At 38.0% G+C, this 66,573-nt stretch overlaps 2 protein-coding genes, 1 long non-coding RNA gene and 1 other non-coding gene across 6 annotated transcripts in view; all 4 read right to left on the bottom strand.

The window, feature by feature from the left end:
• Positions 1 to 12,536: 12,536 nt before the first annotated feature.
• On the bottom strand, positions 12,537 to 59,152 carry HAUS6 (HAUS augmin like complex subunit 6). Of its 3 annotated transcripts, XM_069090656.1 has the most exons (18): positions 58,697 to 59,152; positions 56,334 to 56,429; positions 53,436 to 53,514; positions 52,005 to 52,137; positions 48,005 to 48,152; positions 47,301 to 47,363; positions 47,117 to 47,165; positions 46,305 to 46,478; positions 45,327 to 45,520; positions 44,039 to 44,165; positions 43,303 to 43,405; positions 36,260 to 36,341; positions 31,431 to 31,497; positions 26,456 to 26,632; positions 21,234 to 21,369; positions 17,337 to 18,317; positions 17,193 to 17,231; positions 12,537 to 13,527 (listed from the first exon to the last, which is right to left on the bottom strand). In XM_069090656.1, exons 1-18 carry the CDS (start codon positions 58,816 to 58,818, stop codon positions 13,445 to 13,447), a joined length of 2,853 nt encoding a protein of 950 aa, XP_068946757.1. In that variant the 5' UTR covers positions 58,819 to 59,152; the 3' UTR covers positions 12,537 to 13,444. The 3 variants fall into 3 exon arrangements, with proteins under 3 accessions (XP_068946757.1, XP_068946758.1, XP_068946759.1); XM_069090657.1 differs by lacking the exon at positions 17,193 to 17,231; XM_069090658.1 differs by lacking the exon at positions 26,456 to 26,632.
• LOC138163268 (small Cajal body-specific RNA 8) lies at positions 31,582 to 31,712 on the bottom strand. The gene has a single exon (XR_011168863.1). It is a non-coding gene; the product is annotated as a small Cajal body-specific RNA 8 (non-coding RNA).
• On the bottom strand, positions 39,916 to 43,277 carry LOC138163185 (uncharacterized). Its single transcript, XR_011168836.1, has 2 exons — positions 41,857 to 43,277; positions 39,916 to 41,760 (listed from the first exon to the last, which is right to left on the bottom strand). It is a non-coding gene; the product is annotated as an uncharacterized lncRNA (long non-coding RNA).
• A 4,263-nt stretch (positions 59,153 to 63,415) lies between the features above and the next one.
• Positions 63,416 to 66,573, bottom strand: part of PLIN2 (perilipin 2) — a 34,038-nt gene continuing 30,880 nt past the window's right edge. Inside the window, exon 9 of the mRNA XM_069090654.1 lies at positions 63,416 to 64,825. Coding sequence (XP_068946755.1) covers positions 64,691 to 64,825 — 135 coding nt within the window. The 3' untranslated portion in view covers positions 63,416 to 64,690. The remainder of the gene's footprint in view (positions 64,826 to 66,573) is intronic.

Genomic DNA, 66,573 nt, shown 5'->3' with positions numbered 1-66,573 from the left:
GGGGGGGGGGGGGGGGGGGGGGGGGGGGGGGGGGGGGGGGGAGGAAGGAGGCAGGCAGGAGTGTTGTTTTCAGTTTGTTTAATTATCACTCCCAGCTGAGAAGTTCTATTTTCATCTGCTTGGGGCAGAAAAACCTAGAAGGCAACTGGAAAACTTTCACTTTATTAGGATAACATTTCTTAACTTTCAAACAGACAAATATAAACAGCTCAGATCTTCTACCAAAGAATAAGCTGAGTCAAATGCTTAGAGCACCAATATATTGAAGAGTTTGGGAGGAAGGATTATGACCAGAATTTTTTGAACTCTTGCTTTTATTACTCTTAAATGAATTATGACATATAACTTTTTAACCTACTTCATTGATTCTAGATATTGAAAAACAAAAGGAAAAATTAAAGCCTCAACATTTGCAGTACTTTGTTATAGCTGTAAACAGCGACATAATATTACTGTGATTGTTGTGCCTTCAAGTCTATCAACAGAGAGACCTCTGGCCCTTATATGCTGATATGACATTATAAGGCAATGTGGGTTAGTGGATATGGAATGGTGGACTTGGGAGTCAGAAAATCTGGACTTGAATCCTGTCTCAAATATTAATTAACTCAATAATGGGCAGTTAAATTACCCTCCTCAGAGCCTCAGTTCCCTCATCCATTAACTGGGAGCATTAATACTATGGAACATTAGCCACTTCACAAGATTGTTGAGAAAAGTGTCTTGCAAACTTTATAGTGATATATATGACATATATGTATATTTCTATTCTGAACTAGCAAACACTAAAATGACCATTTATATAGACAAAATAATGATGATAATATCTAATATTTATATAGTGCTTACTATGTGCCAGGTATTTTACAATTAATATCTCATTTGATCCTCACAACCACCCTGGGAGGTAGGTGCTATTATTATCCCCATATAAGATGAGCAATCTGAGGCAAACACAGGTCAAGGGACTTGCCCAGAGTCAGAGAGCTTATAAGTGTCTGAGGCCAGGTTTGAACTCAGGAGTTTCTGATTTTAGACCTGGCACTCTATCCACTCTACCACTTAGCTAGAACAGGGAAAAAAAGTCCATGAAATAGTTAATCTCTATTTTGTACAACTAGATTTTCCTTAAAGTAGTATATAAATGTGAAATTATTAGCCTAATGCCCAAAAATAGAAACATTACTATTCTGGGTCACAGCTGTCCCACTTTAATTGCTAGCAGGTTGGTGGCAAATTATAGCAAGAATGATGGAGATACATTTCTTTCATTCTTTAATTAAATATTTAGTAAGTATCTGGAAGAAAGCATGAAGTAGAGTCATATAGTTGATTAGTTAGAAACAGGATATTGGGAATGCTAGATTCCTGAATGTAAGAGTTTATAATTTATTCAATAGGGAATGGAGAGCCACAGGAGGTTTTTGAAAAACAGCGACACAATGTAGTACTTTAGGAATATTCCTGGTAAGAGGTCAGAGCCAGCACAGAGGCCCTGACGAGGCTTAATCAATGTGGTAGCAAGTTGACCCACCAACCACAAGGGCCATTACCAGGCCTATCACTGCAGGGCTGGGAATGGACAGAGCTGGCTACAGAACCCACAAAATGACAGTCAAAAGCTAACCTCCCACTAAAGACAGTCCAGCAGGCTGGCAGGAAGGGGTCAGCACAACACTCTGGAAGCTGAGCCCAGCCCCACATGAGCAAGAGGTTTTAGCCTCAGGGCGACTACAACCAGCCACTGGCTGGAGGGACTTTGGATCATCAGCAGCAGTGGCAGTTTGCAGAATTATCAACTGATAGATGCAAAGGACAAAGTGAGAGGTCAGTGCAGTGTAGACTTTTCCAGAACAGGGAGTTCAGGAGTGCAGTCTGGCCTTTGCCCCCGGGGCGGGAAGAGGCTGAGGCGCTACAGCTGGGCAGCTGCTACCAGGTGGCTGTTTTAGAGCTCCTGGCCTGCAGATTGCAGGGGGACCAAGCAACTAGTCTGAGGAGAAATTGCTCTTGCTTTTAACATGCTTGGGTTTGGATTGCGGTCTAGAGTGGAGGTCTTGGGTGTGTGACCAGTTTGCCAGGGTGTGGGGAGGCTTCAGAGAAGGCACCCAACTAATAGCTCCAGCAGCTGAGAAAACCTCAGCGATTTGGGACAAAGCTTCCCCCTCTGGTAGCAGAGTTCTACTGTGGCAAAAAGCTCAGAAGTCAAGTATTTGAGTGGCAACATGAGCAAACCAGGGAAGCAAGGCAAGCACAGTAATCCAACTTTGGACTCCTTTTTTGGGGACAAAAAGAATCAAAGCAAGGAACAGGAGGAAGACAGAAAAGTCAGAATTCCTGTACCAGAAGCTTCCAAGAAAAGAATCAGCTGCTTACAGGCCATAGAGAAGCTTAAGAAGGATTTTGAAAACCAGATAAGAGAAGTTGTGATAGTAATGGCAATTAAAGATTCCCCTGTATTGGCTTGGTTTTCAAATTGATTGTGTTAAAACCCAGAGTTTGTTAATCCCACCTGTGGGATGGGCTTGTTGATGTGAAAAGAAAGTCCTGAACTGGGAGGAGCTGGTGACGTAGATTTGGAGACACAAGAGAGAGGCGGAAGATCTTTTTGGTAGCAGCACCTCGTGGAGAGAGAGAGACTAAGAGAATTGCTGGTGGCCGCTTTGAATTGCCCTGGACTTTTGAGACCCGCCCCCTGAGCTGCCAAGGACTGAGGAGACATGGCTGTTTTGCTGGTACTTTGTCTGTCTGTTTTGATGTTATTTTGCCAGATTTGTCCACTGGTGAAAGACTGTCCTTTTGTTGAAGAAGTCCTGGAACCTGGCTGTTCGCTAAGAAGCCCTGAGACTGTCCTGCAGACAGAGAGTGAATACTGTCCACTGGTGAGGGACAGTACTGTTGTTGCAGGGGTCTGGAAACTGTCCTGCAGACAGAGTGAATACTGTCCATTGGTGAGGGACAGTGCTGTTGTTGCAGGGGTCTGGGAGCCTTTCTGTTGGTTCAGAAGCCCTGAAGAAGGATTTTCTTGTTGTATGTTTACAGAAATCCTGGGAGAGGGCTTTGCTAATGTGTTCAGGGGTTCTAGGACTGTTCTACAGACAGAGGACAAATTCATGAAGGGACTGGCAATGTATCTTATGGCCTTGCTAAGCCTTGTCTCCCCAGGAACTAAGATTGCTGAGAACTTGCCTCGTGTCAAGATGAAGAAAAGACCTCCATTTGGGTATTAAGTGCTGTGTTTAAATTTGATGTAACTCTGGGGTAGATTCAATTGTGATCCAGGGGTGGGGAACTTTTGACCTTATGTTTGGAAACTAATCTACATTTGAGAAGAGGGGCTTTGTGGTGGACTTAATTAAGGTATAGCCTAGGGGTGGAGAAGTATTTAGAACAGAGACTTTGTAATTGATTGAATGATTGGAAGATCCTGGGGTGGGGTAGTACTTGGAGATTATTTAATCACACTTAGTAAATGCTGTATTTGGAATGATGTCATGTTTTGATCTTCTCTGTTCTTGGTTTGTCACTAAATAAAATAGAGAGCACCTATGCTGGTATTTTGAACCTGGGAAGTTGCTTTCTTTTGGCATTACATTACAGAAGTGGAGGAAAAATTGGGAAGAGAAATGAGAATGATGCAAGAAAATTATAAAATGAGAGTCAACAACCTGACTGAAGAAAATAACACCTTAAAAAATAGACTAACTCAAATGGCAAAAGAGGCTCAAAAAGGCAATGAGGAGAAGAATGCCTTAAAAAGCTGAATTTGCCAGATGGAAAAAGAATCTCAAAAGCTCACTGAAGAGAATCATTCCTTCAGAATTAAGATTAGAGCAAATGGAAGCTAATGACTTTATGAGAAATCAAGATACCATTAAACAGATGCAAACACATGAAATAATAGAAGGCGATGTGAAAGAAATATCTCATCAGAAAAACCACTGACCTGGAGAATAGATCCAGGAGAGAGAATTTTAAAATTGCTGGATTACCTGAAAGCCATGATCAAAAAAAGAACCTTGAAATCATCCTCCAAGAAATTCTCAAGGAAAACTGCCTTGATGTTTTAGAACCAGAGGGCAAAATAGAGGTTGAAAGGATCCACCAATCACCTCCTGAAAAAGATCCCAAAAAGAAAACTCCTAGGAATATTATAGCCAGGTTCTGGAGTTCCCAGATCAAGGAGAAAATACTAAAAGCAGCCAGGAAGAAACAATTTGAATACTGTGGAAACACAAACAGGATAACACAGTATCTGGCCACTTCTACACTGAGGGATTGAAGGGCTTGGAATATGATTTTCTGGAGGTCAAAGGAGCTAGAATTAAAGCCAAGAATCACCTACCCAGCAAAACTGAGTATCAGGTTTCAGGGGAAAATATGGTCATTCAATGGAATAGAGGACTTTCAAGCATTCTTGATGAAAAAAAAAAAAACAGAGCTGAATAGAAAATTTGACATTCGATTACAAGAAGCAAGAGAAGCATGAAAAGGTAAACAGGGAAAAGAAATAAGGAACTTATCAAAGTTGAACTAATTACATTCATACATGGAAAAACAATAATTTTAACTTATGAAACTTTTCTCAGTATGAGAATAGTTGAAGGGAATAGAAATGTATATATATATACATATATACATATACACACACTCATACATACATGTGTCTATGTAGGATGGTCTATGGGCATATGAATGCATATGTGAGACTGTGTATATATATGTACAGGTATACATAGACAGAGGGTACAGGACCAGTTGAATAGGAAGGGATGATACTTAAAAGGTGAAAGAGGTGAGAGAGGAAATGAGAGGAGATGGAGAGAGATAGAATGGGGTAAATTATCTCATATAGAAGAGGCAAGGGAAAACTGTTACAATGGAGGGCAAGAACAGGAAGGCAAAAGGGAATGAGTCAACCCTATTCTCAATGAATTTGGCTTAGGGAGGGAATCACATACACACGCAATAGGGTATCACCCTACAGGAGAGTAGGGGGGAAGGGGATGAAAGGGGTATGATGGAAGGGAAGGCAGGCTTGGGGGGAGGGAAGTTGCACCCACTTTTGAAAAGAGACAGGATCAAAGTAGAAAATAGAACAAGTGGGGGGTGGGATGGGACGGAGGGAAATATAGTCAATCTTTCACAATATATCCACTATGGAAATGTTTTGCATGGCTACACATGTACAGCCTACATTGAATTGCTTGTCTGGGTAAGGATGGGTGACAAGGAAGGTAGGAAAGGAATCTGGAATTCAAAGGTTTAAAATCAAATGTTTAAAAAATATATTATTATTATTTTACATGTAACTGGGAAATAAGATATACAGGCATTGGGGCATAGAGATCCACCATGTCCTACTGGAAAGTTGGAGGGGCGATGGGGGAAGACATAAGACAGAGAAGATTGGGGGAGGGGATATTCAGTGGGATCGCTGTTTTGGGATGGTGGGTAGGGGGAAAATGGGGAGAAAAATCTGTAACCCAAAATCTTATGGAAATAAATGATGTAAACTAAAAAAATAAAATTAAATACATTTTTTTAATTTAAAAATAAAGAATCCCAGAATACTTATAAACTCTTATTCAGACCATATACAGGAACCAATAAAGCAAAGCCACATTTTCAAAACCAGAACAGGAGAATGGAGGCGAGGGACAGTGAAGGTTCCTGTAGAGAGATGTGTCCTGGATGATCTAATGGGAGTTTTCTGTCTCTAATTTCTATGATCCTGTGTTGGTGGACTGTTCTGCTTTGAAGCTGCAGAAGGCCACTCTGTGAAGCCATTGAGAGGCAGTAAGTGAACAAGAATATAGTGGTGGAAAGAGCTAAGGTATGAGAGATGCTGTCATCTAAGGATCTAAGACTGGTGAAGTCACATCAATTTTCCATATGATCTTACTCCCTTCATTGTAAGAGTTTTATCTCAGATGCTCTCTGCACAAAGTTGCTTCAGGTAGGTCGGTTCCATATAATAAAGTCAGATCAGATAGGATCACAGAATGCTATGATATTTTAAATGTTGGCACAGTATGTTAAACCTGAGCTAGCCTCTGAAGTGGAAAGGTCAGATTGGAGAGTGTGAGACCTGGGTTCAGATTGTAGTTCTTGTTCATTTATTTTCTTTTTGAAGTTATTTTAAAATTTTTTTAATTTAAAATTTAAATTAATTAAATTTTAAAATATTATTTTTCATATCTTCATCTCTCATTTCCCATTCAAAATTGAACCCCCCCAAAAGAGAAGAGAACCTTCATAACAAATATTCCTAGTCTAACAAATCAAATTTTCATATTGACCTTGTCCCAAAACACATCTCATTTTAAGTCCTCGGGTCTCTGACAGGAAGTTGGTAGTAGTATGTTTTATCCTTCAGTCCTCCAGTCTTGTGATTTATCATTGTATTGATCAGATCTCTAAATTCTTCCAAAGCTGATTTCCTTTACGATAATTATAGATCTTTGAGCTGGAAGTTACCTTTACTATCTTCTTGATTAAGCCTTTCATTTCGTAAATATGAAAAATGAGACTCAGAGAAGTAATATTACTTCTTGATGTCCAGACTAGTGTCAAGCTTGAAGATCTGGCACAAGGGGACCTAGGGGTCCAAGTTCTGACTTTGCTCCTCATGTTGTAACTTTGGCTAGGTTACTTAACTCTCCTAAGACTCAAGTTTCTTCATGTGTCAAATGAAAGAATTGTATCAGATCACCTCCCAAGATTCTTTGCAACTGGAAATTTATCATACTACGAGTTTTATTAGAGGCAGCTAGGTGGATAAAGTGTTAGGCCTGGAGTCAGTAAGACCTGAGTTCAAATCTGACCTCATATACATACTAGCTGTGTGACCATGGGCAAATCATTTAACCTCTATTTGCCTTAATCCACGAGAGAAGGAAATGGCAAATCACTAGAGTATCTTTGCCAAGAAAACCACGTGGACAGTGTTGGAGTGCTACGGTCTATGGGGTAACAATGAGTTAGATATGACCAAATGACTGAATGACATGATCCTCCCCTCTATTTGCAAAGCATCAAGCCCCATAGAGGTGTCCATAGTTATGACCCCTTATCCTTATTCCTCATCCTCACTTATCAACTTCTCTACCCTTGTCCAAGAGTTTACTGGCACCATATTTCCCTCCTTCCACTTTTGGTCCTTTCCATGCCTATCTCACAGAATTATTATTAATGTCTAATGAAAGGATATGTAAAGTGCTTTGCAAACCTTAAAGTGCCATGTAATAAGAATAGTAATAACTCTAATAAAGATTAATAACAACAAGAAAAAAAGGAATATTCCTCAGGCAACAATAGAAGGATGGATTGGAGGGGGAAATGAAGGCAAGAAGACCAGTTAGGAGGCTATAACAAAATTCAGGCAAGAAGGGATAAGGGTCTGAAAATTTCAGTGACAATAAAAGTGGGGGTGGGTAATATGTTCCATGATATCATGGAGGCAGTATATAGTACAGTGAATGTCAGAAGCCCTGATCAAGCCCTAATGTTGCTACTTCCTATCTATATGTATGGTCAACCTTGGGCAAGTAACTTCATTCAATTCAAAACATTATAGGCATATTATTCTTTCATCATAGTTTTGGTTGCTAATTGGAAGTGGAGTTTTGGGAATCTTTCCAAATGGGAGAAGACTAAAGCTAAATTTGCCAATTTCTACTTGCAGAACAAGCACTTAAACTTCTATCCCTTCTTCCTTCAATTGTTTCTACTTTGTGTCCATTTAGAAACACAGATATTAAAAGTACCCCTTAGCATTGCAACCATTCCAGTTAACAAGAGTGCTTCCCATTTGCTAATATATTATACTGATACACACACACACACACACACACACACACACACACACACACATACACTGCCCAGTCTGTCCTTCTGGCAAGACTGCAGGACACAGGAAAACATTTTTTCCAAGGGCTGTCTCCAATTATGATGTTTTCTTGTGTGACTATGAATGGGAGAGCAAGTTCATGGAAATGAGGGAGGTATTGACAGCATTAGCCTTATCTTAGAAACCCTCAGAACCTTAGTTCTCACTAAATCAGAAAGTGGTAATGATGGCCCTTTGCAGGGTGAGAATCATAAATGAACCCATCCTTCTCCTGTGATATTCATTAGAAGTAGATTTTAAATAGCATGTGGTATAAAATTCCCCATGAATTCACTTCTGAATAGGACCAACCTGCTAGCAGGTCTTCCCCATCACCACCACCCCTACCCTCCTGGTATTTATTGGTTCATTTCCAAACCAGAAAACTTGGGTGTGATGGGAAAAGCCCTGGATTTCAGAAGTCAAGGCCTTGGGTTCCAATTCCTGCTCCTGCTGTTTATTAGAAGCCTGACTTAGGTGAGTCATTGGCCTCTCTGAACCTAAATTTCCTCAGCTCAGCAATGATAGAGTTGGGGCGGCTAGGTGTTGCAGTGAATAGAGCACTGGCCCTGGAGTCAGGAGGACCTGAGTTCAAATCTGATCTCAGACACTAGCCGTGTGACCTTGGTCAAGTCACTTAACCCCAACTGCCCTTCCTCCCCCTCCAAGAGAAAAAAAAAAAAACAATGGTAGAGTTGGACTGCGTGATTCTCAATCCCTAAGATAGTGCAGTATAAAATACTTCCACAGACATCAGTGGTGAATTTATTGGGACTGCTCTGGAGATTCTTTTGCTCTGGCTTTGCTATTGTAAACATTTCTCAGGCTAAAACTCGCTGCAGGTTGTGTCTCAAGGTTGGCCATACCAGGCGGCCTCCTCCATTCAATTCCTTGCTTCCCAGCCAGTTAGTTCCCAAAAGCAGTATCCCTCCACCCCACCGCCCGCCAAACCCACCCCTGGGCGGGCGCGTCTGCGCGAAGCCTTACCCGCAGGAGCACAGGTCGCAGATGCATTTTTTCACTGGCTGAGGCATCTTTAGCAGCTGATGCTGATGCTATGGATGCTGCTGGCTGGGCAGTGCATACCCCGCACTTCTTTGCTTCCAACCACTTTGGGAGCCCCAGACGGGCTTGTTTCATTCACAACCAACGTCAAAAATTTTTGAGGGGCTTTTCGTCGCTTAATATTTTCAAAAAAAATTAAAAAAAAACTTTTTATTTGCACAGCTCTTTGTCGGGTTTTCGTCAATCAGGTAGGTGTTTCTCTATACACAGAGGCCGGATGGCTGAACCCAGGGTTCTTGATTCTAATTGCCGCTGCGCTTTTTTTCGTAGGATGCGTGCCCACCCACACGCGCCCACCACTGCCTCCGCACTGCCCCGAGACGCCGAGGTGCACCCGGCCCTCCTGCACGTGCCTGCTTCCCCAAAGCACAGTCGCGGGGTTTTCCCGTGACGTCCCACCCAGGGACTACTGTGACGTCCCCATGTTCATGGGTGGACTCATGTAAGCTTTTGTGATCCCAGCCCTGGCCCTTGTGACGCCAGGGACCCGCCCCCCTCTCTGTATCCATGTTACCAGCTGCGGACGTCTAAGTTCAAGGACAGCCAATTCTAGTGCGCCTCTCTACCCTTAAAAGTTTAGGAGGTCTCTATAAGAAAACTGAAAAGCAAGAAAAGAGAGACCTTTGGAACGGGAGGAAAGGGGAGTGAAATTAGTTGATTTGGGGAAAAAATTAAAAGCCAGCAGTTAATATGGAAATGATTTGCATACTTTCAATGTAGAATCAGTATCAAATCGATTGTCTTCCTCAAGAGACAAGACAGAGGAAGAGAATTTGGAACTCAAAAGAAAATTTTTTTAATGAATGCCAAAACACTTCTACATGTAATTGGAAAATATTTAACAAAAAAAATTTTTAAAGCCTGATCTCTATAGTCTATATGAACAATCCATTTTCTCAGTACAAGCTGATTGTTTGTGAGTCTTCCTAAGTGTCCAGCTCAGGCCTCCACACCTTAAATTATTTTTATACAAATTAATAGGTTAAACTGTTGTTATTGAATTGAAGGAAAGCGCTAAAGGGTGATACAAATATGACAGGATTATGAATGTAAGAGTTAGAAGGGAATTAAAACCTTGGCCTTTCTAAAATAGATCTTTCCCGGGACTTTGTCTGAGGCAATGCCCATTCAGTGACTAAGGGGTAGGTAAGAATTGAGACAAAAGATGGCCAAATTTACCACCACAAAACTATCAGTTTAAGGGAAGACACTTAGAACTTCTGGATAGAAAAGAAAACTGTGATTTATACTTATTCTATTAAAAGAATAGGCCCCAAACCCCAAAATGTCTTACAAAATCTAGGCAACCAAAAATTTCTAGGGGCAGAGCTCCTGCATGTAAGAAGGGGGACCACATTTGGTAAGGGAAGAATAGAGTAGAAGAGATAAGCGAGAGAAGAAATAGCAGCATCCCTTAACTCCTGCTCAAATTGGTAGGTTGGGTCCAGGAAGGGGGGGGGAGGGCATATAATGGAAAATGTTGGTGATATAAAAACAATTTTTTTTTATAAAAAATTTTGAAAACAGGGTTGTCACATCTAAATGGTAGCTATTATTAACAGGTTTCTATAGTCTTCTATAATGAGTTAAATTAACTTCTATGATGAACTAAATTAACTATATCAAAATACAAGTCAAAGAAAATAGGGGATGCAGCAACCTAGCCAAGAAGACAGAGTCCAATTCCTGCCTATGTCACATAATGGATGTGTGATTGATCAAATCCCTACCCTCTAACCTCACAAAGAATAGCTGCTGGACTGTGCCAGAGAATTCCCAATACCAATTCAATCACAAATTCGATCACTATAACCATCAAGTAGATTATGGTTATGCAGAATATCCCTACTCATCCACTCCCAAAAGGATATATTGCCAAAGAAAACAACTAATTTTAGCAGCTTTCTTACTGGCTACCAGAAACTTTGTTAGGCAAGAATAGAGCAGAAAAGAGGTAAGAGGGAGAATAGCAGCATCCCCTAACTTCTGCTCAACTGGCCACTGCCTAACATTCAAGTCCTTTCAAAAACTCACTCCAACCTGTTTGTCCTGTACACAGAACACAGAAGTTCTAGCCAAACTTACTCCCCCATTCTGTAACTCTCCTTTTTTCTAACTTTTACTATCCCCACACTTGGAATACATGGCTGCACCACACCCCTACTCAAGCACCTGAAATCCTCCCCAGCTTTCTAAGTCTGTTTCCCTATTAAGTCTTTCCTGATTTCAACTGTGATCTCTACTACTCATGTCATTTGCACCTGTCTGCTACACTCATCCTTGAGTGGTACTTTATCTATTCTGTACTCTTATCACTCCATCCAGTAGAAAAGCTCCTGGACGCTTGGGGGCTGGCTCAAACGTGTACTGTTCAGCACATCACCTTGGATTCAGCAGACTTCTCTGTCACTTCCAGGTGAGTCCCATACGACCCTCTTGCATAAAGCCTTCCCATGAGGTCAGTAACAACTTTCTTGCTTCACCTCAGAATTCTCTAATGTACTCAGGTAATATTGTGTACTGCTATTATCCATCTTCTCTCTTCTACAAAGCATTTGTTAGCTTTGTGAGGGTAGAAATGATCATATCTAAACTTTGAATCTAACTCAAAACCCTGTTTTTTTTTTAAGTCCAAACTTGATTTCATAGGTAATTCCTGGTGTGGAAACTCATTCCAATGATACAAATCACTACTCAGAAATTCTACTGCAGCTTCTAGTCTTGGGAAGAGTTGGCTAGAACATGGTATTAAGTGACCTGTCCATGATAACAAAACTTGTGTATGCCAGAGGCAGGACTTAAACTCAGGTTTTCCCTCATTCCAAGACCAATTCTATCCACCATGTCTTATTTTTCACTGAGCACAGTAGATACTTAAATGTTATTTAGTTTAGGCCAGATGTTACAAACAATACTTTCTCTGAGCACAGTAGATGCTTACATGCTGTTGAGTTTAGGACAGATGTTAAATACAAACAATACTTTCTCCCCACCATCTAAGTAAACTTTCTCATTTTCCAGTTTTTACCAAGTTTCTGGCAGCCAATAAGAAAGCTGCTAAGATTAGTTGTTTCCTTTGGCAACGTGGCTATGGCTTACATTTAAGTGCTAATTGTTAAATCACAACTGCAGTATAATCAGTAGAATAACAATGTTGTACATTGTCTCCTTAGAATATAGTTTTTGACACAATGATTCTCAAGCCTTTATAAACTTATAAACAACCTAAAACTTGATTTATAAACTCTTCTACCTCTCTCCAATTTATTTTTTTAATAAAAAGTTTAACTTGATTATGAATTTACACTGAAAAACTATGGCATCCATTAAAAAAATGGGATACTACAAACCAAGCTGAGTTGACACAGTGTCATCATGATGTACTCAATACAAAATTACTATTTTGGCTAAACATGCACAATTTTTATTAAATGAAAAGGGCTCAAAGTAACTAAAATACATACTTTGTCTTTTCAGATCAAAAAAAATAGCCTATACTACATTTTTCAGTTTTTTGTAAATACTAACTTTCCATTTCATATCTAGGGAATTTTTCATGGTATAAATGCAACCACCAGAGAGGAACAGTGAATATTATTTAATTTATTTACATTTTTTATGTTGAGATACAAAACTAGAAAAATAAATAGTCCCAGTCTAAATTAGACCAAATAAGTCTGCTACCCAGTTAAACCCACTGAGTAGATTCCTAGTTCTTGGCAGTCATTCTTATTATCTCTTCTCATCATTTTTCTTCCGTTATTGTCATTTTCTCATTTGGAGATCCTTTTCCCTATCTCTCTTCATCTCATCTAACTTAATCTCCATAAGTTTCCATTATCACTTTGGGAAAGTAAGTTTAAGGCTTACACTATCTGGTTCTTTCTTTTTCTCCAATCATGCCCTACGTCATCTACTTTCAGTATTTTTGTTAGTGATTTTAATATATCCTTAAGTAACACTGAAGGGTAACACAAGGGCTATTTCCTTAGGAGGAAAGTACAGTATTTCTAAATGGCCTTTTTATGCTATTTATCCTTTAAAGTCAATCAAGCTACTATCTATGCCAACAGGTTACTTAACTTTGGAAAGCTCATTCTTTATAAGTTGATTATTGAAGATATCAAAATGTCTTCTTGTAACCCAGAACAAATCACTTCACCCCTCTGGGCCTCAGTTTCCTTATCTATAAAATGAGGAGACCAAATTAAATTATCTCTAAAGTCCTTTCAAGTTCTAACATTCTGTGCATTCTACATTTTGCTTTCAACTTCCATTTTTCACAAATAGGCAAAAAGCTATATACATTTATTCATTTCAAAAGACTAAAGAATTCACTAACTGGATATTATATGTCTCTTGCCCTAAAATTCTGGGGTATTGTTACTCAGAGTGGGGTTTTTTTTCTATCTATAGGAGTAAGGCTTCCCAAAAAATATTTAGATTGCAAATCAGTTTTTTATTCTATAATGAATCTTCAATTTCAATCCATCATAATTCAATTAATTGTGCAACTGCTCCATCTTCAGTCTTTAAATCAGATGAGGAGTCAAGCCTTTTATCCAAGTTTTCTTCTGCAGAAATAAAAGTAAACATTACAAAGTAAATAAAAAAATCACACATTCCAAGTAACAGCAACATCTAGAATCTCTATATATGATAAAATTGTGCTTACACTTCTAAAAATACTTGCTTATCAAAAAATTCATGTTAATTCTTTCCCACTGCAGCACTTTTCCCAAGGAAAGTCAGTAAAATTCTGTTCAAAAGCCTCTCAATATATTAAGATTTTGCTATATCAATTCATTATCCTCCCCCCTAAGCCCTTCCCTTTCCTTCCCTCTTACTGTAGAGCACAACACTATCCTCCCAGTCCCTCAGGCTCACAACCTAAGAGTCATCTTAGATTCCTCACCTCCCCATATTCAATCTGTTACCAAGGCTTCCCAATTTCACCTGTGTAATATCTCTTGAACATGCCCCCTTTTGTCCTCTGACACTGCCATCACTCTACCGTAGGCCCTAATAACATCATACCTGGACTGTTTCAACAGTCTGCTGGGGCTGCCTGAGTCAAGTATCTCCCCATTGCAATCTACTTTCCATTTAGCCACTAAAGTGATGTTCCTAAAGCACAGTTCTGATCATGTCACTCCCCTACTAAACAAATTCCAGTGTTTCCCTATGGCCTAGGATTAAATACAAAATATTCTGCTTGATATTCAAAGACCTTCATAACCTAGCCCCCATTTCCACACCTTCATCCTACTCCCTGACACATACTCTTAGATCCAGGGGCGCTGGCCTCTTGGCTATTCCAATGAGACTATACCTCTGGGCTCTGAGAATTATCTCTGGCTGGCCCCCATCCCTGAACACTCTCCCCCCTCTGCTTTGACTATTTACCTCACCTTTAAGTCACAACTAAAAGCCCACCTTCTATAGGAAGCCTTCCCCAAAACCTCTTAATTCTAGTGGCTGCCTGTTTTTAATTATTTGTTTATGTGGTATATAGCTTGATTTTATATATTTGTTTGCATGTTGTCTGTCTCTCCCATTAGATTGTAAGCTCTTTAAGGGTAGGGACTGTCTCCTACCTCTTTCTGTATCCCCAGAACTTATCACAGTGCCTGGCACATAGTAGGTGCTTAATATATGTTTACTGATTGATTATATTATTAGCCAAGTCATGCACTCTTACATATAACTATAACGAGACACATCACTATAACTAGATCTATATGATGGTATAACTTCATCTTACCTCAGCATTAACAGTAATTTTAAAAGTTTTATTAATATATATTTCCAATATTGTTTTGTCTTTTGCTTTCTTTTATAATCATTGTACAAATATCACCATTTAGATAACTGAGTTTGCTCTACATGGTGGTGCAATTCTAATAAGCCATTAACTAGACAGTAACATCCTCAAAACCAAGAAAATTTAAGATTAGTTACAAATAAACTTTCAATTACACATATGCTATAAGGATATATGCTATATACACATATGCTTTCCTTTGGGAAAAGAGCTCAACTGCACCTTACTAGTGTCAAAATACCTAATTAGTTGCCAGATCTTACTTTTTGTTTCTTTACATCTCTTACACACAATCCCTTCTATTCAAACAGCCTCCATTCATCCCCTCCTAGATTATTCCAACATCCTCCTAACAGGAAGTCCCGGTCTCAAGTCTCTTCCCTCTGAAGTCTATCTTCCACACTGCTGCCAAAGTGATTTCCTTAAGTACAACTCTGATGGAGTCATTCCTCTACTCAAAAACCAGTGACTCCCTATTGCCTCTAGGATATTATAAAGTCTTCTGCTTAGCTTTTTAAACACTAGGCCAGAAATTCTAAGGGTCTTTCCCCTCCCAAATTAATAGTTTTATGATGGCAAATTGGACTATTTTTTGTCTCAATTCCTACCTAGCCCTTAGTTATTGAATTAATCAACTGCTGTTGCCTCAGACAAGCTCAGACCTGGGAAAGACCAAATTTTGAAAGATTAAGGTCACCCATTGCATCCTGGGCCACCATTAGTCATCTTAACTTTACTCTTACCACTGGACTTCATGATTCTGGAGGAGAGTGAGGCTGATGACTTTGCACAGCTCTGCCTCACTTAAATTCAGTTCACAAACAAATCAAGACATCACCCTTGTGGGTGTTAATGGACCTCTTTAAAAATGGAAGGACAAAAAAAAACATACTAACAGGCCCCAACCTATCTTTTCAGCTTTATTGTGTTCCACCTCCTTCAATGATCCAGTCAAACATGCCTTCTCTGTTCCACACACGTGACATTCTATCTCCTTATTCCATGTCTTTGTATGAGCCATCTGTGCCTGAAAATCACTTTCACCTCCTAGAATCCTGCTCCTCCTTTAAGAAAAACTCAAGCACCATCTTCTACATGAAGTCTTTCTTGATTCCCCCAGCTTCCAGTGCCCCTCCCTTTATCTTTGTTGTTATTCTATAGATACTTATATACGTACTTGTATTTTTCATTATGAAGTCTACTACCTGAACTTAAATATTATTTTCATTGTTTTTCAACTACATACACATACATATATACACATGAAAAGACTAGGTCTTGGGCCAATCACAGTCCTGGTCCCACTCTAAAGAGGCACAGAAACTAATTTGCCTACCTCTTTATCCTAAAAACCTGATGCCACTTCCCGCATCCTGCCAGGACTCACTTTACAATTTCCAGCCTCAGTGCAGACACCACATCCATTTAGCCCACTGTAGCTCAGAATTCCTGATCTCAAGTCTTAGCTTCCCCAGTAGCTGAGACCACAAGCATGCACTACCATACCCACTAAATCTGTGTTTTTGTGTCCCCAGCACCTAGCTCACTACATGTCACATAATAAGCACTTTCAATAAATACTTAATTGACTGATGTGACAATCCTAAGACTAAAATTTTACCCAACTCATTCATTTCCTCCCTTCTTCCCATGAATAACAGCAATCAAGTCAGTGTCACATGACTGCACTTCACTAAAAATTTAATATTCTCAACATTAGCAACTCATATTTATATAGTGTTTTTAAGATACACAATGCACTCTACCCATTTTAAAGTGATTCTACAAAGACTTGGAGGTATAGTGATGTGCCAAAAAATCAGCTAACATTAATGAGAGCCAGGATGTGAACTCAGAGCCTTGTGACTGCCAAGTCCTGTGCTCTTTTCTACTACATCATGCACTTTTCCTCTCCTCCCCTGCTTTCCTTCTAAACACAACAAAACCCCAAAATGTACTATATGTTAAATAATTGCTTCCATATACTAATAAAAAATTAGCTCTTTTGGAGCAGAAAACCCAGTGGCTCTAAAAGTCATGAAAACAAACAATGACACATGTCTGGGACCTAATGATAATCAGATAGCCTAATAAAATTTAAAGCTGAGTCTTTTTTTCTTACATTTTAAATTATACTAAGAGGAAATTATTTTTTAAACAACAAAAGGCTCATTTTCTCTGTTTTGTTTTAAGGAAACAGCAGCAGGTGTAGGGATAACTGGAAGATATGAGGTAATAGTCACTGTATACAGCAAAGTGGCCATCAACATCTAACATTCAAATGTAAGCTGCTATGGAATAATGATTTCTAAAACTATTTGCTAAATATTTAATCTACAAGAGGTTAAAATTCTCATCTTTCTTCCTGGACACAGAGTATCTTTGAAACTTAAGTCTTATTTATTTAGAACTTACTAGTATACTCCAGTGAAATATGGTCTTGAGGTGAGTAATCTGTCAAATTGAATACAGTAATCAGAAAAAGGAATAGTAAGAAGGCTTTAGGCAACTATTTTTACATTTATTTTCACAAAAACAGGAGGCTAATAAAAATCTTACCCTTTAAATAAGGTAAAAATTCTCCAATATCTTTTGGCTTTGTGGACCTTCGTCTCTGTTCCTCCGGAGAAAATCTGATAAGTGGTGAAAGAGATTTTCTTTCACCAAAGGACATTCGTAGAGATGGTTTTATGTTGTCTGTGTAGACAGCAGGAAAATATCCCAGAGAACCAAACATCTCATCTGTTTCCATGTTATTTGAAGTACAACCCAATTTTGAGTCATCTTTTATAAATGTTTCAGGAGAAAACTGAGGAGACTCTTTTTTTTTCTCAGACACAGACTTTTTAAGAGCTTCAAATCTACTGCAAATAGCCTCAAAACTCAAGTTTCTTTCTTCAGTACTCAATTTTTTTCTTGTTGACTCTTCCATTAAGATATCATTAGCTACTGAACTCTTCCCTGTTTCATCACCAGACTCTGTGCTATAAGAGCTATTAAAACTCAAGTTGTCTGCTACCTCTGGAAGGGTTTCGTGCAATATATCAAAATGGACAGCCTCTCTATTATTAGAACTAATTTCATTTATCGCAGAATTCCACAATAAAGTTGTATGCACCCAAGACTGTTCTTTACAAGACACAGATGAGAATTCTAGTTTTTTATTAATTTGCTCTTCTTTACCATCTATCCCAATCTTCTTCTCCGCAGCAGATAAACTTGACCCTGTAAGGTTTTCTTCAAGGTCTACTTGTAAAACTGCACATTCTGAGTTCTGTTCCCAGATTCTTTCATTTAAAATTTTTGCACATTTGCCTGTTAGTGGGTCAAGGTGTCTAGCTCCTATGTTCTCTTGAGGTCCAAGTTTTGGGGAACCTCTTTCCTCAGGCAAGAAAGATTTATTAAGAGCTGATCCTGAGAGAAAATTGTTCATGCCTGAATATGTTTGGTCACTGGACGCAGCATCGATTTGAACCACCTCTTTATCGGGATCAATGCCACCTTGAAAATCTTCTCTTTGGGAGTTTCTAATTTGAGGAACTGATAAAAACAAACACAAAATAGAATTATTTCTCTCTCAATTTATAGTCAAAGATATATAATTTAGTTTTAGCAATTCAGTCAAACTTTGATTCATCACAGGGCAGATGTTTTAGAATATAATGTTAAAACAAAAAATTCAAATAAATCATAGAACTGCTGAACTTGCCACCCTATCCCCAACAAACTCCAATTTGATTCATAAGAGCAAAAGAGCCAGTAAGGATGCACCTGATCCTTAGACACATCTGATAAATATCTAATAATTGAAGCATGTGACATATTGTCAGGGATTTTGTGAAGGTGATTCCTGAACTGGGAGGAATACTGGATTAAAATAATTTCTAATGTATGGCTCTTTCTAGAGTCAGACTAAAATGAACTATTAGTTGGCTTAGAATTTATTATTCAAAGAAAAAACAAAGGGGTTATGGAGACATAGTAAATATATCCAAGCTAACAAAAATAACAGAATACTTATTTCACCATGGTAAGTATATGTATGCTAAAGTCAACATGTTGTACTTTTGAAAAGGGACAGAATCAAAGAAGAGAATAGAATAAATGAGGGGCAGGATAGGATAAAGGGAAATATAGTTAGTCTTTCACAACGTGACCATTAAGGCAGTGTTTTGCATAACTACACATGTATAACCTATGTTGAATTGCCTTCTCAATGAGGGTGAGCGGGGAGGAAAGAAGGAAAAGAATCTGGAACTCAAAGTTCTAAAAAAAAAAATGTTAAAAATTGTTTTTACATGCAACTGGAAAATAAGATATATAGGCAATGAGATATAGAAATCTATCTTGCTCTACAAAAAAGTAAGAGGGAAGGGGATAAGATAGGGGTGGGATGATAGAAGGCAGGGCAAACTGGGGGAAGGGTAATCATGCCACCTTGGGGTTGGGGAAGGGAAGAGATGGGGAGAAAATTTGGAACTCAAAATCTTGTGGAAATTAATGTTGATAAATGAATTTTTAAAAAGAGGTCTAGAGCAAGCCCCATGGCACAAATATAAGGTTTTATTATCATTCTTCCTTCACTAAAATCCCATAGTCTTATCATGGTATGCAGGTAACCCCAGACTCAGATTATGATTTTCAGTTGTGACTAACTCTTTGTACATTTGGGATCTTCTTGGCAGAGATACTGGAGTGGTTTGCCATTTTCTTCTCCAACTCATTTTCCAGATGAAGAAAATGAGGCAAACAGAGCTGAGTAACTTGCCCAGAGTCACACAACTAGTGAGTATCTGAGGCTAGATTTGAAATCAGGTCTTCCTTCTCACTAAGTAAACTGTCTGGAAAAGTCTATGGATTACTTCTCAGAATCATGTTTTAAATGCATCAAATACAATAGGATTACAAAGGAAATAAATTACAGTGGAAAATAAACAAAATCAGTATGATTTGAGATATAAAGGCTGATACTATAAACAAACTAGGAGAGCAAGTAATAGTTTATCTGTCAGATCTATGGAGAAGGGAAGAATTTATGACCAAACAAGAGAGAGAGAGAACATTATGAAATGGAAAATGGGTAATTTTGATTACATTAAATTGAAAAGTTTTTGCACAAACAAAGCCAATGCAAACAAGATTAGAAGGAAAAACAGAAAGCTGGGAAACAATTTTACAGCAAGTGTCTCTGATAAAGGCCTCATTTCTCAAATACATAGAGGACTGAGTCAACTTTATAAGATTGCAAGTCATTCCCCAATTGATAAATGGTCAAAGGATATGAACAGGCAGTTTTCTGAAGAAGAAATCAGAGCTTTATATAGTCATATGAAAAAATTCTCTATATCACTATTGATTAGAGAAATGCAAATCAAAACAACTCTGAGGTACCACATCACACCTATCAGATTGGCTAACATGACAAAAGACAAAAATGATAAATGCTGAAGATGTGGGAAAATTGGAACACTAATGCATTGTTGGTGGAATTGTGAACTGATCCAACCATTCTGGAGAGCAATTATGTCCAAAAGGCATATAAACGTACATATTCTTTGACCCAGTAATACCACTTCTAGGGTTATATCCCAAAGAGATCATAAAAATGGGGAAAGGACCCATATGTACAAAAATATTTAGGGCAGTTCTTTTTGTGGTGGCCAAGAACTGGAAATTGAGGGGATGCCCATCAATTGAGGAATGGCTGAAAAGTTGTGGCGTATGAATGTAATGGAATACTATTGTGCTCTAAGAAATGATGAAGAACAGGCAGACTTCAGAAAAACTTGGAAAGACTTATATGAACTGATGCTGAGTGAAGTGAGTAGAACCAGGAGAACACTGTACACAGGTAACAGACACACTGTGTGATAACTGACTTTGAAAGAATTATCTCTTCTCAGCAATTCAAGGATCTAAGACAACTCCAAAAGACTCACAGTAGAAAATGCTATCCACATCCAGAGAAAGAACCTGGGAGTCTGAATACAGATGGAAACATACTATTTGCTCTCCTTTTCTTTTGTTGTTTTTCTTTGTTTCTTCTTTCTCATGGTTCCTATTAGTTCTCATTTTTCTTTACATCATGACTATGTGAAAATATGTTTAATATGAATATCTAAGTTGAGTCTATACCAGATTTCATGCTGTCTTGAGGAGGGGGGAGTAGAGGGAATGGGAGAAAAGTTAAAACTCAAAATCTTATGGAAGTGAATATTGAAAACTAAAAATAAATTATTAAAAAATTAAATTAAAAAATAAAATAAAATCAACATGCTTTTTGGAAGCAGTATATTCTGTAGGCCTTATAAATAAAACAGTCCATTGCAATTTCACTTTAACCAGAAACAGTTATAGTGTTTATATTATGTTTGTCATACTAAGCAGTCACTTTAAAGTCTTAAAAACTAATGTTTATGAAATAAAATACAGATCAGAAGCATAAATTGAACTTACTCAAATTTTCTGGAGTTCGTGGAATCTGCTTCCTTGTCAAAAATGGATTAGAAAAAAGACAGTTGATTAAGTCCCCTAATTCTGTGTCTCTTTCTTTACAAAGCTGTGGTGAATCTGCTACAACAGCTTTGGCAACCTAGAAGAAAAAACATTAAGCCTAATTGACTTGTCATGTGTGAGGTAAGCAAGATATCAAGAATACCCAATATTAAATACATACCTCAGACAACTCCTTTAAGAGATGATAATTATAGAACAATGCATATGGGAGCACACAATCACTGCTAAGCACTCTCTAATCAATAAAATGCAAGTGAGGTGGGACAAAGATCTCTTCTCCTATACTAAGAGAAAAGGATCCATTTCACCGAGAATAGGCTTCAATCAATAAGCATTTATTAGCCACTAATTAAGCCTTAGACCCTGTGCCAAGCACTAGAGATGAAGGATAATAGTGCTTAGACCTGTGATTTCATTGGCAAAGGGAACTAACACATGATAAAAATCCCACTAATGCAGGAAAACACCAAAGACATAAAAACAAAAAATTAAATAATTCCAGGAAAATTGCAATATAGTTTCAGCCCTAAGAGAAGAATGGAATAGCTGGTGAGGTTTCTACCAATTCTAAAAATCTTTATACACAAATAGCTATTTGAAAAAATTGTACTAATAACCCACTAGGTACAAATACATATCCCCTCCTCACAAAGAGAATTATTATTAACACTATATACAACACATGAGAAATTTCATTCCTAAAGGCAGAAAAAATATGGAGCACAAGGATTATATAAGGAAACAAAAAAAACAGATGGGGTAGAAACAAACATCTATGAGCCTTTGAGTCAAAAGAAGGTGAAGGGTTAAGGTTAGAAGAGAAAGGGCAGTTAAAGCCTTAGAAGAGATTTATGCTAGGGAAAGATAGTTCTAAGACACAGAAATCTAACTAGGGAGGCACATCCTCCTCTTCTCTCTAGGAGCCCCTAAGAAAAGATATCCTGTAGGTACAGAAAGACCAACCCCAGTATAAAGTTCAAAGCAGCAGGAAACAAAATGAGGATAATGGAAGATCACAGAACCTTTGACCACCTTCCATGTAGCAGAAGTTCTGTTAAATTTATTCCTTCCCTTATTTTCATCATTCCTTTTCTGAAAATAAGCACTCTCTCCCTTCCTGCACTCTCAGAGGAAGAGGTGTCCTCTTTTTTTACTCCAAGGCCTTCACCAAAGTCTTAGTTCCCATCTTCTCCCCAAATCCCCAAAGACCTTGATTCCCAAGCATATCCTTTCCCTCTTCTGTATGTTTTAACTTCCTTCCAAATGAATTAGTACTATCTGAACAAATCTTTCCTATTTAAGAAAAAAAAAATTATACTCTATCTTTCATCCTGTTTCATCATGCTTTCTTTTCATTGCCAAAATTCTTAAGTGAACAATCTCTCCCTGCTGCCTAAATTTATTTAATACCCATTCTCTTCTTAACAATCTAAACTACAGTTTATACCCTTGCCACTCAGCTAAAACTCTTCTCTCCAAGGTTGTGACCAGAATTTCAAATCCAAGGAATTTTTCTCTGTTCTAACTTTTCCAGACCTCTTGGTAAGCATATGATACTACTGGCCATCTACCAACTCCTCCTTTCTCTAATTCCACTGGCTTCCATGAAGCTACTTCTGTCCCATCATCCATGTATCTTTGTACATGTGATGGCCCAAAAGTCCTTTTCCAGCTCTAAGTCTATGACAATACAAAATAACAAAAATTTATTAATTGCCTACTACTGCCAGGTACTGTCCGGTGCTAAATTTACATTCCATTGTAGGAGCAGGGTGAGAAGTAACATATTTACAAAGTAGAAACAAACTGATTTTGGGGGACCATGAAGGTAAAGACAGGAGAAGAAATCAGGATAAACTTCCTACAGAAGAAAGCACCTAAACTAAGTCTTGAAGGAACTCAATGATTTTGTAAGGTAGAGAAAAGAATGGAGTCACAACCAGAAGAAGGACCCATGGAGAACAGCTGGAGGAAAGGCAGAGACGGCAAATGGAATGTCCTGTATAAGGAATGGCAAGTAGGTCAATCTGACATAAAGGTTTGTATAAAAGAGAATAATGCATATAAACTTGGAAAGGTAGGCAAAAGATTTTCTATCTTTAAACAACAAAAAGAGAAGTTAGTATTTTAAACTAAAGGAGAGTACAAACCAGAGCTTCTTGAAGCAGGGGGGGAATGTGGTTAGATCCATGCTTTGAGAATATTCATTTGGAAGACGACTGGAGAGAGTAAGGATTGTCTATAAGGAGACCGAATAGGAGGCTACTGCAATTGTCTGGGCATAAAGTAATGATGACCTGAACCTGGGTGGTGTACAAATGGAAAGAAAAAGCCACATGAGAAATGTGCTGTATAGGTAAAACCAGCAAAATGCTAAAAATGATTGAATATGAGAGAATGAGGGAAAAGAGACAAGGCTGACTGAGGTTTCACGCCTAGATCATGAGAAGATTGGTGGTGACCAAAATGACAAAAAAGAAGGGCTATAAAGGCTGCAAAGGACAAGCATATTAACATACTGCTGATAGAGCTGTGAACTGACCCAAACATTCTGGAAAGCTGTTTTGGTTTCTATATCCAAAAAGTCACTAAATTTTGCTATTTTTTAAACCTGCAATTTCCCTAACAGGTATTTATCTAGAGGTGATCTGACATGTAATAGTGGGGAAAAGAGTGAGCTGGTAACAAATAGCCCCAATTTTTTTCAACTGCGAAGTAATATCCTCTGATGAGATATTACACTCCTCATCCTCCTTCCAGAATCCATCAAAGCACAGTTCAGGGACCAGCCTCCTTTATCAGCATTTTCTCCCCCCTGAAATTTTTTACACTTAACCTTAATGTTAATTTTAACATACCACCTATATGCACAGGTAATTGAATATCAGTTCCTTTTTAAATTAACTCCTAGCACAATGCCAAGAACAAAGCAGGTGTTCCTAGAACAAACCAAAGGCTACTGTGGTCAACAGAAGCACGGAGTAGTACCAGAAGAAGTCAACACAATCCATCCTGTAGAACCAAGAGGAATCATCAAAACCTACACTGCTGCTGCTGTGACCTGTGCAGTGTGCTCTACTTACTCTGCCAAGAAATGAATCAAAGCTCCCAAGACTTTCACTGATGAATTTCCCTAGCATCTTTCAACAAGTTAATGGACCTGTCCCTATCCCACTGTAAAGTACCTGAGCAGTTAACCAAAGAAGCTGAGAGTGGCAGAAAATTTCAGAATGAGTGCTGAGAGTTGTTAATACCCAATTCAACTTCATGTAATTACCTCACTATTCTGTTTCATCACATGTCTTTTGCATCAAATTCATAAGTGTCTTGGGCTGGTATAAGGAAATATACTGGTGAGGCCTCAGAGATGGGAATCTGAATAAGTAACCAATCCATACTGTACAAGTAAGAAAAATTAAGGCTCACCAAGAAGGCCTCAGGCTGCATGTACCTTTATTCTCTCAGGCAACAATTCTGCTTATTAAAGGATCATCAACATAAGTAAATTATTTGCATGGGAATAAAAATTGATCTGGTGAATTTCCCAGTACATAAGTATAGGTTGAGAATGTTGTTTATCAATGTTATCTTTTCAGTTGAGAGTATTTGCTCTTGATTTCTTCATTTCTTCCTCTCCCTTTATTTTCTGTAATTTCAGTCATAGCCTGGATTTTTAAAAAATTATCCTGACCTTTGGTCTCTTCCTTATTTCATTGTCTTCTAGCCATGATTAGAGAACTCACTTAAAGGAAAAAAAAGTAAACAACATAGGTGTTTAATAAAAGTTAAAGTGAACCGACAAATCTCCTTCACTGGCTATTTTCTTCATTCACAGGAGTAAAGGAAGAAACATTTATATAGCACCTACTATGTGCCAGGCACATAGCTTCTAAGCATTTCCAATAAATACTCTCTCAATCAATCTTTATAATAACCCTGAGAGATTAAATACACTGACCAAAAGTAAGATTAATTAAAAAAAAATCCATCGGTGTGACTGAAATTAAGGAAAATAAAAAGATTTAGAGAAAATAAAGGAGAAATCAAGAGCAAATATTCTCAATTGTATCTGAGACCAGATCTGAACTCAGATCTTTTTGATTCTAGGCCTAGCAATCTATTCAATGCTCTTCTCTCATGTTAGCTATGTAATGAATACTTATTAGATGCCTTTCTACTGTCTCTTAAGTCAACATGCACAAAACTAAGTTACCTTTAACCCAACTTCTCCCAACACTATATTATCTAAAATAATGTAAAAAAAAAAACAACAACACTAAAATATAGCAGAAATCTGACTAAATACAATGACCAATCTTGGTTTCAGAGTACTTATGTGTTTATGAAACATTTTGCTCAGCTCTATTAGAGAGGTGGTAGACTCCAAGTCTGAAATTTTGCTATGCCTTCAAATTTTAGTTTCTGTATTAACTGGTTTTGTTTTGGGTTTTTTCCTGCTTTTTGGACGGCACTTGGGATTAAGTAACTTGCCCATGGTCACACGGCTAGTTTTTTTGTGTTAAGTGTCTGGGGTTGGATCTGAACTCAGGTCCTCCTGACTCCGGGCCAAGCTGGCACTCTACTCACTAAGCCACCTAGACGCTCCCTATATTAAATGGTTTTGATTAACTTTTTATTTGTTACAAGGGAGGGATCTGAAGCAGGAGTATTAACTGAGAAAAACTGTAGTATAAAAAAAAAACAAAAAGAATCACTATGACAATTTTTTTAAATGAGGAAATTCAAACCCAGAAAAGTTAAATGATTTACCTTTGGTAAAGGCAGAAAGTAGGTCATATTGGGATTCAAACCCTGGTCCTAACTCCATAACTAGTATTTTCTCCACTACCCTGTCAAATATTAGTAAGTCCAACTGTCTCCTCAAATCTTATCTATCCATCCTTTTTAAATCCAGGTGACTGCTACTTCTGACATCTAACCCAACCACTCTAACTTACATTATCTTTCATCCTCTGAATTCCTACTATATTTATTTATGCCACTTTTGAAAAATCACTAAATGATATACTATCATTTTAAAAGTTTAAAAGTAGAAATTGGGTTTCCTGAAACAGCACATAAGTCACTCAAGGGAAAAGACTGTATCATACTTACATTACCCAATAGCACCTCGCACCTATTTAACATAGATTTTTCCTCACCTCCTCTGCCAGATGATCTACTTCTTTTTTGAAAGGATCTAGCACTGGTGTTGAAAGTACACAATTCTCTCTGTTCTTCTGAGCTGACAGTGATTGAGATGTTTCCATTTTGATTTTTTTTGTGTTTTTAGAAATTGGTTGTTCTTTATCTCTAAGAGTCTTTGTCTTAACATCATCCTAAAGGAGAAAAAATATCACAAGTTTAAAGTTTTACTCATTCTCCTCCCACTCCTTAATTATATTGACAAACAGCTTAGTACTCACATGTTTTTTTCATTAGAGATACATCATTAACAAAGTCATGTCTGCTTAAGAGTAAAATTAACTGGTGTAGCAATTCTGTGTATTTTTAATTGGGGAAAAACGAAAAATATGTTCAGAGATTAATTATTCTATGTGGTTATTAGGTTATACTGGATTTTGTTCTGAAATAAATCAGATGGCATATTATTTCCCTACAGCATACATTCTGAATATAATGGACAGCTTTCTGAGTTTTGCTAACTAGTGATATATCTAAGAACAAATTATAATACCAAAAGGACCTCAGAGCTGTGAACTGTTACCACCACACTGAAAAACTTGGAATTATATAAGCCAAGTCACCAAATTGTTCATTCTTTGACTCAGAAACCCCAATAATAGGTATATGCCCTAGTGAAGTTAAAAACAGAAACTGAACTGCCATGTCACAATATTCACAACACTTTCTCTCACAGAGAAGAAATTGAGGCGAAACTAGGGGCCTTAAAATGCACCTTCTATTCCTTGGACTGGTGGGAGGCTAATGGCTAGAAAAATGTTACCTATATCATCCTTGTACTTGATATTTTTTGGCTGTACTTTTTCTGTCTTAAAAGGAAAGGTTAGGGGCGGCCAGGTAGCACACAAGTAAGAGCACCGGCTCCAGTGTTGAGAAGACCTGAAGATCGAATCCTGGGCTCAGACACTTAGCACCCACCCAGAAACACCTGGCCGTGTAACCTTAAGCAAGTTACTTAACCCCGATTGCTTAGGGGCGGCCAGGTGGCTGCTCAGCGAGTAAGAGCACCAGCTCCAGTGTTGGGATGACCTGGATCAAATCCGGGCTCAGATACTCAGCACCACACCCAGAAGTAATAACTGGCTGTGTAACCTTGAGCAAGTTACTTAACCCCAATTGCTTTAAAAAAAAAAAAAAAAAAGGAAAGGTTAGGGGGTGGAGTAGAAACAGGACTTCCTCGGAACTCTGGCTGCCACCTCCCCCAATTCATGGAAAAGGAGACTCTGAACAAATTTTGGAGCTACAGATCCCACAAAATGACAAGAGAAGCTAACCTCCTGCTGAGGACAGCCTGGCAGGTCAGCAGGTATTGGCCAGGGCAGTGCTCTAGGAGGAGACCCCAGCCCCCCCTCCAGCCAGAGGTTTTAGCCCCAGGGTGGGCCTGATCAACCACCAGCTGGAGAGACTCCAGATCTCTAGCAGCTGTGGTGGTCCAGGATTATCAACACATAGATGCTAAGGACAAAGTGGGAGGTCAATGCAGTGTGAACTTTGGGTAATTGGGAGTGCATCGGCTTTTGCCCCTGAGGCAAGAAGCTGCTGAGGGCTTCACAGCCACCACCACATGGCAGCTTTAGCTCCTGGCCTGCAGACTGTAGGGGGACCAAGAAACCATTCTGAGGGGTAATCACTCTTGCTTTAACCTGCTTGGATCTGGATTGCCGTCTAGGGTGGAGGTCCTGGGGTGTGTGACCAGCTTGCCAGAGCATGTGGAGGCTTCAGAGAGGGCACTCAATACCTTCAGCAGCTGAGAAAACCCCAGCATTTGGGACAAAGCTCCCCTGCCTGGTGGCAGAGTCCTACTATGGCAAAAAGCCCAAAAGTCAAGTAATCGAGTGGCAAAATGAGCAGGCAAAGGAAGCGAACAAAGCAAAGCAATCCAATATTAGAATCCTATTTTGGGGACAAAAAGGATCAAAGCATGGAACAGAAGGAAGACAGTGAAGTCAAAACTCCTGCACCAAAAGCTTCCAAGAAAAATAGGAGCTGGTTACAGGCCACATAGGACCTTAAGAAGCAAATAAAAGAAGTAGAGGAAAAATTGGGAAGAGAAATGAGAACAATGAAAGAAAATTATGAAATGAGAGTCAGCAGCCTGACTGAGGAAAATAACAACTTAAAAAATAGACTAACTCAAATAGCAAAAGAGGCTCAAAAAGCCAATGAGGAGAAGAATGTCTTAAAAAGTCGAATTTGCCAGATGGAAAAAGAATCTCAAAAGCTCACTGAAGAGAATCATTGCTTCAGAATTAGACAGGAGCAAATGGAAGCCACTGACTTTAAAAGAAATCAAGATACTGTTAAACAGATCCAAACAAATGAAAGAGTAGAAGGCAATATGAAATATCTCACTGGAAAAACCACTGACCTGGAAAATAGATCCAGGAGAGAGAATTTTAAAATTACTAGACTACCTGAAAGCCATGATCAAAGAAAGAACCTAGAAATCATCCTCCAAGAAATTCTCAAGGAAAACTGCCCTGATGTTTTAGAACCAGAGGGCAAAATAGAGGTTGAAAGAATCCACCAATCACCTCCTGAAAAAGATCCCAAAAAGAAAACTCCTAGGAATATCATAGCCAGGTTCCGAAATTCCCAGGTCAAGGAGAGAATATTACAAGCAGCCAGGAAGAAACAATTTCAATCTTGTGGAAACACAATCAGGATAAACAGGATCTGGCAGCTTTTACCCTGAGGGACTGAAGGGCTTGGAATATGATATTCTGGAGGGCAAAGGAGCTGCGATTAAAACCAAGAATCACCTACCCAGCAAAACTGAGTATCATGTTTCAGAGGAAAATATGGTCATTCAGTGGAATAGAGAACTTTCAAGCATTCTTGATGAAAAAACTAGAGTTCAGATACAAGAAGCATGAGAAGGTAAACAGGGAAAGGAACTTATCAAAGTTGAACTGTTTTCATTCCTACATGGAAAAACAGTATATATTGTAACTGATGAAACTTTTCTCAGTATGAAAATAAATAGTTGAAGGGAATAGAAATATATATATACACACACACACACACACACACACACATATGTATATATATATGTCTATATGAAGGTATACGGGCATATGAATACATATGTGAATGTGTGTATATGTATGTTTTCAGGTATATATAGATAGAGGGCACAGGACCAATTTAATAGGAAGGGATGATACAAGGTGAAATTAAGAGGTGAGAGAGGAATATAATGAGAAGAGATGGGGAGAGACAGAATGGGGTACACTATCTCATATGGAAGAGGCAAGGGAAAATGGTTATAATGGAGGGGAAGAACAGGAAGACAAAAAGGCAAAACCTTATTCTCACTGAATTTTGCTCAGGGAGGAAATGACATACACACTAAATAGGGTATCGCATCCTACAAGACAGTAAGGGGGGAGGCGATGAGAGGGGAATGATGGAAGGGAGGGCAGGCTGGGGGGAGGGAAATTAGAAGCACCCACTTTTGAAAAGGGACAGGATCAAAGTAGAGAATAGAACAAATGGGAGGTGGGATAGGAGGAAGGGAAATATAGTCAGTCTTTTACAATATATCTACTATGGTAATGTTCTGCATAGCTACACAAGTACAACCTATACTGAATTGCTTATCTTCCCAGTAAGGGAGGGTGACAAGGGAGGAAGGGAATGAATCTGGAATTCAAAGTTTTAAAATAAAATGTTTAAATGAATGATGTAAACCAGAAGTTAATAAAGCATTTGAAAAAAAAAAAAGAAAGGTTCACTTGGATTGAAAGGATCAGGGACAAGATGAGTTGAGTACACTTGGAATGACTGACTGGTCATTTAAAAAGACATTAACAAAATAGAAAAAAATTACTGTCATGCCTTTTTGGTAGGTTTACTAAACATGGGACGGGAGAATATCAGTTTAGATTTTAACAAGATATATTTTTTAAAAGTCACTCACTATTATTCTTGCAGACTATATGGAAATATAAGTTGGATGATGGCAGCACCACTGGGTGGTTTTAGAACTCGTTAACCATAACTGATGGATACGAGGAGTTTTGATTAGTGTAAAGTATCTAATAGAATCAGAACTTTGTCCAAAGACCAGTTCCACACTTTCATCAATGACCTAGATGAAAGCACACTTGGCAAATTGATCAAATATGAGGATAAGACCAAGCTAAAAAGACTAATACATAGAATGACAGAAAGCATCCAAAAATATCTCAATAGGATATAATGGTTTAGCTGAAACCTGGATTTAAAAAAAATACACAGAAAAGTTCAGGATAGGAGGAAGATATGTCAAAAAGTCAGGCTTGGTAAATTATACACTTCAAAGGATTCAGTAATATAATATTCTAGCCAAAAGAGTTAATGAACATAGTGGGCACTTAATGTTTATTGATTAATCTGCATAAAATAGGTTTCATATCCACAATGTAGGTGTACTAGCCTTAGCACAGTGCCTGATACATAGTAGGAATTTAATTAATGCTTACTGATGGACTAGCTGATGTGTCTGACAAGTAAAATTTTATGTCCTGCTCTGGACACTACTTTTTAAAGGGTCACTGATAAAACATGTGCAAGAGGATAACTAAGATGTCCCGAAGGAACTGAGAATATGCAGCTTAAAGAAAAAGAGTGCTTCAGTGAAACATGATAATCTTCAAAATAACTGAAGATGAATATAGATTCGTCCTCAGGACAACATAAGGAAATAGATTTCTTAGCAATAAGATAAAACTTATTCAATAAAACTGAATGGACAGCTTTGTGAAGTAATTTGAGTTTCCCATTACCAAAAGCATTCAAGCAGAGGTTGGATAACCAGCTCATGAGGGATCTTGTAGAGGGACTTCATATTTAGGCAGGGGTTGGCCTAGATGACCACTGAAGATAAAAAACTGAAATGATGCAAAACTGAAAATACTGTATTTAAGACAGAATTGTTTTAAAATGTACCTTTTCAAGTAACATAACACTGGTTGTATCAGATGTTGTATCCAACTGCACTGGGAGAATTGCAACCCTAAAGGAGGAAACAATACCAAATATCCATTAAAAAGGAGAAAAGTTCTACCTACACTTTATTTAGCTGTATACTACAAAGAATATATATCTGCCCCGTATCTGTCCGTTACGATTTCTCTCAATTCGTCCCGGTCATCAAAAGGCAGTTTGATCTTGGGAGAGCTTGTGACAACTAGAGCAATAATTCCACTCTACCTGTGTATCAGCCTCCCAGAATGAAACTTTGTTTACTGTACTCTTCAGATTTTTTTTTCATTTGGAACTAAGAACATTTCACACAAAGAATAGTAACAAATACTTGTCTGCAACAAAGCTCTCTAATCTTTTACTGTCTCAGGCTAGTTCCTTATGTTTCCCCAAAGCTTTAATGCGTATTCTCCAATATTCTAGCCTTGGATCTTTTCCTCCCTTAATGATATTATCCACCCTCATGACTTTAGTTATCTTATGCAGATGACCTCTAAAATCATCTAATGTCTCTAGAGTCTCACTCTTATAATTCAAACTGCGTAACAGATGTCCTACCTGGATAACCCATAAGTACCTCAAATTCATTATGTCCAAAACTGAACCTCTCTCCAAACCACACCCCCCAACTTCACCCAAAAGTCTATTCCATCCCCCTCTAACCTCTCTTCTGTTGTCATCAAATCAAAAGGATGCCCCATCAATTGGGAAATGGCTAAACAAGTTGTAGTATCTGAATGTAATGGCATATTATAAGAAATGAGGAACAGATGGGCTTCATAACCTGGAAAGACTTATATGAACTGATGCTGAGAGGAGCAGAAGCAGGAGAACACTGTACACAATTACAGACTGTATTTGTGATGACTAACTTTAATAGACTTGGCTATTCTCAGCAATGCAAGGTTCTAAGACAACTCCAAAAGACGCATGATAGAAAAGGCTATCCACATCCAGAGAAAGAATTTACAGAGTCTGAATGCAGAATGAAGCAAACTATTTGCTCTTTTTTTCTGTTTTCTTTTCTTTCTTCTTTCTCCTGGTTCATTCCATTGATTATAATTCTTCTGTTTACAACTTGACTACTGTATATGTAGAAACTGTACTGGATTACATGCCTTCTTGGGGGAGGGGGAAAAAATTTGGAACTCAAAAAATTTTGGAACTGAATATTGTAAACTAAAAATAAATAAATTTAAAAGGAAAAAATTTATTTACTTCATTAACCTATGAGCTCAAAGTATGTACTCCCTCTAATGATAAAGATTAGAACCCACCAACATCTTCTCATCCTGTGCAACTCTTGTTCATTGTACTCCTTAATCTCTTCAAAGGGGTCTAACACAATATGCGGAAGCCACCTTCTAGATTTCTTGTTATTGCTGAGATACCAATGAAGTCCAATGGTTAGTTTCCATTCTTACAAGATGAATGGCCCACTTCTTTTCTGTTAACCAATTGCTCTGTTGAAATCCTTTATGCTACTGCTCCTGTAAAACTTATTAGTAATTCATTGCAATATACTCCTGCCTACTGTGTCCTTCTCCACTGTCCTTTGGGTCACCTTCAACTTTAATTTGTCAGAGAAGCGGATATGTCATAACTCAGTCATACGGTATTAGTGGAAGAATACCATAAAAAAAAAAAGATAGGCCTTCATATGTAAGAAAATATTTCTAGCAGCTCTTTTTGTGGTGGCACTGAATTGGAAATCAAGGGGATACCCATCAATTGAGGAATGGCTAATCAGGTTGTGGTATATGAATGTAAGGGCATACTAGTGTGCTATAAGAAAGGAGGGGCAGACAGACTTCATAATAACCAGGAGAGACTTATATAAACTGATGCTGAGTGAGGGGAGCAAAGCCAGGAGAACACTGTACACAATTACAGACATATCGTATCTGTGATGACTGACTTTGATAGACTGGGCTCCTCTCAGCCATAAGACAACTCCAGAAGACTCATGATGGAAAGGGTTATCCATATCCAGGGAAAGAATTACAGAGTCTGAATGCAAATTGAAGCAAACTACTTTTTTGTTTTGTTTTCTTTCTTCTTTCTCCTTGTTCATTCCATCAGTTATAATCCTTATTTATAACTTGACTACTATTGAATGTGAAGGTATTTGTAGAACCAATATTAGATTGCATGCTACCATGGGGAGGAGGGAGGAGGAGAGGAAGGGGGAGAAAATTTGGAACTCAAAAGCTTGTGGAACTTAATGTTGAAAACTAAAAGTAGGTGGAGTCAAGATGGCAGAGTAGAAGCACAACCTCCCCACAGCTCTGGCTTCCACCTTCCCCAATCCATATAAAAAGGGGACTCTAAACAAACTTTGGAGCTGCAGAACCCACAAAATAACATAGAGAAGCTAACCTCCCACTGAGGACAGCCCAGCAGGCCGGCAGCAAGCGGCCAGCACAGTGGTCTGGGAGCTGAGCCCAGCCCCATGCCGAGGCTTTAGTTCCAGGACAGGCCTGACCAGCCGCCGGCAGGAGGGACTCCAGATCTTCAGCAGCTGTGGCCGTTTCCAGATTTATCAATACATAGATGCGATGAACAAAGTGAGAAGTCAGTGCAGTCTGGACTTTGGGACCAAGTAAATGGGAGTGCACGGCTTTTACTCCCGGGGCAAGAAACCGCTGAGGCACTGGCTGGCTTGTCAGCCAGCAACCCATGGCAGCTTCAGCTCCTGGCCTGCAGAGTGTAGGGGGACCAAGCCTGAGGGGTAATCGCTCTTGCTTTAACCTTCTTGGATCTGGATTGCAGTCTAGGGTTGAGGTCCTGGGGTGTGTGTCCAGCTTGCCAGAGCGTGTAGAGACCTCAGAGAGGGCACCCATCTAATACCCCCAGCAGCTGAGAAAACCCCAGCATTTGGGACGAAAGCTCCCCTGTCTGGTGGCAGAGTCCTACTGTGGCAAAAAGCCCAGGGGTGAAGTGACCGAGGAGCAACATGACCAGGCAAAGGAAACAAAGCAGACAGAAGATTCCAACATTAGACTCCTATTTTGGGGACAAAAAGGAGCAAAGCATGGAACAGGAGGAAGACAGTGAAGTTAGAACTCCTGCACCAAAAAGCTTCAAAGGAAAATAGGAGCTGGTTACAGGCCATAGAGGACCTTAAGAAGCAGATAAGAGAAGTGGAGGAAAAATTGGGAAGAGAAATGAGAACAATGAAAGAAAATTATGAAATGAGAGTCAACAGCCTGACTGAGGAAAATAATACCTTAAAAAATAGACTAAACTCAAATGGCAAAAGAGGCTCAAAAAGGCAATGAGGAGAAGAATGCCTTAAAAAGTCGAATTTGCCAGGTGGAAAAAGAATCTCAAAAGCTCAATGAGGAGAATCATTGCTTCAGAATTAGACTGGAGCAAATGGAAGCATCCTCCAGGAAGTTCTCAAAGAAAACTGCCTTGATGTTTTAGAGCCAGAGGGCAAAACAGAGGTTGAAAGAATCCACCAATCACCTCCTGAAAAAGATCCCAAAAAGAAAACTCCTAGGAATATTATAGCCAGGTTCCAGAATTCCCAGATTAAGGAGAGAATATTACAAGCAGCCAAGAAGCAACAATTTGAATATTGTGGAAATGCAATCGTGATAACCCATTGGTGAAGAGGGTTGTGACATTCTCTGACCCAGGAAAAGGCTATATATACCTCTGATGTGAGGTTTTGCTTTGAGGCTCACTTTGGTAAGAGTTGTATGATTTGGTCAAATGAGACTCTGGGCAGCCGTTGAGACCCCCACTTTTGAAAACCCAGATGTTGGTGCTTCCCTCTCTGGTAACTGACTAGGTATGGAGGTTATAGTCAGACAGCTGGAAGCCTGTCTGCTGATCTGTTTCTCTGTATTTTTTTTGTCTGCTTGTAACCTCTGTTTGTATTCTCTGAAGTTCAGGTGCTAACTTTTTCCCCTCAACTAAGGTAAAATGATATGTTTGATTGATTAAAGATTGCTAACCCATTTTGAGTTGCTTTTCTTTGGAGAAGCAGATCTAAGAACCTGTGTTGGCAGCCATCCTGGGCATGCTAGGGTGCTTGCTGCTACAGCAAGTCCTTCAACCTCTCTCTGCCTCAGTTTCTTCACTGCAAAATGAGGATAATAGTACCCACTTCTCAGGGTTGTGAAAATAAAGATTAGGTATTTTTAAGTGTTTTGTAAACCTTAAAGCACTACATAAATTCTACCTTTTATTTGTGTATAGATATCAGCTGTTTCATTTCCAGCTCCTCAGAATAGGAAGATTGTTAGCAACTGGTCAAAGCAAAATCTTACAATGTAGAATGCTGAGGTCCCAAGAGTTCATTATAACGGACGTGGACTTTTTTACCTAGTTTTACTCTTCCAATGAAGCAATCATACCAACATAAGATTTTTTCAAACAAATTAATTTATTTTCCTCCTCACTATAATCAAATATACCAAAAATACAAGAGGTGTGGGCAGGTGGTGCCCTCTCACTAATTAATGGAGAGGAAGGAAGCAAGAATTTTTAAGAGATATTTTAAAAGTTTTTAAAATAAATCACTTAATCACTCTAAAATCAGGTCTTAATAGAATGCTTCATTACTTTACTATAAGATATCAGATCAGACTTCTATACGAAGATACGCTGCATTATCATCTATTGTCAACCTCTTCTCAGCCATGAAACTGAAAAAAAATCCCCTTATATACAAGAGACATTAAATCTCTTTTTTCCCAATGTGTGATGAGACTATCATTAAAAAACTGTTTTAGAAAATGTCCTAAAATCAGGAATAAAATTAAAAGGCAAATGAGCTCTACCTGTTCACTAGTTCATCTGTAGTTCTTACTGCATCATCACCCTTCCAGTGGGAATTTTCTTGGGTATGTTTCTGAGATGCATCTAAAAGAACAGGTTAATTAAATTTTAGTTATGTGGTTATTTAGTTATATGGCTCCAATGAGCCACTCCAAAATATTCAAGCATCTCTTGAATTTTTGCTTAAAAAAAAATGAAAAGAATACAAAAGAAACAGTCATGTAGCTAGCTTGATAAAACAATTAGCAGAGTAAGAGAAGCTATCTAATAAAATACATGACAAATTATGATAGTTTATATTAATAAAGGCTCCCTGGCTAATACAACTGATAGAGCAAGAGATAATCTAGGATCAAGGGTTCAAATTTAGCATTTTTTTAAAAGGCAGCATGACAAACGCTGGTTTTGCTGTCTCAAAGCCAGAAAGACCTGAATTCAAGTACTGCCTCTGACACAGTGGCTAGATGATTCTAGGCAAGTCACTTTACCTCAGTGTTCTAAGTAACTCTCAGATTGCAAATTTTAGAATGGGTAATAAACTGCATTAGTAGAGGGAGGTCCCTATACCAATGAAATCACAGGTCCCGTTTCCTATTCCCCTATCCCAAATAAAGCTGGTAAAAAAAAAAATTCCTAGTCCATTCTTCCTCCAGATTATATACAAACAGTATTAGTTTATATGAATGTAATTAATAGTAGCAGTCATGGCCACATTTATGTAGTGCCTCAAGGTCTGCAAAGCACTTTATGACTGCCGCCTCATTCATTTTCATAACAACTCTACGAGGCAGATTTTATTACTATCCTCATTTTATAAGTAAGACAACAGAGGCTCAGTAAGAGGTTAGGTGATTTGCCTAGAGTCTCATAGCTAATAAGTGCCTAAGGAAGGATTCAAACTCAGTCTTCCAAACTCCAAGTCGTCACACTAACCACTGCACCACCTTGCTACCTTGAGAAAGCTAGGGGGAAAAAACCACCTCAAAAATCTAGCTCTCTCAGAAGTATACTTTAACCTTAAAATATCAAAAGGACATCTCAAAAGCTATAATGGTATGAAATAAATATAAAACAATTTAAATTGTGCAACAGCAAATTCTTATACAAGGAAACTATATTTTTATCTATCCAATGTTTCAAAGCTATTTATAACATACTCTGCAGAACATGTTAATGAAGAAAACATTAATAAAAAATATAACTGGCTTATGATTAGTTTCTAAATTGAATATAAAGCTTTCAGTGAAAAAGTAATGAGAAAAAATATTGGTCATGTCTAACTAAAGTTACAAAAGGTCAAGAGATGAGAATGAAGAATCCTATGCAACGGAAACAATTTAGTCTAAAAGCTTAGGATCCAAGGGGCAGCCATTTGCATTTGGTTTGTGATGATAGTTAGGTGAGGCTTTCAAAGCAGAAAATTAATTTCTAATGGTAATAACTATACTCTCAAATACACCTGTCATATCATCAATTGGGGAATTCTATCCAATGAAACTGACTGCAATCTATTCATGGCTGCTTATCCAGTTCTATAAATTCCATCACATGGGACCCACCCCTAACTGTACTAGAGGCTTTCACTTTCCCCTGACTACCCCAGAAGCACACTGGCTTTTTCACTTATCATCCACTTACCCTTACCATATGACCAGCCCATCTTCTTATTCCTAACCAAAAATTTTTAATATCTCTTACTATTGTTCTTTTTGAAGTTCCTCATCAGTCACACCAACCATGCACCTCTCCACCACCTTCTGTGTGATATTAATTTCTTTCTTCAGAAACTGATGTATTGCATGTCCTCATGCCATTTAGTAACACTTGTATAATATTTTACTCTGACAGCCCATCACAATGTGGAGAGCCCTGGAATCTCAAATAAGCACCAACAGAGTACAAGATCTGGCAGGTTCTACTATGCTGGAAAGGCTTTAAATATGGCCCCAACAAAAGACTGTCTATGCTTTTGAAGGACAATTCCAATTAAGTGCAGAGAGGCTAATTACCAGTAGGTTACTTGATACTAATTTGGGGGGGGGGGGGCACAGCAACCCATAAGGCAAAAAAATAGAGAATGGCCTTCAGTCCTGTCCCCTTACACTTCTGCAACGATAGCAATGTGAGGAAAAGTAGACAGAGCGTTAAGAATCTGTTTTAGGACCATCTATACACTCTATATATAGACAGAGCGTTAAGAATCTGTTTTAGGACCATCTATACACTCTATATATATATATGAACTCTAATATAACTGTCAGGACTTTCTAAATCTTTCTAAATCTAAGATCTTTTCTCAGTGACCACAAAGTGACATAATGCTAGAGTTCAAGTCAGTATTGAAAATTCTTTCTATAGGGGCAGCTAGGTGGAGCAGTGAATAGAGCACCAGCCCTCGAGTCAGGAGGACCTGAGTTCAAATTCGGCCTCAGACACTTAATATTCACTGTTATATGTGACCTTATGCAAGTCACTTAACCCCAATTACCCTGCCTTCCCCCCTCCAAAAAAAAAAAATTCTTTCTATAAGTTTTAAAAAATACCAGAAAAAAAGTGAAAGTTAAATGGAAGACTGGGTCATAGACAAGCCACTCTCCTATCAGAATTAATGAACCTGAAACTGCAGAATAAAACATACATTTTTGTTATATGGTCACGGTGGAGGAATTTTTGCTGGATTACTTTTTTTGATATGAGGGTTTTTTCTTTTCTTTTTTTTAAATTGGTCAATGGAAGACAGGAACACTAAGAGATACAAAAGCCTGCAAAAGTCAACAGAGGAAAAAACCTTATTCAATAATTCTCTGATAATAAACATCAGGTTAAGACTTACAACAGGAGACTATAAGACTGCCATAGGCATTTACCACTTTGGTGGTTGTGATGGAGAAAATCTAGCACAAAGTTCATAACGGAAGAGGGTTTCTCTGTGAATGATGAGGTCCATCAGATGTTCCTATTCTCAGATTACAATGGGCTGGGTACATAAAAGCCCTGTAACTTTACAGTGTCTTCTGAAATAAATCTGTAACCACTTGAAAGAGTTTGGACTTCACCATATACACAGGAAAGACTAAAAAGATGAAGACTATCTATTGCCGAGATTATGTCATACATATGAATAAACAACCTTTAGAGCTTGTCCACATTAGCGCTTGTGCACCTCTGGGACAGACAATACAAATGGACAATAAGTTTGGGCCAGAGTTGAAAAAGAGCAGGAAGGGGACGGCTAGGTGGCACAGTGAAAAGAGCACCAGCCCTGGAGTCAGGAGGACCTGAGTTCAAATACGACCTCAGACACTTAATACTAGCCATGTGACTGAAATGGAAATTGGAAATTCCCCTTTAAATTAGTAAGATCATTCAAATAAATAGGTTCAGTTCAACTCCAGGCCATGACCGCTCCATGACTCCTGAGTGTTCTTGGTTTAGCATTCCAGGAACTAGCCATTCCCAGGCCACGTCGACCTGGAGGGGTGGCTCCCCTCCTTGTGCAACGTGATGTTGTTAAAAAACACATACCAAGCCTCAGGAAGATGGGAACGTGACTGGGCCAGATGTGTACTGACCAAAGGGCGTATGCGCCAAAAACTTTCTGGCTCCAAGCCTTCTTTGTTTAGAACAGTATAAGAGACCTGCGTCCTGTAAGCCCAGTGAGCTTCACCCGCGGGAAGGACGCTTCGCCCGGGAACACCTTTTCCCAGTTCGAGCTGATTGAGGCTGACCGGGGCTCCCAGCCATCGTTGAGACTTGAGGTTCCCTCGAATTGGTGATGTACTCTCTTCCTCTACCAACTATCTTGATTGGTAGTATTATTGATTATTCTTATCATTATATGCTTCCTATGCAAATCTAAGCTATCTGTGCCTTGCCTTTTCTAAATAAATTTCTATTTTATATTTTTCTGGTGTGTTGAAGAGTGTCATTTATAGGAGTGGATCCGAACCTCATTAAATCATACTAATACAGTGACCTCAGGCAAGTCGCTTAACCCCAATTGCCCTACCTTCCCCCCTTTAACCCCAATTGCCCTACCTTCCCCCCTTTAATCCCAATTGCCCTACCTTCCCCCCTTTAGCCCCAATTGCCCTACCTTCTCCCCTCCAAAAGAGAAAAAAAAAAAAAGAAAAAGAGCAGGAAAATAGGCCAGGCTGTCTTTAAAAAATTGCAAAGCTCCCTTAGTACATCCCAAGCTATCTACAAAATGATAATAATACCCATCCCCTATATGTTTTATCTTCCCTACTGGAAAGTAAGTTCCTTGAGGGTAGAATTTGTCGAGGCTTTTGTTTTTTTTAATCCCCAACATTTAGCACATTCAAGGAAAACAATGAGCATTTACTAAGCACCTATGTTCCAGACACTGTTCCAGGTACACTGACAAGAGAAGTTAACAGTCCTTGCCCTCAAGGAGCTTACAGTGTGTATATAAATGAAAAGCCTTTTACTAAGGGCTTACTTTGTCCTAGACACTATATTAAGTACTAGGGATATAAACAGAAAAAACCAAGACAATCCCTGAGCTCATGGAGATTACATTCTAATTGGGAAAAAAACATATAAAAGGAAGTGGTTCCCAGGGAGTAAGTAGTGCTTTGATCCAAGAAATCAGAGGGAAGTGACTGGAGTCATAATACAAATGACTGACACATGCTTTCCAGGTATTGTGTTGACCTGATTACTGATCTCAGACAGAGTTGGAAAGAGAAGGAGAGAACTACACAGAAAAAAGGAATTTGAGAGGGAAGGGGTATTGGGTATTGCTTGGCAGGGAGATAGCCAAGACATAGTGGGTCTAGGACTGGTCAAAATAAAGTGAATGCTTACTGAGAGACCAGGGTCATAGGACTGGAAACTTGAGTTTGGGGAAGAAGAAAGTAGAGAGCAAGTGACAGGACATAAAAAGGAAAATGTGTGCACATCCAAGTAAATAAAAAATCACAGGGGTGGTAGATCAGGAAGGACCTCAAATAGGAGATGGCAGCTGAGCAGAGCTCTGAAAGGAGTTAAGCATTCCAACAGGTAGAGGTGAGGAGGGAATGAATTTGAAGCCCAGGAGACAGAATACTTAATACAAGGAAGAACAAGTCCACCAGTTTAGAATGTGGAGTACAAAAAGGTGAGTTAAGTGTGATAAGCTTGGAAGGATAGACTAGAGCCAAACTAAGAGGGGCTTGAAATGTCAAACAGGAGTTCACATTTTTATCCAGAGGGAAGGAAGAGTCATCTTGAGCATTCTGAGAAGCAGAGTAACATGGCAGCCATGAGGATGGATTGATGAGGGCTAAGCCAGGAAGACTTAAAGCAGGAAGACCGATTAAGAGTCTACTGCAATAATCCAGAGGAAAATTGATAATGGTCTGAATTAAACTGGTAGCCATGTGACTAAAGAGAAGGGGATAAGAGAGAAATGTTGCAGAAGCAGAACTAACAAGAACTGGCAATTTTGTAAAGTGAAGGATTTGTAAGGTGTTGTAAACCTGGGTAACTAGAAAAATGACTTGTGTTCTCAAAAGAAATTGGGAAAGGGGGTGGATTTGAGTGGGAAAGATAAGCTCTGTCTTGCACATGTTAAGCCTGAGGCTCCATGGGACACTTTGTGTTCTCAAAAGAAATTGGGAAAGGGGGTGGATTTGAGTGGGAAAGATAAGCTCTGTCTTGCACATGTTAAGCCTGAGGCTCCATGGGACACTGGATATAGGTAACTGTTGATGTAGGACTGTAGTTCAATCATGAGATTTGAAAATAATCTACATAGAGCTGATAATTGAACCAAGGGATGCTGAACAGATCCCTAAGATCATGTGCCAGTTTGTTCCTCAAAAAATATGGTCCTTTAGGTGGCTAGGTGGTGCAGTGAATACAGCACCGGCCCTGGAGTCAGGAGGACCTGAGTTCAAATCCTGCCTCAGGCACTTAACACAAAAACTAGCCGTGTGACCTTGGGCAAGTCACTTAACCCCAAATGCCCTCCAAAAAGCAAAAAAAATATGGTCCTTCTAAATAGAGCTCCTGAAGATGTGATTCTTCATTCTCGCAGGATCCAAAAAGTTATATGTTGGTGGCAAATGGCTCTGAAGACAATTATCTAATACCAGAGAGACATAATCAAAGCATTTCTGAGGTAGGAGAGAGCTAAGAGGTCACCTTTTCCAAAATGTACCAGAACAGGACTAATGGGCATCAAAAAGATGGGTAACGTCTATAATGTAGTGGACAGAATTCGGGACTTTAAGTATCAAAAGACCAGAGTCTTAATCCCATCTCAGACATTTAGTAGATGTGTGGCCTTTACCTTTTCGGGCCTCAGTTTTCCTCATTTGTAAAATGATGGGGCTGGACTGGATGACTCCTAAATCCATAATTGTATGAACTGCTGTAGCCCCCCAAAAATAAGTCAAGCTTGAGATCTTGGAGGAGGAAAAATCTCAGCCTTACATCTGACTGGAGCTGTCTAAACCAAGGGACCAAAGTTCCATCTCTGTACCAGACCTACTGCCAATGCATACCTAGAAGTATGGCAATCAGAATCCAACTAACCAAAACCACCTAGTTTTCCCAGCCTGTGTCCTACCTGAAGAAAATAAACTTCTAAACTACCTCCTCTGCCCCAATTCATAACCAATATTTAGTAGCAGTAACATGGTAGAAAGAGTGAAGAAAAATCAACCCCAATCCTGGTTATTCCTTAAAACCCATATGAGTCACTTAACATTTCTTGGTTAGTTAAGTTTCTACATTTATAAAATTAAGGGTTTCAATAGGATTATCTTCAATCCCTTCTAACACTAAAATCCCTTCTACTAAAATCTGATGAATCAGTGATATTTCTAACTAACCACATTGCCAGTTGCCTGGCCCAATCAGTGTATTGCCCAATTTCAACCAGCACCTTTCATCAATGTCCCAGTCAAATCTTAGACCACTGGCCCAGTTCCTAATAATTCAGGAACAATACCAAGGAAAAGTATAAAGAGCTTAAAATGTTTACAATAAAAATTCAAAAACTACAAAGTCCTTGGGAGAAGTCACATGAACAAACCTGGAAGTGAAATGGGATATCGAAAGAAGATACTGCTTTCATAAACTTCTTCTGAAGCAGGATCAAATGAAAGAGGAGACATTGCCGGTAAAAGATCCAGAGCCTTAAAACAAATGAGATTAGCATCTTGGAATAAATACATTTTGATTATTGTTAATGCAATACTTCCATTGAACTTATCTATGAGTGATTCTTTATAACACCCAGATTTATCATTTTTTTAAAAATCAATTTTTTTTTTCTATACTTAGGGGAAATACAACACTAGAGAGCTATGGGACTTTTCTTAACTCCCTCCTTCCCCATTCATCTCCCCAATGTTCCTCTATCTTAAACTGGTAAAGTACCTCAGAACTTAAAGAAGGTTAGCCTAATGCCTTTACTAATAAAATCTGCATCTCAGATTAAGACTGCCATGCCTAATGACTATACTGTTCCACAATGTATTTATCTATTTAGAACAATATATATACATAAAATCATAACTGAACCCTGGATCTTTCAAATATTGATTCAAACACAACAAATGTCTATACACATATCAATTCTAGGTAGGCAATAAATCAAATTCTTCCCATAACAATACTCTAAGAACAAAGTACTGGAGAAGGAAATGTCAAATGACTCCACTATCTCTGCCAACAAAGGCCCATGGACAATATGATCCACTGGGTCATGAGCAGTCGGATATAACAACAACAAAAAACAAAGTAAAAACATTAACAGTATTACTTACTGGTGTCTCATCTTTAATTAGACTAAAAGGAGCCTGATTAAGGAACTCTTCCCACTTCTTGTTCCATTCTCTCTGTTTTTCAGTATTTGACTGCTTTATAAAAATAGCTTCTTGCTTTATTTTATTCCTATAACAGACAAAACATTGTTAAAAATCATAAAAATAGAGAAGCACTCTGCTGAAAACTTAAATGAGAAAATCTAATTGTAGAAAATAAAGCTGGGGAGTGGCTAGGTGGCAAAATGAATAGAGCACCAACCCTGGAATCAGGAGGACCTGAGTTCAAATATGACCTCAGACACTTAAAACTTACCAGCCATGTGATTTTGGGCAAGTGACTTAACCCCAAGTGCCCTGCCTTCCCCCATCCAAAAATTAAAAAAAAAAAAAGTAAATAAAGCTGGTAAAGGTAATATAAACCCAAAGTAATATTTTTTAAATACACAATACATCAATTCTTACAGCTAAAGGAATAATCTATAAATAACACCATAAATAGTAATCTGTTAAGGGATGGGAAGGAATTTCAATTTTATCTTCACAGCCTAATTTTTTTTTAAATATTAATTCAGAGTATATCACTCACCAGCTCACCATCTACAATAGGTTCACTGGCACCCTACACTCCCTTAGGTTATTTAAAGAAAGTTTCAATTATGTACCAATAGAATACCTGACTCTAAAAACAGCTCTAAACAACAATAAAAAATATCAAACAGGAGACTCATTTTCTTTTTCTTTTTTTTGTAGGGGAGGAGGAGGTTCCGTATGGGGGAAGTAGGGATGTGGAGAAGAGTGGGCAATTTAAGCCAAACAAGAAAATAGTATATTGATTTTACCGGATACTTCAAACATTTCTTAAGGGTTAGTGAAAGGAAAAGACAGTAGGCTATTAAATTCTGCTTATTTATCTGACAAGGCTGAAACAAGTTGTAACTACATCAAGAGCAAATATTCTGATAGATTTTATCTACAACCAGTCTTCCTCCTCAAGACTCTGTTGGAAGTCTAAGTAAAATCTAACAACTCCCTTTCTCAGAATGTTTTTAAATGCATAAAATAAAATACAAGATATTACAAAGGAAGCAAATTATATTGAAAGTTACTAATATATTTAAAAACTAAGTTCACAGACCCCAGATTAGTCCAAACCCATTAGAGATAAGGAAACCAAATCTCAAAAGAGGTTAAGCAATTTGCTCAAGATCACAAGGCTAGCCAAAGTCAGAGTCAAGACTAATAATCCAAGGCTATTGCCTCCCAGGCCAATGTTTTTTCCACTGCATACCTCATCTGCTTCACTTGCGATAATGTGTTTTTCTGAATTCTGGACTCTCTCTCAACATAATTAGGGCCTGCTGTCAGTCCTGTCCGGTCAATACAACTACACTCATCTTTTAAAATCTTCAGGGCTTCGTTTAGCAACTGAATAACAGTTAAAAGATTCAATTTTCCAGCCTCATAAAGGTTTCCTATAAATAACTTTAAAAGGGGAGAAAATATTAGTAAACATAAGAAGATTTTGTGAAAAGAATGTGCAATATGCTATACTTGTTCATATTTTTTACCATAGGGAAGTCACCTGTACCATATCTATGGTATACCATACACAAATATTCCCCCTTGAATACAAAGTACATTCAATCCTCCAGTGAACTATTGCACAAGAATAAATTACATTCCATTCTACATTTTAATGAAAATTCTCATGTTAATATAAAAAAATAAAACAATGACAGTGATAGTACAAGTTTCATTAACTGAATACAGATTACAAAATAAAAATTACTTGTACACCTAAATCTCTTAACATAAATAATCAAATATAATCTTAATGAAGAAATCTTAACTGACAGACTGGTCACAGTACACAAAACATTGCTGGGTTATTCCTCATTCTATCTATTTAATTCAACTTTATGTAAAAAAAAAACCTCAAAGCTACATGAAAAGTTCTAATGAATAAAGGAACTTCTTTGCATGAAAAGAATGCAGGAACATGCAGAAGTACTGAGTGATTCGACAGGTTTAGATTTTACGTAGGATCACTTAATGCAAAAGTGGCTAATCTCTGTGTTTATCATGTAGCAACTCAAAAGAATTCACTTGAATTAAGTAAATTTCACCTAATATATGTGTTCAGATAATGAAACCTTTACACAAATCAAAGAGCATGGTTTTTTGAAAACTGTTGGCCCAAATATTTTATTACAATAGTAAAACAAGACAAACTGATTAAGTGAATCGTATAGGACCAAGAACTTACATGGTACATTTGTTTTTCAATTCTGTCCAGTAAGAGTCTTGGAACTTTAATAGCAACACCAGTTCCATCCAAAGTATACCGATCAACATGACCAGTAATGACCGAATTAACAACTTCTCTTTCTTTTTCCAAAAACGTAAGAGTTTCCATCACAGAATCCCACATCAATCGAACCTTTGAAAGTAGAGATTATTTTTTAAAAAGAGACTAAAAAGACTGAATGTTATTTAATAGACTATGAGGAGTAGGAGACAGTGAAATCACAGTTAGAGTTAGTAAGACAAACTTCTTAAAAGTTTTTAAGACAATTTACAAAATGGCACTTTAATAGTCTTGAAAGCATTGTTACAACTTCCAGAAGTACTTCTCAATCATGAAATCTCAGTCACAGGGAGAATCTAGCTTGTTATTAAACAAAAAAATCATACTACTGAAATGCATGATAAATGACACTAGTATGTCAAGAAAAATCAAGAAAGGGCCCCCAGCTCAATGCAGGTATACAACATACCAAACTTATGGGAGTATGAAAACAAGAACTGCATCACATGGGTAAGCATGAATGGGTCGTTATCTGAATCAAGGGAGGTAATTTCCACAGGACTGAAATCATAAACTCATACGTATCTGAATATTCCCCAGTCAGTGTCTGGGTATTTTTTTTTTACCACTAGGTACCAAGAAGATCAGAAAAAGTAATACTTAACCAGCTTTACAAAGATGATGATACATATAGAAAATTACAATAAGGCAAAGATAAAATGTTTTTAGACAGCAAAATAATGAACTTTTATGGTGAAAAAAAGTCTTACCTTTTGAACTTTCTCTAATATGTTTCTTTGGTCTTCATTCTGGTTCTTTCTAGTTAAAAATTAAATAATTCAGTTAGCTAAAACAAAAACCACATGATTTTATGATTAAGTCAACTCTTTTGAAATAATTCACAAATCCACCTTCTAAACCCAGACTGACTAACAGTATATCTAAAATACTTACTTTTGTAATTTTTGCAGTTCTGTGTATTGTGAATTCAAATCTCTTATTTGTTTAATTAATGATCTGCAAGGAAACAAAAATAATTTTATGACTATTCAAATAACTTAATTCCCTCTTTCATGCTAAGGAACACAAGGGAAAATGGTTTGTAATTAATCCTCACATTTTCTCTATTTTTACCCAAGCAAAAGGAAAGATGATTTAAAGTTCTTTTGAATATATATTTTTCCAACTTTAGTCAGCAGCTGTTTAAAGGCCTTCTTATATAAGGTCAGAGACTGAGGGATGGAAGGGACCTTAAAGGTTGTTTATCAAGTCCAACCCCTTCATTTTACTGAGGCTCAAAAAGGTTAAATGATTTCCCCATGGTCACACAACTATTAAATAAATATATAAGAAGGGATTCCAGCTGAAGTCTTCCTGATTACAAGTACAGCTCTCCATGGACCATACCATTCTAACTCTCATTACACACAAACAACAGTATTAACAAGCAGGCATTTCAGAGCCATTTTCAAAGAATTTTTATACAGGTCTCCCTATCCAACTTAACCATATGGTAAGGGAAAATCTCAGCAAAAAGTTCCTTTAGGGTATTACATCATATTCCATTTTTAAGGACAATTTTGAAGGAGATACGGCTTAAAATGCAACTGAAGGACAATTGAAAATTTCCATCTTACCAAAATAAAACTATTACTTACTGAGAATTTTCTTGGTATTGTCGAATCAGAGAATCTTCTTTTTGTAACATTTGTAAAAACCAGGTACGTCCTACATGGCATCTCGTAAAGGACTTATGAGGATCTTGAAATTTTATATTAAATGACTCTACAAAGCACTTAACAGAACCTAAATTTTAAATACAAAAAAGTCACAAGTATTCTAATTAATATGCTTTTAACAAAATGGCATTTTACTCAGAGACTGCTAAAGTAGCAGATACAACTGTAAAACACTATTTAAATGGTTAATTAATATTTCAAGAAAATAAGAGTCAAATTTCAATTATTCATACTGATAGGATAGGATGAATAAATAAAAGCCACATAACTCAAAAACATTTTAACCATCTATTAATAACAAGGGCTACAAGAAACCAAACAAAAGAACTGACTTTGATTTTTTTCCCTCACTTCCAAAACAGATACAGGCTAGGAAGCAAATGGCCAAAAGGCACTCTAGCAAGAATAAAAATCATCAGTCTCTGAGTTGGAAGTGACCTCAGATTATCTGGTACAATCCCTACCCAAAGGCCATGATTTCCTTGGACAACATCCTTGTCATCACCAAGATCCTGCAATGATGGGTAACACAGCTCATTCCATTTTTGGACATTTCTAACTTGACATCATTTCAAATTCTCTGTCCAAACTAGCTATGCTGCCAGGAAGGTTTCTTAGCATATTAAAAAGGACTTTCTAAAAGGTGGTACAGAGATCTGAACAAAACATTCTAGATGTGGAATAACAATGGCAGAGTATAACAGAACTTGCCTTCCCCCTTAATTTGTAATTTTATTAATGCACCTGCAGATCACAACCTTTTTCTTTTTTTGCTAAGTCACTAATTAACGGCTTCCGTTTCCCAAATGCTTTTTTACATGCTTTCAAGTCACATCCGTCCCCATCCTGTACTTGCAGAGTGGTTTTTCTGAACCCATGTGCAGGATTTAATTTGTTCCTATGAAGTTTTCTTTTTAGCTTCAGTCCACCATTCTCATAAGTCAGAATCCTCAACCCTGTCACCTTATATAAAAACTATCCCTTCTAGTCTTATGTTATCTAAAATGTGGTCAACATTATGTCTTCATCCAAGTTACTTACATCCAAGGGATTTTAAAAATTCACCTAGAAACGCCCATCCTAACTGTGGAAGAAGACAAGGAAAAGGACAGTACCATACTAATCAAATAATAAGTCCTGAATGTGAGAGCTGACAGTATATTAAAGTCAACATGTCTAAAAGAGACAAATCAAATTGGTTAGCCCAAAATATACAAGACCTTGAAAAGCATATTTTGCATTAACCTAGGTCAAGTTTATCTGATATTTTATGAATAGATTTTTTAATACTTATTTTATTTTCAAATAGTAATATTCTCAGGTATATGACACTAGGGACCTATTCCTTCTAAAAGCAATGTGGCACAGGGAAAAGAGAACCTAACTTGAAATCAGGAGACCCAGTTTCAAATCTCATCCTCAGGTTCTTAATGGCTATATGATTCTATGGGCAAGTCCCTCAACCTCTAAGACTTCCAGTTTTTTCAACTACAAAATGCCAGTACCTGATGCAATTAGGAGAACCCTTAAACCTTAATTATAATTAAAATATAATAATTAAATATAAGATTATCATTACCTTCTCCAGGTTCTAAAACAATACACTTTCCTACACCTTCAACACTGCTAATCACACCTGCTCTTTTAATTGGCTCCCATTTTCTTCCTCTTAAAAAGCAATGCTTGAAATTACATAATTCCCCCAAAGTTCTGTCCTTGATTATTTGTTTTTGCTCTCACTTCTCCTTCAGCAATTCCATTCAATTCCACAGCTTCAACTACCAATTCTATGCAGTGACTCAAGAAAAATCTATCACCAGACAACAAGCATTTATTAAGAGCCTACCACATGCCAGGCATCGTGCTAAATCCGACACTGTCCTATCTTCAAAAGTTCCAACTCCCTACAGGATTATCTTCATCTAGATGTCTACTGGCACCTCAAACATGTCCAAAACTAAGTTTATCATCTCCTCCCTCCATCTCCCATAGTTTATTTTACTATTTCTGTCAATGAAAGAACCATTCACCTAGATCCCCATTTTCAAAAGTTTATCTTTCCCTCTTCTCTCTCATTTTGAATATTCAATCAATTACCAAATTCTCTTATTTACCTCTGCAACATCTCTCATAACCATCCCAATCTTGTCTCCATTCTTACTGCCACCAAGCTAATTCTGGTCACCAATAATGCAACAGTTTTCTTCACACTCCCCCCTAATTCTAACTCATCCTTCTTACCAGAGTAATCTTCCTCTTGCATAGATATGGTCAGGTCCCTTTTTTCTTCAAAAATATACAGTAGGTCCCTTGTTGTTTAGTCATTCAGTCATGTCCGACTTTTCATAACATTGTGGACCATGGGATTTTCTTGGCAAAGAAAATGGAGTGGCTTGCCATTTCCTTCTCTAGCTTATTTTACATATGAGGAAACTAAGGCAAACAGGGTTGAATGACTTGCCCAGGGTCACATAGCTAGAAAGTATCTGACGCCAGATTTGAAGTCAGGAAGATGAGTCTTCCTGACTTCCAGGCAAGACATCCTATCCACTGCACCACCTAGCAGCCCCACAGAATAATACAAGTAAGTATACAGTTTGGTCCATTAATCCTTCATCCAATGTTGCTGGGGAGTGAAGTAAGTGTTCTACATAAATTATCCAAGTAAGTGAATTCAGTCTATTGCCTCAAATACATATACTTTAAATTTATGAAATAATTTTAAATAGAAATCTGTGTTTTACATACTTCTCAGATGTCTAAGATAGAGAATATAGAACACTGGTAACTGGGTGGCACAATGCATAGAGTACTGGACTTAAGTCTTTCTGTCTTACTAGCTATGTGACCCCAACAAAAAGGACTGAACATCAATGACTTCCCAACTTCAGGCCCAGCACTCTATTCACTGTGCCACCTAGATGTTCCCAATGAATTCTTAAGCATTCTTTAGAACAGTTAAAAGGTCACTTAGTGACCTGAAGCCTTTTGATTCCCTTCCATTATCCCTTAGAGTAAGCTTGGTCCATCAGACCTCACAAACCACTGTTTTATACCAAATGTATTTATTGTGCATCAGCTACATACACAGAGATGTGTCTTATCCCCCTATTAAAATACAAGCTCCATAAATGTCATATCCCTATTGCTTAACACAATAGATAATAAATATTTGTTCACTGTGTTGAAGTGAATAAACCATAGTTTTAATGAGTTTTCCTGTAAGATTCAAGATATATAAAAGTGAAATTTCACTAAAAAAAATAGCATTAGGGGCAGCCAGGTAGCACAGCGAGTAAGAGCACCAGCTCCAGTGTTGGGATGACCTGGATCAAATCCGGGCTCAGATACCCAGCACCACACCCAGAAATAATAACTGACCGTGTAACCTTGAGCAGGTTACTTAACCCCGACTGCTTTAAAAAAAAAATAGCATTATGACAAAATTTCTGTATCAAAAAAACTGGAGACCCACTTTTGTCAAGCAGGCAAAACAGAATTTTAATAAAAAAAAATTTAAATCACACAGGAGTTTATAGTAATACAATTCGTCAAAACATTCTAAAAATCTCAACTTTTTTTACATTTGACCATCACACTAAAACCCTACCTTACTTCACGTGTAAACCAGGGGTGGAGAATCTGCAGCCTCAAGGTCACATGTGACCTTCTAGGTATTTGGGTGGAGCCTTTGATTGAATCCAAAGGTCACAGAACAAATCCTCTTAATAAAAGGATTTGTCCTATAAAATTTGGACTCAGTCAAAAAGTCAAACCCAAAGACCTAGATAGAGCACCACATGTGGCCTCAAGGTAGCAGGTTCCCCACCCCTTGAATGTAAACCATCTCTTGATGGTCTGAAAAAGTTCCTGTTGCATTTCTCAAAATGTAAAAGTACTACTAATTTGTTTAACTTACCTTCAGAGTTGGTTTTAATGTATTGAACTGCAACAAATCTTGCAAAAGAATACATGAGATCAACAAACTTAGGACCACCAGGAGAAAGAAACAATGAACCAACAACTTGAGGAAAACTGCTTCCACATTCATCCTGAGAAAAAGAAAATTAATTTAAATTTGGGTGTCTTCTTAGGAGATCTATTCTTGCTGTAGACTACTTCTAAAAGAATTAGGTACAAGTTATGCTAGCATCTACCTGACATGACTTCCTTGCTTAAAGTAGCGTACAAAACTAGTTTAAAAAAATACTGGAAGAGTATTAAAATAAAAAATACTGAGTCAATAATCCTGATCCTGTCACAAACTCCCTGGGTGCCCTATTAGCCAAATCTCTTCACCTCTTTGATCTGTTTCCTTGCTCCCCTTACAACTACTTAGACAAAACCAATGTAGCGGTACACCAAATGGAATGCTGGGCCTGATCTCAGGAAGATTTCGATCTAGCCTAAAACACTTCATGACCCTGGGTAAATCACTTAACCTGTTTGTCTTAGTTTCCTCAACTATAAAATGGGGACAATAATAGCACCTACCTCTAAGAGTTGTTGTGAGGGTCAAATGAGATAATATTTGTAATAAAGCATTTAGCACAGTGCCTGGCACATAGTAGGTACTATATAAATGCTTGTTCCCTTCCCTAATTCCCTGCTTAGAGAAAGCAACAGGTGACAAAAGTCAAAAACACTAACCCAGATTCTAAACTTTCCCATATAGTCTTATCAACAAAAACATTAAGCATGAAGCTGAATATGACATAGAAGACTTTACAGACAGAAGTCAGGCTATAGAACAAAGCATTGGATAAGATAAAAGATAAAATATTTTTTAGCTCTAGTATACAGAGTTGGAGCTATGGTCGCTTAGGGATCATAAGTCTGAAATTCTCCTAAATTATGGAGGTCTCTAGGGAACAACTAGTAATGAAGCCACAAGTCTTAACCTTATTGATGAAATAAACTGAAAGTTATCCAGTTAACAAAATTTCTTTTAAACAAACTCCACAAAATATAAATTTTTAAATGATCTAATTTTCTGTACCTAACTTTTAGTTTTGCTTTCTTAAAAACACTTTCCAGGGGCAGCTAAGTGTCCCAGTGAATAGAGCACAGACCCTGGAGTCAGGACCTGAGTTCAAATCAGGCCTCAGACACTTAACACTTACTAGCCATGTGACCTTGGGAAAGTCACTTAACCCCAATTGCCCTGTCTTCCCCCCTCCAAAAAAAATACTTCCCAAAAGTTTCTGTGCATAAAATGAACATTTAAAAAACTGTGGAACCAAGATTATGCCAATTAATACTTTCCCAGATGAGTTCTTAATAGTTAAAATAGAGTTCTCCTGAAAAATATTAAAGCTGAATTTTCCATCTTTAGAATAAGAATACTCACAGAAATTCTTTTCAACCACTCACAGCACTGTTTCCGAAATTCAGCATCAGCTTTTCGGTCCAATGGAGGCCAACAGAATCTTTTTATTTTTTGAAAGAAAAAAAAAAGGAGTTAAAGAAGAAAAGTCATGACCTAGTAGAAGAAAAGTCATAACCTAGTACATTTAAGGTGGGGAAAAAATACTTTATCTTGATTGAGTGTAATATGAATAGCAACACAATCAATGTTGGTGGCATTTATAATTAGTTTGCTATCTACACAGACACTAAAAAAACTTATTATGAAGGATCACATTCTTATTTACTTTTTACATAGCATTTATTACAATACGATATGAGTATTCAACAAATATTTGCTGAATGAAAAGCAAAAAATTACCAAGCTCCTAGACATGTCAACAGAAATTACCTTTAAAATGAACAATAAAATCAAAGTTACCATTAATTTAATGCAGTCAGTGCAAATTTAAATATAAACAGGGGGTCCACTAAATCATACATAAGGATTCCTACAGGACACATATTAACTTAGAACACCACAAATTAACATTATCTTATTTTTGTTGTATTTTATTAAATATTCCCCAATTACACTTTAATCTGGTTCACGATACGCCTTGGAGGCGCCACGTGTTTAAGCACTCTGGTTTAATGCAGCCAACCAAAGTAGTATAGATCCATTTGTTCAAAAAACTTGTAAAAAAACACTGGGCTATGAATTTATGAAGCATATACTCAGAGGTATGAAAGAAACAATAGTATGGGGCTACAGATCTCACAATTAACCAATATCAAGTTACTGACTTCTTGCTTATTATTAATAGTATTACCTAAAAAAGGTTTCATATAACTAAAGTCTGAGAAAGACAATCAACAAATTTGTTGAATGAGCTCCATACTATGGGGGCTATCGTGAGATTCTAGAATTTGGTTCAGCACTATCTGAAGCATTCTGCAGCTTCAGGATGATGCCAGTATATACTAGAAAGAATACTGGAATCATTAGACCTGAGTTCAATTTCTAGCTCTGACACTTACTTGACTGTAGACAAGTTGTTTAACCACCCTATCCCCATCTTCCCCATATGTAAAACAGAAATAAGACACTACCAACTTCACAGGATTATTGTGAGCAAACCATTAAGGTTGTTCGTTTGTATCTGACTCTCCATAACGTCATCTGACGTTTCTGTGGCAAAGATAATGAAGTGGTTTGCCATTTCTTCTCCAGCTCATTGTACAAATAAAGAATTGATTGCCCAGGGTCACACAACTAGTTAAGCGTCTGAGGCCAAGATCTCAACTCATGAAGTTCATATGAAGGCATCAAGTTTTCCTGATTCTGTGCCTGGTATTCTATCCACTGTGCCACTGAGCTGACCCAAGTGCTATAAACAGTAAGCTACTAGATGCCTCAGTCAGGAATCCTAAGTCTAGGGCTTCTTTAGCCTCCTGAAAGAGAGCATAGTCACAAAAAGTAATGACTAATAAATAATGAAGTCACCAAATCTTGACTCTTAATTATGAAACAAGTTAAGATTTACCCATGGTCACAAAAATGTACCTTAAACAAAGACAACAAAATATAAACCATAATTTCTAATCTCTGTCTTTACCTAGCTAGCAATTAGTTCTGCTTTTTTTTAGGAAACTATACATCATAATTCCCCTCTATCCATATTTTCTCTTTCAAAGGATAGTCATGATAATAGAGTTACAAAAATCTGAGTCTCTGCCATATAATTCAGACACCCTTATAGAAATTACCATTCCAAGGTATTAGTAAACTGTAGGTGACAGTGGTAGGGGTACACATAGTAGGTACTTAATAAATGCCTGCTGAAAATCTATATAAAGAGGAAAGAAAACAGCTTTCTATTCCTAGCAGTTCAGCTGCTAATACAAAGTTGTAGGTGACATAAAACTAACCAAAATCTGAACTTGGGCAAAAGTACATAATTTTAATATTACATACAGCCAAAGTAAGACAATCACAGTGAGGTCAGTGAGATGGTAAGTGTAATGGGAATGCAAATTTGGAAGATCTTCCCTGCCCCTAGGCTAAAGTGCACCTGAAGCCTGGGGTGGGAGGCTTGTTTTTCAGTAGATACTTCTTGATTGGCCAGTGAGTCAATAAGGTTGTTACATTCTCTGAGCCAGGAGAAGGATATATAAGCCCTGATGTGTAGCTTTGTTTTGGGGCTCGCTTTGAGAAGTGTTCTGTGATTTGATATGGATTCTGGGAAGCCGTTGTCCTGAGGTCCCCCCTCCCCCCGCTTTAAAAAAACCCAGATGTTGACTGGGTATGGATGTAATGGTTAGACAGTTTGAAATCTGTCTACTAGATCTGTTTCTGTCTCGATAATTCTGTCTGTGTACTTTGAAATTCGGGGTGCTAACCTTTTCCCCTGAACAAGGTAAACGATATATGTCTGACTGATTAAAGTAAGCTTGTTAACCCATTTTGAGTTGCTTTCCTTTAACAAAGCAGATCTAAGAACCTGTATTGGCAGCAAACCCTGAGGACGCTTGGGGTGCTTGCCGCTACAGTAAGTCAAAAAGGCAAAGTCACTGAAAAGAACTGAATGCTTAGGCAGACTAGGCCCAAAGAAAAAAGTCTTTGTGTCACATCAGAAAAGAGGTAAAATTTTGAACTGCTTTTGTGAAAGGGATCAAATGACTCTATAGAATAATTAACATTTTACAAGGACATTAAACTGTGGGGCATTTTCAGAACTTAAACTTTATATAAGTACCTGCCTACAACTTTAAATATCCTCTGAAAACACAAGCTTTGAGATAACTACTCAGATAAATTGTCAGACCAAACTTAATTTAAATTTACAGATATTACAATTTGATATACAGAAATGAATAAAGGAAAAAACATGTTGCTCACCTGAATACTTCTTTAGCGTGGGAAGGATTCAAAGCGGTAAACAAAAAGTAGGCAACTATGTGAAAGGCGTCACTGTTAGGTTTGTCAAACATGCTCCTGTGTGTTTTTTTAAAGGATAAGAGAGAGTGGTTGGCAAAGATCAGTAACAGTATACTTTATGAATTTCTTCTTTCAAGGTGAAAATAACTTACTTTCTCATTCACATACATTTTACAATTTAGAAAAACTAAGTGCATTTCTGGGAAATACTGATCAAAAGAAACAATGCATAACTTTTGCGCCATTAATCAGATATTCCCATTTACCTTATCCATTAGTATATGGGGCCCTAATTGGGAATGAGATCTAAGTTTTGATCCCAGGTTTATGAGAGTTAATGCTGCCAGTCTTTTGGCCTCTTTATTGTCTCAGTTTCTCCAACTAGGAAAATATAAGGAAAGACTATTCTTCAGGAAGAAATAAATATACATAATAGAATATTAAGAGCTTTAGCTGCATGGTTAAAAGAAAGGCATTACTCTCAGAGTTGCTTAATAAAGTTATTGAATCAATCATGGTAAAGAGGAGAACCATTTTGGAGTTAAGAGAATTTAGGTTCTAATCAGGCTGCCATCTAATAACTGAATATGGACAAGTGATTTCCCTTCTACAGACTTCAGTTTCTTTTTCTAAAGGGCACATTCAACTGAACAGGCTTGGACTCAGAATCTTATAGAGTATTATCATAAGATAACCATTCCAGCAAAACAAAAACAGAAAATCCAAACCTAATAACTTACTTCCATCAGCTCATCTACTGAAAAAGTGATAAAGAATAAATAACAAAAAATTAACATTTTAAGTGTCTTTAAAGATCCCTCATTCTACAAGTAAAGGAACAGAGCCTCAAAAAAAAAAATGTGATTAACCTAAGGCTACAAGCTAATCAATGGCAAAGCCTGGGCTCCCTAGGTCTGTTTTAGCTCTATTTCTGGGAATGATTAAAGTTTGAGTCAATAAATATGAAATCACCAAATAAGATGCTTATCTCCAAAGAGAAACAAAAGGAAATCTGTGGGAGACTTTGAAAGGGTAGGATCCGAGCTACCCACATCTCTTTTATCTTCAACATCCTCCCAAATCTCTTTAGGAAGCAGAGTCGATTAATGAAAAAAGCAAAGTGCTAAGATTCAGAAGGCCTGAGTTTGAGCCAGAAGCTTTGACATTTACTATCTGGAAAATTCTGTTCACCACTCTAAATTCACTTGATCAGTAAAATGAGAATAATCCTTGTATAACCTACCTCACTGATTATGAAGGGCTTTGTAAACTATAAAGTACTTTTAAAACATGAGTTATCCTAGTCTATTTTCTATGGACCTCATATTTTCTTCATCTGCAAAGATGAAGTAGGTTATCTTCTAAGGTCCCTTTCAGCTCTAACATTTTATTTATAATAAAGTAATGTAGGTTGATTATCACACATCTCCTAGGAAAACCTAGGTATGGGAAGAGGTTGGACTCTATGGCCTCTGAGATTTCAAATAGAAAACTACACACAACTGGCCTTTGTGCTTTGGAATTTACAAAGTGCCCTGCAGACATAACCTCACTCGCCTTCACAAAGATGATAATAATAACAGCAGCTTGCATTTCCATAGGGTCTACCTAGCACAAGCCAGGCACTACCACAAGTGTTACTTCCTGGGGCCCCCACAACAACTCTGAATGGGAGGTGCGGTTATTACCCTCATTTCCAGCTGAGGAAGACAAGAAACAAGCACCTACTGCACCCACTCCGTCAGACAACCCTGGGGAGGGGGGGTGCTGTTATTTTACATCTTACAGTTGAGCAAAGAAAAAAAAATGGGTACTGCTATAGCACTGAAGCGCTTAACGCTTTACAAATGCCGCATCATTTGACCCTCATATTTTACAATACAGCAAAGTGAGGCAAAGTTAAAGGAGCTGGAAACTCCAGGGCCAAAGCGCTTTCCAGGCCCCACCAGAAATGGCAGGGGGAGTGGGGGTGTGAAATTAAGCCCATCCCAGGAAAAACTAAAGTGGAGCCCCACTAGGGGGCAAAGAGCTGGTCCTCTTAACAGGTGATGGACGTTATTATATTTGCAAAGTGCTTAGCGCTGAGCCTGGCGCATAGTAGGCGTTTTAAAATGAACTACTAGAAGGGCGGCTAGGTGGCGCAGTGGATAGAGCACCAGCCGCGGGGCCAAGAGGGCCGAGTTCTAATTCGACATCAGACACTTACTAGCTGTGTGACCCTGGGCAAGTCACTTACGTAAATAAATGAAATGGACCACTTGTTTCCCCCTCCTCGCCCTCCCCCTCCCTCAGTTTCCTCATCGGGCCCCAGCTCCGCCGCTTACACGCCCAGCTTCGTGTGCGACGGGAGCTTCCCAGCTTCGGCCGCAGCCTTGTCCGGCTCGAAGCCCAGGGCCAGCAGGAAATGCCACAGGTGGTCCTTCTTCCAGGCAGCGGCGGCGCTCATGGTTCGCAGCTGCTTCCTTCCTCCTCCTCAGGCAGCGAGCGGCCGGGCGCACTCGGGAGGCCCAAGCTGGTGGAGGATGGCTCCAGGGAGCTGAGGCCCAGCGGGGAGGAAGGGAGAGAGGGGCGGCAAAGACAGCGACAAAAGACGAGGCCCCGAGAAAAGTCTTCCTTTACATGTCGCCACTGCTTTCCCGGCGGCAGCTGAGACGACTACTCAGCCGCCCCCACCCATCCCGGCTCACAAGGGAGCAGCCATTTTATTACCCCCTGAAAAAACCGCCCAAAGCTGTCGGGTTCAACGGAAGCGCCAACGGAAACGTCTCCCCCGCCCCCTGCGAATGGCGTCACTTCCGGAAGCTCGACCCGATGTGATTGGCTTAGGCCACTTGCCGCTTTAAGGCGCGCGCTTTAATCCTAACCTTTAACTACAGGAAACTACAAGCCCCACAGTGCTTTGCGTGGAGAGGAGGGGAGAGGTAAATGGAGGTGTGACCACTTACTGTAGAGGGATCGGCCTCTGAAGGGTATTTTTGCAGAAAGACTTCCCCTGTAGAAAGGGAACTGAATAAAATTACCAAATGCCCCGGGATTGTATTAGATTAAAGGAGATAGAACCAGACCAGAGCACTAGATTTAAGAGATCCTCTAGAAAAATGCTGTCCCCCTCCAGAAAGAAACTGAGTAAACTCAGTACAAGTTGGTATAATTTTTTCAATTCTTTTTCTTGCCTTTTTTTTTTTTTGCAACATGACTAACATGGAAATATGTTTTGCATGGGTTCACATGCATAATTGATGTGTATTGCTTGCCTTCTCTTAATGGGGAGGGGAGGAGGGGGTGGGAGGGAAAGAATTTGGAACTCAATTTTTTTTAATTTGTGTTAAAAATAAATAATAAATTTTTAAAAGAGAAATTCTCTAGTCTTACATACTTATTTTACACATAAGGAACATGAGGTGCAGAAAGAAAATTAATCGTCCAGTGCTACTCATCTAGAAAAGAGAATTAGTAAGGCAAATATTTTTTCCCCATCTTTCAGATGTGACTTGCCAAAGGTCACATAACTAATAAAGGGCAAAGCTGTATCTAATTGAAAATTAAAGGAATGCCCATCAATTGGGGAATGGCAGAACCAGTTGTAGCATATGGTTGTGATGGAATACTATTATACTGTGGGAAATGAGTGGAGTCGTTTCAGGAAAAACATGGCAACGCCTAGATGAATTGATGCAAAGTGAATTCAGAAGAACCAGGAAATCATTGTGCATAATACTATTGTTGTATGTCCTTCATTCTTGAAGAGGATCATGACATCATGGAGGTGATGCCATGACATTCAAGTGAATTGAATTTAAGTGAGGCAGGGCAGTGCAAAGTCACAAGTCTCACATTCTCCTCCAGAGCCATCTGGGTCCAGCAGCAAGATATATCAGGATGACTGGAGATGGTTCTAGATGTAGTGGGAGACCTTGACCTTTTGAAGCTAAGGTCTTTAACAGGTCTCAGTTTGACTGAAGCAACTTTTAGTGAGTAAGGCTAGGTAAGAAAATGAGGCAGAGACTGGCATTTTTTACCTAGTCAAAAAAAAAATCAATATGGGAGGGGAAGACCTTCTGGGTTTTGGGCCAGGACAGAAACAATTGCTTATTTACATTTGCCAGTCAGAGCCCAAACAATGGCCTGGGACCTATTGTGGCTACTCAAGGAGAGCCAGAATGATTTGGGTTTCAGGCATGGTCCTTAAAGAACTTTAGCCTGTAAACCCCAAGATGTCTTGTGAAGCTTCGGTCAAAATGTACATTCCTTTAGGCAGAGCACCACAGGTAAAGGTATGATACCCTATGTGGATAGAGGTAAAGGAAAGAAGAAAGAAAAAAAAAGAAAGAGCTGTGTTGCCCAACTGTCTAGTTCCAGTACTCACAATGGTTGTTGTCATTTGTCCTTCCTTCTAGAAGACCATGATATCAGCGAAGTGATGCCATGACATGCAAGTGAATTGGGATTTCACATGTTGCACATATTTTTGAATTTTCAGTATGCTGATTAGTTGTACCATTTCTTTTCTTTTTTTTCTGTCCTTAAAAACTACTACTTGCTGTATGGGATGCTATTAGATTTCAGGGAGGGGGAAAGTATGAAGTATCCCAGGGAAAATTATGCTGATGTAAAAAAACAAACAACATCAATAAAAACTTATGAAAATAATTGTGGAAGTGTCCCATATTTTAAGGGAGGAAGGATTCTTCTTTGTGGCAATTTATTACAATATTGATTGTCTCAGTAACTATCCCTTTCTAAAAGCTAATTAATTCTAGACAACTAATTGATAATCAATGGGGAACACAACAGATGAAGGCTTCTGAGTAAAAGTACTAAAAGCTATAAACCTTTACCCCTAAAGGAAAGCAAGTCAGCCCCTTTGTAGGGATTCAACCTGTTCATCCAGTTTGAGATGGTAAAATGAACTCAGAGGGGGTGCTGCATATTTATCTGAATAAACTTATCTATTTACTTGTTGTATCCTCCATTAGTCTATGAGCTCCTTAGGAGCAGAGATTGTTTCATTCTTTGTGTTTGCATCTCCATTACCTTGAAAGTAGTAGGCTCTTTTTTTTAAAATAAGTTTTTATTGATGTCTTGTTTCTTACATCCTCATAATTATCCCAAATTTTGCATACTCCTCCCAGAGAGTCATCCCATACAACAAATAGTATTATTTTATGGAGGAAAAGAAATCAACACAACTGACTGATAACTTGAAAAAGTCCAAAAACACGTGCAGTGTGTAACACCTAAGGACGTCTCACCTCCGTGAAGGGATGGGGGGGGGAGGGAAGAGGGTATTGAGGAGGGGAATCTTTTCATATCTCTTCATAGGTCCTGCTTGATCTTTTTTATTATTATTAAATTTATCTATTTATTTACTTTTAGTTTATGACATTCAGTTCCACAAGCTTTTGAGTTCCAAATTTTCTCCTCCTCCCTCTTCTCCCCCTCCCCCACTATGGCAGCATGCAATCCAATACAGGTTCTACAAATATTTTCACATTAAACATTAGTCAAGTTGTAAAGAAGGATTATAACCAATGGAGTGAACAATGAGAAGGAAGAAAGAAAGCAAAACAAAACAAAACAAAAAAAGAGAGAGAGCAAGTAGTTTGCTTCAACCTGCATTCAGACTCTAATTCTTTCTCTGAATGTGGATGGCCTTTTCCATCATGAGTCTTTTGGAGTTGTTGTATAGCCTTGCATTGCTGAGAAAAGCCCAGTCTATCAAAGTTAGTCATCACAGATATGATTGTGTACAATGTTCTCCTGGTTCTGTTCCCCTCACTCAACATTAGTTCATATAAGTCTCTCCAGGTTATCATGAAGTCTATCTGCTCATTTCTTATAGAACAATAATATTTTGTTACATTCAGATACCACAACTTGTTTATCCATTCCCCAACTGATGGGCATCCCCTTGATTTCCAACTCTTTGCCACCGCAAAAAGAGCGTATTTTTGTACATACAGGTCCTTTTCCCACTTCTATGATCTCTTTGGGATACAGCCCTAGAAGTGGTATTGCTGGGTCAAAGGGCATGCACATTTCTATAGCCCTTTGGGCATAGTTCTAAATTGCTCTCCAGAATAGTTGGATCAGTTTACAACTGAACCAGCAAGGCATTAGTGTTCCAATTTTCCCACATCTTCTCTAGCATTATCTTTTTTCTGCTTGTCATGTTAGCCAATCTGACAGGTGAGATGCAGTACCTCAGAGTTGTTTTGATTTGCATTTCTCTAATCAAGTGATTTAGAGCATTTTTCATATGATTGTAGTTATCTTTAATTTCTTCCTCTGAAAACTTCCTGTCCATATCCTTTGACCATTTATCAATTGGGGGATGACTTGTATTCTTATATATTCGACTCAGTTCTCTGTATATTTTAGAAATGAGTCCTTTATCAGAGACAATGGTTATAAAAATTCTTTCCCAATTTTCTGCTTCCCTCCAAATCTTGGTTACATTGGCATTGTTTGTACAAAAACTTTTCAATTTAATGTAATCAAAATTATCCATTTTGCATTTCTGAATTCTTTCTATCTCTTGTTTGATCACAAATTCTTTCCTTCTCCATAAATCTGACAGGTAAACTATTCCTTGCTCTCCCAGATTGCTTACAGTGTCATCAGCCTTTATATCTAGATCATGAACCCATTTAGATTTGATTTTGGCATTCAGTGTAAGATGTTGGTCTATTTTCCAGTTTTCCCAGCAGTTTTTGCAAATAGTGAATTCTTATCCCAGAAGCTGAAGTCTTTGGGTTTATCAAACAGTAGATTACTATTGTCATTGACCACTGTGTATTGTGTATCTAATCTATTCCACTGATCCACTACTCTATTCCGCTCCATCTTAATAATTCTGTTACATTCACTTTTGATTGGGGGAGAATGTAGTACTTTTTATTTACATTACCAGTGTAGAATAAGGTAATTCTGGCTATCCAGTTTGTCCTCCTGAATTCACTTCCTCATTATTCCCCCTTTAACTTCCAAGATAACAGCACTCAGGCAGCATTAGTCAATTGGTATAAGAAGACACATACAAATTGCAGTGCTCAAACTTTATTTCAACCATTTCAGTGATTATCAAATTAGATTAATAGCCTTTCACCACCAGAATTTCTTTCACATACTATAGAGGGGGGAAAAATCAGATTTCCAATGTTTTTTAGAGCAAATTAAACAATTCCATTCAGGGCTGAGGAGACAGAGAAGGGAAGCTTAAAGAGGTAGAAGGAGAAAGACAAGTATCTCAGAAGCCAAAGGAAGAGATAGGATCCAAAAGGAGAAAGGTAGGTGATCAATAGTGGCAAATGCCCATGCAAACACTCAAAAGAAGACCTCAAGACTTAAGAACAGTGAACAACACAATGATCAATCAAGATTCCAATTGACCGATGGTGAAGAATGATAATTACCTCCTAACAGAGCAGTCATGACATAGAATGAGACACAATCTTCAACATGGCAAGTAGGAGGATTTGGTTTTGCTTGCTTATGCGTATTTGTTAAGAGGGTTTTGTTTTCTGTTTCTCACTCCACCCCACCCCCCAGTGGGGTTTAGTGTGTGTGGGGGAAATGTTGGAGACTGAAAAAAAATATGTAATTTTGAAACAATAAAATGAAAAGGCCCTGGGATTAAGTAGGAATTCTTTTGAGTAGGTATTGTTTCTTTCATTATATTTGTAACCACAGCACCCAACAGTGTCTGGCTCATCATAAGAGATTAAAAGAGGTTTGCTGGTTCACTGATTTTTATCTTTTGAGAGGAGCTCCATTTGCTAAGTTAAATGGGGTTAATGAGGGAAGTGATGAGAGGGTGGTTGTATTAGGTATAAGCCAATTTTTCAAGAAACCTAAGGGAGAAAGAACCTGAACTATAGCTAGCTGAGACAGGAGGATCAACAGAGGATATTTTTAAGATGTGGGAAATTTGTCCTAATGTTTGTAAGGAAATAGAAAAGAAGTAGAGAAAGAGGGGGATGATGTATTTAGAGAAAGGCTAATTTCTAGAACAAGATCACAGAAATGAGTGAGATTGGGAACAGAGAGGCATGTAATTTTGAAAACTGGAGGGCTAGGGGAACATGAAACAGACTGTTTCCTCAGTGTAATTTTTGCTATAAGCATGGAGGACAGAAGTGTATTAGGGGACTTGAATAAAGAAGAAAAAGTTTGTAACAGTTGTTCTGGGGAAGGAAATAAGGAATCAATAAATTTAAGACAAAATTTATACCACTCCCCAAAACTATATAAATACTTGGAGAAAATGTGTAATTTAACAAGGTAAAATGCTATCTTCAAGATCAATTTGTTGTTATTTAGTCATTATTCTGACTTAGGTTAACATATCCATTAAACTGTGAATAATCAGCTTCATCCTCCTCATCCAAACCTAAAATGTCTGGAATTTCATAAGTTTCAGAAGACAGGTCAGTGATGGTGAAATCTGGTACCTGAAAGAGAAGAAACTCAAATATTAAAAATAATAGTTACTTAAGCAAAAAAAAAGATCTATGTAAAGAATAAGAACCTGTTTTATCAAAGAAAATCTGTGATAAATACTTTCAAAATAGGAATACTTTCAGATTTGTTTCACAAATTTAGTTTTTTTTGGTACAAGATTTTTGTAAAGTATAAAGCATTCCTATTTATAAATGTATAGGATAAATGTAGGATAAAAGGAAAGCTGTGTAGGTAGGTCAATAGAGTGCAAGTCTAAAATGAGTAAGACTAGTCTTACTGGGTTCAAATCTGGCCTCAGACATATAACAGCTTTGTGACCCTGGGCAAGTCACTTAACTTTGCCTCAGTTTCTTCATCTGTAAAATGAGCTGGGAAAGTAACAAACCACTCCAGTATCTTTGCCAAGAAAGCCCCAAATGGGGTCACAAAGAGTCAGACATATCTGAAATGACTGAACAAGAACAAAGATAAAAAGATCATAGATGTAGAGCTGAAAGAGATCTGAGAGGTCACCTAAGTCTACAAATGATGAAACTGAGGCCCAGTGAATTTAACTGACAACCCCAAAGTCAAAGTAATAATAATGGTTAACATGTATATAGCACTTACTCTGTGGTGGCCACTGTGCTAAAAATTTTATGATTATTATCTCATTTGATCTTCACAACAACTCTGGGAGGCAGGTGCAATTATTGCCCCCATTTTACAGATGAAGAAACTAAGACAAAGAGGTTGACTTGCCCAAGATCACAAAGGCAGGTCTAGAATTTGAACTTAGGACTCATAACACTTTTCACTGAATATGAATTTGTTTACATCTTAAGAAAAGTAAAGTAATAATGCACTTGATTATCCATGGTCAGACTTCCAGGAATTATAGTTCTCTGAAACATATCCACAAGCAGACAGAAAATAGAAAAAAAAAAACCTTTAATATTAAAAAAACCAAACAAACCAATCTGTCATAAAACTTATGTACTCAGACCCTTGGGTAATCAGAGACTTACTTACCCTTAAGACACAATTCTAACAATCTTGGTAATGTTTTGACCATCCTGTAGGCCTAGTCAATTAGAAGCAGCCAATTATGGGAAATAGGAATAATAGTAAGTGTAACTACTAGTACACTAAGAACATCAAGCAATAAGGATGTTAAAGAAGGCAACCAGCCACACAGAGCATCTAGCACAGGGGAGATGTAATAGATGGTTACTGGATTAATCAGTTGAAGGCAATCTGGAAGAAGCTTAAATTGTTGACTAGAGGCTCAGTCTAGCTGTTTGATCCTACAACTCTGCTCTTCTCTCCTTGCTCAGATACCTAAAGATGCCTGTGTGCCAGGCAGGCAGAATCCTATATGCCCTTCATGAAGGCCCACTTACTGGAGAAGCTGACCCTCTATGACCTCCAAGAATACCTGGAATAGTTTTAAAAGTCACTACTTTTTGTACATAGGAAAAAATGTATAATAATGCACTATATCAGCTGTGAATTGGCCTAACTGTTCTGGAAAATAATTTGGAATTATGCAAGAAAAGCTTCAAAATTGTTCAATACCTCAGATCCAGTGATCTGATTCTGGGGTTTATGTACTGCAGTGGCTACTGACAAGACCTATCTTCAAAAAAATATTATAAGGCATTATTTGTTACAGTTCCCCCCCCCCAAAGGGAAACAAATTCTATGACTAATTATTGGAGAATAGCCAAAGAAATTGCGTTATATGGATATAATTGAA

Source organism: Petaurus breviceps, unplaced genomic scaffold (assembly GCF_028583685.1).
Source record: "Petaurus breviceps papuanus isolate PSGF00001 unplaced genomic scaffold, PetGlider_PUasm1.0 187, whole genome shotgun sequence".
Taxonomy (NCBI): Eukaryota; Metazoa; Chordata; class Mammalia; order Diprotodontia; family Petauridae; genus Petaurus; species Petaurus breviceps.
Note: the sequence above shows the minus strand (reverse complement) of the source record. Positions and strands in the feature narration are given on the sequence as shown.

Coding starts and splice junctions, on each gene's coding strand:
- HAUS6 (XM_069090656.1), bottom strand. CDS start 58,818: ATGAGCGCCGCCGCTGCCTGGAAGAAGGACCACCTGTGGCATTTCCTG. Junction 53,515..56,333: donor CACGCTAAAGAAGTATTCAG/GTGAGCAACATG, acceptor AAAAATAAAAAG/ATTCTGTTGGCCTCCATTGG. Junction 47,166..47,300: donor GAACTGCAAAAATTACAAAA/GTAAGTATTTTA, acceptor ATTTTTAACTAG/AAAGAACCAGAATGAAGACC.